Raw genomic sequence first — 72,089 nt, 5'->3', positions numbered from 1 at the left:
ATACAACTTACTCCCCAACTGGCATAGCTACAGATATGGGTGCAAGAGTTTCCAATTCATATTTGATATAATTGGTTAATAAAAGCCAGAGTACTGATTACGAGGCATTGGAAGCAAACAGGGATGGATGAAACGCTTGCTACTATACAACAACATTATAGCTATGAAGAAATTATTGCTATAAGAGAAAATCCTACCAGAATGTTTTATTCAATAAGGAAAAATTTAAATTTTATCAGCAGTCCCAATGTGGGCATTTTATTGTGTATCGCGTTACTATGTTTATGTACAGTATGTAATGCTTTAAAAGCCTAACAAAAAGACTGAACCAAAACCAATAAAATGTAGAAAATTTAAATACCTACCCTCTGTGAAAATTTTTATAAGATTTTCAATAGGGAAAATTAGAGAATCCTCTTTAAATGCCATATCAGGTTTATCTGAGAAATAATGGTCCAGAATTTGTCTGGAATCACAGCCATGGACATGATAGATCTTATGGGTACAGGAGTCCATCTTCTAATCTTGTTCCACGGAGAGGGTGACTACTTCTACCCCGGACCTTAATATCTTTTATATAATAACCATAGTATGTTTACAAAGCACTTATCACATGATATGGTATATTCAAGAGACAGTCATGGGAGCGTATAATGGATTCATGTGATCAAATAGTCAAATAGATTTTATTGGAAAACAAATAGAGATGAAAGTTTAAAATTTGATTCCAGCAGACCGCGAAGTTTGACTATTGGGATCGAATATCGAATCCCATTAAAGTCTATGGGAGCAAAATGCTTGTGACTTGGTAATCTCCAAGTGGTCGAATTTAGGTTTCCAAGTCCACCATGAAACCTCAGAAATTCATGCACACACCCTGGAATGGGACTGTGACAGCAGGGGAAGCATGCCTGGGTGCATCTATCAAGCCCAAGTATTACGCCACTATCACAGGTTCTCTACAATACAATACAAACACAATGTAACCTCTAGGTAAACTGGAAAAAAAAACCAGGAAACCTTCTTTCCTCTACATTAGCATGGACTGAAAGCTAATTTAGAAAAATGGACGTTTGACACCAGCAGATACGTAGGCTTTTTTTTTCTATAGTTTTTTTTTTTTATTTGGCACAGAGCACTATGTACTGTACTGCGACAAATTTTAGCTACAGTATAGGTTGAAAAATGGACGTTTGACGCCAGCAGATAGATACAGTACATAGCCTTTTTTTTCCTCTCTTTTTTATAGTTTTTAGTTTTTTACTCTGCATAGAGCGCTATGTACTGTACTGCAACAAATTTTAGCTACAGTATAGGTCGAAAAATGGATGTATCATGCCAGCAGATACGTAGCCTTTTTATTTTATTTATTTATTTATTTATTTATTTATTTTTACTGTGCGCAGAGCCCTATGACAATTTGGATGTTCCATGTAATAGGCCAACACAGGTGTATACAGGAAAATTATACACTCCCTGCCTATCTAAGTAGCTGATGCCTGGTAGTCTTTGCACTGTATGAATGTAGCTATATGTTGTACAGGTAGCCAGCCTATTCACTGTATATGCAGATGTATACGCTATGCTGTGTATTGTAGTACCCCTGAAAAGGGCTTGTGGGGTCTTGCCTGCCAACAATCATTTAAATTCACACTCTCCCTAAGCTAAAAAAAAAAGAAAGGTGTCTAAAAAATAAATCATAGATTAAAGAAATGATGGTGAGCTACAATGACTTGACCACTTTCTAGTAGAATAAAACATTTAGTATAACCAGATAGCGCACAACCAATCATTAAATAAAATAAATTACTAAAATAATTCCTTAATAATATAAAATTATAAACAGGCCCGCTTCTGCCATGAGGCGGAATGAGTATTCCGCCTCAGGCGGCAGATTTTGCGCCCCTGCAGGGGGCGGCAAGATTTTCCCCGCCGCTGTCATTTTAGCTAAGTTTAACTTAGCTAAAATGACAGCCACAGCACAGGCTCACCAGACCTCGCGAGTCGCGCTGCTCACGGTCACCACCGGCGTCTCCTCGTCGTACCGCCGGGCCGGCCATTCCGACGTCACCCGTCACGTGACCCGGCTTCCTTCTTCTGATTGGTTAAGTGCGTGCGCCACGGACGTCCGCCGCGGCGCTACGCAGCTGAGGTCACGAGACGTGTCCAGGAAGAAGAAGTGCAGTTCGGGTCTTCGTCTGCGGAGGAGAGGTTGCCGTGTGACTTGGTAAGTTCCTGGGGTGGGAAGGGGTTTGGATGGGTGGCGGGCGGCTTGCGGGGGTGGGTTGTGGGGGGATCTGTTAGTTTTTTCCGGGTTGGCAGTCTATTGTCATTATGAGGAGGTCTCTGCATTGAGGTGGTCAGGGCCTCTGCAGAGACCTCCTCATAATGACAATAGACTTAATGCAGCCAGGGCCTTTGTTTGCTGCTTTTTCACTTTTTTTTTTTTTTAACAGGTACAGACTGGACTACTTCGAAAGAAGACTTTTACATTTTTTATTTAATAAAAGGGTCAACGAGGTGTCTCTGGGGAGTTTTATTTCAATAAAGAGCTTTTTGAAATTGTTTTTTTTTTTTTACTTATTTTTGGCTTGGTAGTGGAAGCCATCTAATAGATGGCGTCCATTACTAAGCCAGGCTTAGCGTTAGCCAGTAGAAGGGCTAACACTAACCCCCCACGCTTATTACCTCGGTACCCACCGCCACCAGGGGTACCGGGAAGAGCCAGATACCGTCAGGCCTGGAGCACCAGAAAATGGCGCTCCTGGACTGGGCGGCAGCAGGCTGGTGTTATTAGGTTGGCAGTGGCCAAAATAAATGGCCCCTGCCACCCTGATAGCGTCAGGCTGCTGTTGCTTGGTTTTGTATCTGGCTGGTTATGGAAAATAAGGGGGACCCCACGCATTTTTTTTCTTCATTTATTTATTTATTTAATAAAACATTCATGGGCCCCCTTATTTTCTATAACCAGTCAGATACAGAACCAAGCAACAGTAGCCTGACACTATCATGGTGACAATGGCCAAAATAAATGGCCCCTGCCACACTGATAGCGTCAGGCTGCTGTTGCTTGGTTTTGTATCTGGCTGGTTATGGAAAATGAGGGGGACCCCACGCATTTTTTTTTCATTTATTTATTTATTTATTTATTTATTTAATAAAACATTCATGGGCCCCCTTATTTTCTATAACCAGTCAGATACAGAACCAAGCAACAGTAGCCTGACACTATCATGGTGACAATGGCCAAAATAAATGGCCCCTGCCACACTGATAGCGTCAGGCTGCTGTTGCTTGGTTCTGTATCTGACTGGTTATGGAAAATGAGGGGGACCCCACGCATTTTTTTTTCATTTATTTATTTATTTATTTAATAAAACATTCATGGGCCCCCTTATTTTCTATAACCAGTCAGATACAGAACCAAGCAACAGTAGCCTGACACTATCATGGTGACAATGGCCAAAATAAATGGCCCCTGCCACACTGATAGTGTCAGGCTGCTGTTGCTTGGTTTTGTATCTGGCTGGTTATGGAAAATGAAGGGGACCCTATGTATTTTTATTTACTTATTTGATAAACTAATGCATGCTTTTGCCCCTTCAGTTTCCATAACCAGTCAGATACAGAACCAGCCAACAGCATCCTGACACTATCAGGGTAGCAGTGTCCAAACATAAATGGCCCCTGCCTACCTGATAGTGTCAGGCTGCTGCAGCTTGGTTGGTTATGGAAAATGAGGGTGACCCCACACATTTTATTTATTTAATAAACTAATGGATAGGGTCTCCCCTATTTTCCATAACCAGACAGATACAAAACCAAGCAGCAGCAGCCTGACACTATCAGAGGCAAGCGCCATTTATTTTAGTTATTGCCAGCCTAATAACGCCAGCCTGTTGCTGCCTAGTCCTGGATCATCATTTTCTGGCGTTCCAGGCCAGACAGTATCTGGTTCTTCCAAGTACCCCTGGTGACAGTAGGTAGTAAAGGTAATAAGCATGGGGGTTAGTGTCAGCGCTTATAATAGCCAACACAAAGCCCTAGCTTACTAATGGATGCCATCTATTAGGCGGCTTCCACTACTAAGCCAAAAATAAGTAAGAAGAAAAACAATTTAGCAAAGCTCTTTATTGAAATAAAATACCCCCAAGAACCCTTGTTGACCCTTTTTCATTAAAAGTAAGAATCTTCTATCTGAAGTAGTGCAGAATGAAAGTATTAAAAAATGTAAACAAAATAAAATGATACTTACCTGCCCTTGGTCCACCTTTATCAGTCCCTAAGGGTCCATTTACACAGAAAGATTATCTGACAGATTATCTGCCAAAGATTTGAAGCCAAAGCCAGGAATGGATTTGAAAAGAGGAAAAAAATCGCAAGCTTTCCTTTATTACCTGTTCCCTGTTTATAGTCTGTTTGTGGCTTTGGCTTCAAATCTTTGTCAGATAATCTTTCTGTGTAAATGGACCCTAAGGGGTCATTTACACAGAAAGACTATCTGCCAAAGATTTGAAGCCAAAGCCACAAACAGACTATAAGTAGAAGTCAGGTCATATAGGAAAACCTGAGATTTCTCCTCTTTTTAAATCCATTCCAGGCTTTGGCTTCAAATCTTTGGCAGATAATCTGTCAGATAATCTTTCTGTGTAAATGGACAAATGTGACGATTTGCAACACCAGTAGATTTTGCCAGACAATCCAGGCTGTGTGTCAAAATCTGGTGCCACCTTTTGCTCTTTGCTTGAGACATTCAGCAGAAGTACAGCAAACCTCATAGAGCTGTGCCCTGTAGCCAGCGCAACGAATTTGCACCTGGTGAATATAACCATGTACCACATGGTTATATTCACTGCTGTGGTGTGGTTATGCATTTGGTATATTTACTGCTGATATAGATATATATAGATATATATATATATATATATATATATATATATATATATATACAGTGGTACCTTGGTTTAAGAGTAACTTGGTTTTAAGAGTGTTTTGGTGTAAGAGCTCCCTGTACTGGGTGGGAGGGGGAGTGGGGGAGGGGCATGGTCTGCATAGCGGGGTCTATAGCACTGTACTCTGACCCAGGAAGTCTCCCTCACTTTCCAAATTATAGCAGATTCACTTAAGGCTGGGGCTTACATCAGGGGACAGGACGGTGGAGGTAATCTCTCCATAGCTGTAACCCCTCTCTCCCAGGACAGAGAGTGCTGCATGTATGTGCCCACATCTGCCCTGCTCATTCCTTCCTGCTCCCTGCAGTCTCTGCCCGCCCTTGTCTTTCCCATCCTCTCCATTACTGTACAGTAACTTATATTATCACAGATTCTGCTGTTTCTGAATGTTTGTTTCATTTGTGTTACATGTTATTCAGAATAATAAATCATTATTTTTGGGGTGTGGAACCAATTGTCTGTATTTCTATGATTTCTTATGGGAAAATTTGCTTTGGTATAAGAGTAGATTTGGATTACAAGCAAAGTGCTGGAACGAACTATGTTCGTAATCCAAGGCACCACTATATATATATATATATATATATATATATATATATATATTTGTGTGTGTATATATATATATATATATGATTTCAGTATATTCAATGCTGGTATATCTGTATGCCTGTGCAATATTGACTGCTGGCATGTCAACATTTGTCACCGGTATAGCTAACTTAAAAATTTGTTAAAAATATATAGTGGTTCATTATTACTTAATTAAAACTTAATATGTTTACAGGAAAAAATGTCTGATGGAAGAAAGCGCCTCTCTGGAGCAGCTTACAAAAAGAAGCGGGAAGCCACAATTGCTGCCCTCGCAAAACAGAAGGGGTCTATGTTAAAGTTTTTGTCATCAGAACCACAACGTGAACCCTCTTCTGAGGACAGTGAAAATGTTGGCATTTCTGGCAGCGCTGATCCTGGCACAAGTGCTTCTTCAAGCAGCCTTGCACCAGCAGAATTAAGGAGTTCTTTACTGCCATCTTCTGAAGTTTCACACGTTCCTCTAGAACAAAGTTCAGAAGACATGTCTGCAGCAATGTCGGTGTCAAATTTGGATGTAGTAGTGCTTCAAGAAGAAGCTGAACTACAAATTGAAGGTAGTGCAGCTGAGATGGAGACAGAGGCACAGCCGGAAGCAAGCTTGGATTTTGACCCGTTACTATTGCAAGATCCAGGTCTGTGGATGGATATGAGCAAAAAGCTGAGGGATTTCCTTGTATTACATGGTCCGCAGCAAGTGAAGCGATTTAGCTATCCTAAGGATGATGGTAAACGGAGCTTTGATCGCAGGCATTACCATCGTGAACTACCTAACAAGGAAGTAACAGAAAGGCAATGGCTCGTCTATTCAGTGAGTAAGGATGCAGTGTTTTGCTTTTGCTGCAAAATCTTTCCTGCTAACTTTGTTGTAGCTGCCATATGTTCAACTGGAACAAATGATTGGAAGAACCTAGTGCGAAATTTGGCTACTCATGAAAAAGCTGAGTACCATGAGAGAGCATTCCAGAAATGGAAAGAGCTAGAAACAAGGTTGCGGCTGAACCTAACAATTGAAGACCAAAATAAAGAAGTTATAGAGGCAGAAACTCAGCACTGGCGGAATGTTTTAACAAGACTGATTGTGCTTGTCAGAACACTGGCTATACAAAACCTAGCTTTCCGCGGGACAGCTAACAAATTATTTGAAAGAAATAATGGAAACTTCTTGAAGTTTGTGGAGGCAATCAGTGAATTTGATGAGATCATGAAAAAACATGTTAGAAGAGTAACCAATCAAGAAACCCACAATCATTATTTAGGAAGTTCAATTCAGAATGAAATGATTCAGTTACTGGCGCAGCAGGTGAGGCAGAAGATATTAGCACAACTGCATTTAGCAAAATACTACTCTGTCATCTTAGATTGCACTCCTGACATTAGCCACAGAGAACAGATGACATTAATGGTGCGGTTTGTTCGGATGCAGGAAGATGAGAGAAATAATACTGCCTTGGTGTCTATCAAAGAGCACTTTTTGTGTTTTATTGAAATGGAAAATACAACTGGTGCCCTAATGACGAATATGCTCATTCAGCATCTGGAAAAACTAGGAATAGACTTTAAAGATATGCGAGGTCAAGGTTATGACAACGGCTCAAATATGAAAGGCAAAATCAACGGTGTCCAAGCCCGTGTGCGGGAACTAAATCATCGGGCCTTTTTTGTACCATGCAGCTCCCATTCTTTGAACCTTGTAGTTAGTGATGCTGCATCCACCTGCATAGATGCAGTGGAATTCTTTAATGCCATTCAGAACATTTATACGTTTTTTTCTGCATCCACCCAACGTTGGAACATTCTAAAACAAAATCTGGCAGCTTCACCGCAAAGCTTAACCCTGAAGCCGTTAAGTACCACACGCTGGGAAAGCAGGATAGACGCAGTAAAGGCTGTACGGAACCAAATATCAAAGATAGATGATGCCCTGACAGCAGTTGCGGAGGATCCTGCTTTAACTGGAGCAACTCGTTCGAAAACTATAGCAGAAGCTAGAGGCATCCAGAAAAATCTAACAGAGTACAAATTTTTGTGTGGCCTGGTCTTATGGCATGACATTTTATTTGAAATTAATTTAACTAGTAAGAGACTCCAAGCTGTGGAAATTGACATTTCTGGGGCCATCGAACAATTGAAGAAAACAAAATTGTACCTGCAAAAACTTCGATGTGAGGCAGAATTTGAGAATATATTGAAGGCTGCAAAGAAATTGGCAGAAGAACTAAACGTTGATGGAGATTTTCCAACTGTCCAACCAGGAAGGAAGCGCAGGAGAAAAAAGTTATTTGACTACGAGGGAGAGGATGAGCAGCTCACTGATCCAAAAGAAGGTTTCAAGGTGCATTTCTTCTATGAAATATTAGATTGTGCTATCCAGTCTGTAGAAGAACGATTTTCCCAAATTAGGGAACACAACAATGTGTTTGGGGTACTTTATAAAATAGCTCAAATTAAAGATTGGACTGAGGAAGAACTCTGCCTCCACTGTACAACGTTAGAAAGAGTGCTCACACATGACAGTCAACGTGATATTGATGCAGCAGACCTATGTCATGAACTAAAGTCAGTCTCTAGATCCATTCCTGCTGACTGTGCTACACCTAGGAGTGTGTTAGAGTACATCTGCAAAACAAAAACGACCAGCATCTTTCCTAATGTCTGCATTGCACTTCGCATATTGCTTACACTTCCAGTAACAGTTGCAAGTGGTGAGCGAAGCTTTTCCAAGTTGAAGCTTATTAAGTCATATCTACGGTCAACAATGACACAAGAAAGACTTGTTGCCCTTGCTACAATATCAATTGAGCAAGAACTTGCCCAAGAATTGAATGTGAATGATGTCATAGCGACATTTGCATCTCAGAAAGCAAGACGAGCAGCTTTTACATAAAATTCTCTTCAGACTTCAAGTTATGATTTCAAAGTTGTAAAAGTTAAGCAGTTATGAAGTTTTTGTTGCCGTTGAAGATTTGCGAATCTGAAGGAGATTAACTGTTAAGTGGTAAGTCAAGTCATGCAAAAATAACTACAAGAGGGACATACACTTCTCTGTACTTGTAATTCACAGACATGTGTTATACCTTTATAGTTATAGTGTAATCAATGTCAATGTGGAGAGCTTTATATAACTTTATACAATACAGAGTATTTGTTCTTCAGAGCAACCAGTCAGGGATCTGCTTCTATTTTATATTCTGCTCTTGAAAAATGAAAGCTGCTCTGTGACTGGTTGCTATGGACACTAATAACTGCGGCCTAGGTTTATCAATCTGTGTGACACCAATACATTTGCCCCTAGTAACCAATCATAGCTCAGGGTTTATTTTACCAAAGCTTATTAGGATATGAATCCTTAACTGTGATTGGTTGCTATGGGCATATCAGAACAATTTTTGCCTAACACAGATTAATCTAATCTAATCTGGGCCAATATTTTTTTGATGCTTTATTAGTCTGAGCAATTGATTTTTCAAGATGAAAATCTCAACTGTTTATCCATGTTTGTACTTTTGTTTTTATTACAGTTCAATGGGGTTCCAGGTGTTAAAGATTACTATGAAGATTTGATGTCAAGAAGTTTGACTGAAGAAGTTGAATACACTTTGCCCTGGTAATTTATGGATTTTATTTTACTCATTTTACATGCAGTTATTTAGAATGTCTCAAACATGTCAAATAACTGTTTTAAGATCAATATTGCTCTCTTTTTTTATAGTTGCGTATCGTTCTGTGTTTGGAATATGGTTACAAAGATTTGCTGAAGTTTACTGAAAAAGTTGAATACACTTTGCCTGGTAAGTAAGCAGTTTAAAGGGTAACGTGGGAATAGTTGCAACAGATTTGTTTCTGGTGCGGGGAAGTATGTGTATGTGTGTGTGGGGGGGGGGGGCGCCATTTAAATTTTCGCCTCAGGCAGCAGAAAAGCTAGAATCGGCCCTGATTATAAAATAGTTATTGACATGAGATTGATATAAAATCCATAACTTTATTATACAACATACTCATTTGTTGAACCATTAAACTGGGAAAAAAAAAATAAATGTTCCACAAACATTTTGGTGATTGATATAGAGTTGAATCAGGTAAAAATCTTTATGTCTCTGCACCTGGCAATTAATCTGCTAATGTTGTTTATTAACAGGTTCTGGCATATAGTGCAATGACTCCATCTCCCACCAGTTTGGCTTAGGTATTTATGAGGTTAACAATGAAACAAACAGCATTTTCAAAACAATAAGAGAGTGGATTATCCTCCCAGGCACTGATAGAACTAATAAACTGGTGGTGGGCCCAGCTGCCAGGCCCCCTCTAATCAGCTAGTTATCCACTACCCCATTGTGGATCACTTCCCTTGTTGTTTTTTCCCCTCAATGATATTGTCATTAAAAAAAAATTATGGAACCCTCCTGCTTTTTCCTAACCAGCTTGTCCTAAAGCGGACAGTAGCAGCCTAGTAGTACCAGGATGGGATTTTGAGCCTTTCCACTCTGACAGCATTATCATCAACAGTTTCATTTTTTATGCTCTTGGACTGACATTACTTGGTCCTTTTCTTTAACCCTACTTAGTAAAGGAAAAGGTATGGCTTCACTGCAAGGACAGTAATGTGAAAACACACACAAGACATTAAAATAACACCTGACAAGTGTTAGAAAAAAAAAATACATGTGAGGTTATATTTTATAGGCATATTTTGCTTCTAGCTATTGTTTTTCTGAACCTCATGTGCAGTCAGTGTTTGTTAAAGATGACTTTTTGATTAAACAAAAACCTTGTTCATTCCAAATTGACAAGGAAATCACAAGACATCAGATGGTTGTATGAGTCACTGCTTCAACTCTTTTATTTTACTACTTGAGATGTTTTAAGACCCTTGCAAAGAATATTCTTGGTGTACAGTACGGTGCAAAGGTTTTTGACAGGTAGGGAAAAATGTTACTACGTAATACGTCTCCTATCACGGAGGAATGTGGTTGGTTCCAAAAAATTTTCTGCAGAAAGACTATTACCCAAAACATACAGCCAAGGTCATTATAAACTATCTTAAGCGTAAAGAAGAAGGAGTCCTGGAAGTGATTATATGGTCCCCATAGATTCCTGATCTCACCACCATCCAGTCTGAGATTACATAAGACAGAAGGATCTGAGAGAGCCTACAGTACATCCATGATCGATCTGTGGTTAGTTCTCCAAGATGTTTTAAACAACTTCTCTGCTGATATCCTTCAATAACCGTGAGCAGGTGACTGAGAAGATTTAGGTTTGATTTAGATATCTGTTTATTCACTTTTCATTGTGTTAATTGATAAAAATGAACACTTCTTTATTTGAAAGCATTACTACTATGCAGGATTTTTTCCTCACCGGCCTAATACCTTTGCACAGTGCTGTATAGTTTGAATTTAAAGGAGAATTCCGGCAATAGCTAAAAGCCTGAAGCCTGCAAGGGGAGGGGAGAAATTAATGACAAATAGGCACTAACCTCTCCTCGTGCCGCAGTGAGCGGCCACGGGACCCCTGACGGAAGTCGTTTTCCCTCGAGTTGTGATGAGTTGTCACAATTGGGGGAATATGCCTGTCCTGGGTGCTGAACTGGCCACTCAGCCAATCACTGACTGGAGCAGCATCCTGCCCCACTCACTGGCTGAGCGGCCAGTCCATCAGCCGGGTCATGACGTGGACACCCTGGAGATCCCGTAGCCCGATGGGAGTCCCGGTGGGAGTTTCCACACTCTGCCTCCACCCTCAGATTTGCTTATGTAACTGCTGCACATTCATGTTTTGTGCTTAATGTTTTTCTATGTTATACCTTTATTCTTATTACCCTGGATAGAGATACTTAGAGTTCTAGCTCCTCCCGCTGCCACTGCCCACAGGAGAGCCATGCTCCCCCTCAGGCAGTTAACCCCATAGGCGTTGCGGTCTATGGGTCTGCAGCGTCTATGGGGAATCCGGAGGGAGATCCGCTCCCCCCAACCCGCCCTGAGCCATGCGAGCAATCACAGGGCTCTGGGGGGTAACCATAGCTTGAGTGCTTGAGGCTATGTTCACACAACGTATTAATTTCATTAACAATGGCCGTACTGTAAAATAATTTAAAAGAATGCCCACTGTTAAAAAAAATTAATATAATCCCCTTGATTTCAATTGGACAACAGCCATAGCAATCACACAGTGCAGAGACTGCGGCCTTTGTTCAGTGACAGACGCACAAATAATTGACATGCCAATTATTTTTGTCCGTCGTTTCTTAAACAGCTGCCCAAAATAATTCACAGTTCACACACAAGGAAATCAATGGCAGATTTGGATAAGCTTTAAATAATGTCCCTGATGCTGAAAAAGCACTTTTGGCCAGAAGAACATGTAAAACAGCGGCAAACAACGGTTGTGTCAAACAACAGCCACTGTTTATGCACTGTGTGAACATAGCCTAAAAGGGGAAGTGGATGCACCAAAAATGTACCACCTATCGGCTCACACTTCTGCCTTAAAAGTAAACCAATGTCAGGCACAGTCTTAGACTCTGTAGTCTAGGAACAACAGCTTTTGTTTCCAATTTTTTACTGGAAGTAATATGAACGTAGAGTACAGTTTATATAAGATATTGATTTGGGTAAATAAGTTAGAAGTTTTGTTAATGAATTTTGGAAAATTTAATTTTGGTTTCTTTGAAGGTTGTATCAAAGGAGATGTCCTGATTGATCTCAGCCTAGGTCCCCTGGTCCATCATCTCTATGCAGCCTGTGAGTTTTTCAAACACATCATAGTGCTAAATGTAGTGCTAAAGGTCAGTGACAGATGCATCATGGAGCTGAAGAGATGGCTGGACACACGCACAGGAGCATTAACTGGGGACATGCTGCAAAACTACATGGAGAGACAAAAGGAAAGAGGGGAAGTATAGGTCCATACACAATTGTATACAGTTTATGGCCATGTTCACACAATCTGGACAGCAGTCCCAACGCTGGGTAAATGAAACACAGAATGAGGCAAGATGGACAAATACAAAAATAATAGTCAGGCAGATTAGGCAGGCAAAATTGTAGATAGCAGAACAGTACATAAAAACACGCAAAAACAGAGGTCAGAAAAAAAGGAGAACAGGTCAGAATTCCAAAAAAGACAATCCAATATGAAATAAAGCTCTAGCTACTAAAGACTATTGCAAGCAAGGCCCCAGAGCGGTGGGGTGAGAAGTGGACTTGAGAAGTTGAGATGTTTGAGTCCCGGTCCAGAGCGTTATTAGACCAGCCCTCTGACGTCTGAATCGCACAGAACACAGACTGGCACTGAATTGAGATGAGTGGCGAAGGCAACTTTCCTTCACAACGCAATCGAAACTATCTGCAACATAGCACAAGGCTAGCAGAAGCCAAGACAGGTTTGGTGGTCTCATGAAGGTAACAACTTGTGATGGGATTTAAATCTAATTAAAATACTGTGTAAATTAATTCCTGGTGACAATAAAAAGACATAGCACTTTTATTTTTTCAACTACAGGGCTGGTTTGGGTATCAGTTTTTGCTGTAAGAGAAAAATTCGGATGTTTTTTTATAAAAATAATTTATAATATATATTTATTTTTTTTAAATCTGCTTTTCATTTACGCCAATCACCGCATGGGAACAATATTATTTCATTTCAATAGATTGGAGAATTCCACACGCTAAGATATTTTTGTTAAAAATATTTGTATAATGGTCAAGGGGGTACTATAAGTATTTTTTTTCCCCTTTCATATGTCTTAAAACTTTTAACACTTATTTTTACACATTTTATATTGCATTTATAAGTCACTTAGAGGAGCCTTCTATTTTTATTATGTTTTTTTTTTTTTTTTGGGGGGGGGGGAGCTAATATGGTTGTACAGCTTTCAGTGGGGTAGATCATCCAGCTTTCCTATGATATAACATATTTGTCTGGTTAGGCGTCATTAAAACTTTTTGAATAGACTTGAATAGTTTGAATAGAAGTCATTAGGACCTTTTACATAGGCCAACACGGTGCCACAAGTGAGGGCCTCTACAAGAATCAATCATGCATCCAGGCCACACAGTTGTTGGATTGATTGACTTCATGGTTTTTGCCCACACATTGCGTTTACATGGGAAGATGATTGACTACCAATGTTATCAATGCCCGCGATTAGCTGATAAAGAGGTAGAGGTTTCTCATTTGTTGGCTGACTGCTGGCCCTTTAACCTTGGCCAATTACTATGATGATTGACTTGTGTCAAAAGACCCTTGTGGTGATGTTCCTAGATAAATAATAAAATGGTGACCACACTTAAAATTAGCTGGGCTGGGAATCTGGACTAGTGAATGTACGCTACACTTACACACAGAATTGTTGCTTACCTCTTGCCCACCATACCTATTAAGGCCGGGTTCACACTACGTGAAACACTGGCCGTTCTGTGACCTGGCCCTGTCACAGAATGGCCGGTGTCAGTGAAGATCGTCCCGATAATCTTCATGAATTGGGATGCAGGCGCATCTGTGTGTTCCTGCATCCCAATTCACCATTGAACCCACTGGAGAGTGCGGCCGGAGCTGCACTCTCCATTGTGTGACCTGTCAGGCTTGTGTGACAGCTATTCAATGAAAAGTGGCAGCAAAAAACTAACGTGTCAGTTTTTTGTGTGTTTGCTAGCGAGCCCAGCTGGAGTGTATACTTAGAGGGGATTTATCATCCTAAAAAGATGTATTTTTGGGCAGAAAATGGCCAGATGCGAATAAATTTATGCTCAAATGTCCGTTTTGCAAATAAATTTTTGCATCAGAACATTTTCCGCCCTCTGCGCGGGGGGAGTAAGTGTGGAGGGGGTGGAATGAGGGCCGTGGGTTGGGCTCTGGGACTGCTTAAATTATCATTTTTCACGCCAAAAAAAGTAAATCTACACCAGATCTGAGCTGGCGTAGGTTTCCTCGGTACACACACTGGTGCGCACAGGATTTATGTAGAGGCAGTGCATCTCTACATAAATCAACAAAGTATTGGCAATGCGGGGACATTTTAAAGCCCGACGCAGAAAACGTCGGACTTAATAAATGTCCCCCTACAGTATGTGTATACTATGTACGTCCATGATTCCATAGATGGCAGCACAACGTAAATCAGCAAATCAGCAACAACGGACGTAATTAATAGGAAACATATGTTGCGTGAACATAGCCTAAGTATTGTATGCACCATTTTCTAGATTAACAGGAGCAGGAAGGCCTAAGGCTTTCCATAGGCTATTAGCATACAGTGTCACAGAAAGTGCATACCCAGCTCTTGCTCACTGAATGGGGTAATCTAGCATTTCAGGCCTAAATACATTTTTTCTAATGAAACCTGCCGGACTGAGAGGTTCATGGGCGGATGCAATGGCTGCAGCATGCTTGCATGGAACAGTACCTAGATGTATTGCATCCATACATCAGCTACCGATATATGATAGGTTATATTAGAAAATTAAAGGAGAAGTCCAGCGAAAATTTTTATTAAAGTATTGTATTGCCTCCCAAAAGTTATACAAATCACCAATATACACTTATTACGGAAAATGCTTATAAAGTGCTTTTTCCCTGCATTTTCTATTGCATCAAGGCTTCACTTCCTGAATAAAATGGTGATGTCACGACCCGACTCCCAGAGCTGTGTGGGCTGTGGCTGCCGGAGAGGATGATGGCAGAGGGATGCTCTGTGTCCCTCCAGTGCCCTGTGTCCCTCAGTGTCCCCCTACCATCATGCTCCCCAGCAGCCAGAGCCCGCTTAGTCCTGGGATTTGGGTCGTAATGTCCCCATTTTATCCAGGAAGTGAAGCCTTGATGCAGTAGTAAGTGCTGGGAAAAAAGCATTTTATAAGAATTTCCTGTAATAAGTGTATATTGGGATTTTGTATAACTTTTAGGGGGCAATACAATACTTTAATAAAAATTTTCGCCAGACTTCTCCTTTAAAGAAACGTTGTCACCTTGTGTGCATGTGCATTAAGATTTTTTTTTTTTTTGAGAGAGAGAGAGAATTTCAAACAACCAAAAAGAGACTAATGACAATTCTGTTAAATACAACCCTCCTTTTAATACACCAGATGACATATGGAGAAAACTATTTATGACAACCATTCAAACAGATGAATGAGGAACACCAGTCAATGAATATTCGAGTCTTGGTTTTTCAAACAGTGCCAACAGCAGGGTGACAATAAAGTGAAAACTATGGGGGAGGTTTATCAAACATGGTGTAAAGTGAAACTGGCTCTGTTGCCCCTAGCAACCAATCAGATTCCACCTTTCATTTTCCAAAGAGTCTGTGAGGAATGAAAGGTGTAATCTGATTGGTTGCTAGGGGCAACAGAGCCAGTTTCACCTTACACCATGTTTGATAAATCTCCCCCTATATGCCTTAATCTACAGTGAAAACAACATGACTGCCAAATAGGTCTAGTTTTAGACTAAATTTGGCCCTGGGCAACAATTTAAAGTGGGTTCCAAAATGCTAAAATATTATACCATAAACTCGTAAATCTGGTTTGTGGACCAACTGTGTGATTTACTCAATTGTGAGCAATGTATCTGGATACAACCAATTCCCACTTCCTTGGTTCATACAACTTCATATATAGTGTATCCTGTACTGACTTGACATATGTCCATATTCATGTGAGTATATAGTATTTAGAAAAGCAACAACTCACGTTTGGTAGTCTTCACTTCGACTTGGATTTATTTTGCTTACTTGCAAGATTTGGCTGCGTGTGATCAGAACACTGGAGCTCGCTGGAGGCTAGGCGTCCTCTCCCTGCCGCGCGACGTTTCGGAAGGCGTAGCTTCCTTACTCATGCGCACAGGTGAGTGGTACCTGCTCAGCTAAGTACCGACGTCTGAGATCACATGTGACCTGTAGCATATAAATTCATATAAACTTATGATTATACAAGTATAACAACTTTTGCATGGCACATAATAAATCCACATTAGCATGATGAACTAATTATAAAGTGAGATGAACTCATTATAAAGTAGTATAAGACGTCGTTTACTTGGGGGTGAATGTATCTATAGGTACGCCTTGAAGCTGCACACTTCATTAAGACCGGATGGTTCAACGCTCTCTAGCTTTCTTATCCAGTATGTCTCCCGTTGTAATAACAGCTGTTTGTCTCTTGTTTCTGACCCTGTTGTTTGTATTTTCTCTAATATGCACCATTTTAGCTCATACACATGATGCCCTGCCTGTTTAAAGTGTTTGGCTACACTCGTCTCTCCATACTTCGATTCTGTTGTGTCTTCCTGTTTTAAATGTTTTCTGATCATGGATTTGTGTTCATTTATCCTCACTCTCACTTGTCTCATTGTTTGCCCAACATATGTTTTGCCACACGGGCATTTCAACATGTATATAGCTCTTTGTGTATTACATGTGAAGAACCCTCTTATGGGGATCTTGTAACCTTGTGTGGGATGTTGGATGTATTCCCCTTTTATGATGGATGTGCAATTCTGGCATTGTAAACATCCATATGTTCCTTTTCTTTGTGATCTTAGGAAAGTTTGTTTATTGGGTTTTCTCTTTCTGATATCGCCCTTTATGACACTACTTGCTATGGTTTTGCCTTTTTTCAAGGCTAGCATAGGGACATTTTGAAACAGTTTTCCAAATTTTGGCTCTTTTTGCATTATTGGTCAGAATTTTTTAATGGCTCTACGTATGACTGGTATATGGTGATCATATGTTGTCACAAAAATTTGTCTCTGTTGGTTAGATGTTTGTGAATTTGTTCTTTTGTTTTTTGTTATAGCACGATTTATTTGTTTGTATTTGTACCCTCTCTGTTCAAATTTCTTCTTCATGTTGTTTTGACACTCTGTTTTCTCTATGTCAGTGATAGAGAAAACAGGGGGGAACACGCCGTTCACATGGTACAGATATGTGGACGACGTGTTCCTCCTATGGAGAGATAGTGAACAATCACTGATGGATTTTGTGTCTTATCTGAACTCGTGTCACCCCACAATAAAATTTACGTTAGAGTATGACAGAAGCACTATAAACTACCTTGATGTACAGGTGGTGAAAAATGGAGACAAATTTGATACAACATTATATGTCAAGTCTACTGATAAAAATAATTTATTACATCGCACGAGTCATCATCCACCACAAGTATTTGACAGCATCGTAAAAAGTCAGATGCAGAGAATAGAGAGGATAGTCAGCACTGACATAGAGAAAACAGAGTGTCAAAACAACATGAAGAAGAAATTTGAACAGAGAGGGTACAAATACAAACAAATAAATCGTGCTATAACAAAAAACAAAAGAACAAATTCACAAACATCTAACCAACAGAGACAAATTTTTGTGACAACATATGATCACCATATACCAGTCATACGTAGAGCCATTAAAAAATTCTGGCCAATAATGCAAAAAGAGCCAAAATTTGGAAAACTGTTTCAAAATGTCCCTATGCTAGCCTTGAAAAAAGGCAAAACCATAGCAAGTAGTGTCATAAAGGGCGATATCAGAAAGAGAAAACCCAATAAACAAACTTTCCTAAGATCACAAAGAAAAGGAACATATGGATGTTTACAATGCCAGAATTGCACATCCATCATAAAAGGGGAATACATCCAACATCCCACACAAGGTTACAAGATCCCCATAAGAGGGTTCTTCACATGTAATACACAAAGAGCTATATACATGTTGAAATGCCCGTGTGGCAAAACATATGTTGGGCAAACAATGAGACAAGTGAGAGTGAGGATAAATGAACACAAATCCATGATCAGAAAACATTTAAAACAGGAAGACACAACAGAATCGAAGTATGGAGAGACGAGTGTAGCCAAACACTTTAAACAGGCAGGGCATCATGTGTATGAGCTAAAATGGTGCATATTAGAGAAAATACAAACAACAGGGTCAGAAACAAGAGACAAACAGCTGTTATTACAACGGGAGACATACTGGATAAGAAAGCTAGAGAGCGTTGAACCATCCGGTCTTAATGAAGTGTGCAGCTTCAAGGCGTACCTATAGATACATTCACCCCCAAGTAAACGACGTCTTATACTACTTTATAATGAGTTCATCTCACTTTATAATTAGTTCATCATGCTAATGTGGATTTATTATGTGCCATGCAAAAGTTGTTATACTTGTATAATCATAAGTTTATATGAATTTATATGCTACAGGTCACATGTGATCTCAGACGTCGGTACTTAGCTGAGCAGGTACCACTCACCTGTGCGCATGAGTAAGGAAGCTACGCCTTCCGAAACGTCGCGCGGCAGGGAGAGGACGCCTAGCCTCCAGCGAGCTCCAGTGTTCTGATCACACGCAGCCAAATCTTGCAAGTAAGCAAAATAAATCCAAGTCGAAGTGAAGACTACCAAACGTGAGTTGTTGCTTTTCTAAATACTATATACTCACATGAATATGGACATATGTCAAGTCAGTACAGGATACACTATATATGAAAATATTATACCAACCATCATAGCAACAGCACAATTACTATATGAGGACTAGTATTACCAATAATACCACTCCGTAAGGTCAAAAGGGCAAATAAGAAACAATACCATATCACATGACTGCCAGGTGACACCTTCTCTGGTCTAAATTGTAATAACGTTTTCCCATCATGAAAACTTCTTCCAGCGATGATTGGTCTTTGCATAACCTGCCGGAAAAATTTCTAAAGATCCTTACTTTTATAGCATCCTGACTATCTTACTGCCATTTACAACAAAATTCCCAGCAATAGCGGTAATAGGGTTGCCCTTAAAATCGCACACTGTAATAATGGTCCTTCTGTGCCACACAAAGTTATGCTAGGTTTACATGACATTTTTTCTGTCCGTTATTTTTTCCCAAAATGACGTTTGTCATTTTGCATTACTATATTATTCTAGTTCAGACCCTTTCGGGTGTTGTTCTTTTTTGAAGGTCCCTTGAAATTAGTGAACAACTAAAAATAACGTCCGTTGTTTGCAAAATAACATCCACAAATATTTGTCATTAACCTTAATTTGACGTCTGTGCATACAACTTCTGTTATTCAATACACTATGGGGGAGATTTATCAAAGGGTGTAAAATTTAGACTGGTGCAAACTGCCCACAGCAACCAATCACAGCTCAGCTTTCCTTTCAGCACTGCCTAAAGCTGAGCTGTGATTGGTTGCTGTGGGTAGTTTGCACCAGTCAAAATTTTACACCCTTTGATAAATCTCCCCCTATGTGTATTGGGCAGCGGTCATTACAATGACTTCAGTTTATTCCATTGAGTCAATTATATTATGTTAATAATGGACATTATTTTGTTTTTTTTTAAAAGTCCCCTTTTATATAATTTTTTTTAATGCTGATGTCCATACACATAGCTCCCAACCGTCCCGGATTCCGCGGGACAGTCCCGTTTTCGGAAGAAGGGAGGAGCTAACACACCACAGCTAGGGTACAGGAAGACAGGAGGGTCAAACTAAAACAGGCAATGCAATAAAACATAGACACATGTCAGTGAATGAATCCGAGTCCTGGGACATGACATGGCCAATAATCCTGGTAACAGCATATGCTGGGGAAGAAATGGGAGCCTGGTTTTGGCCATATGCATTTATCTACATGTAAAAACATTGTCTGAATCACGTTTTTTAGGGTTTTAATGGCTTAAAACATAAACAAATTTTCACATTGAATCAATGATTAGAGGGGTCTTAATATTGTCTGAAGGAATTCTCACCGCAAGATGGGTAGATTGGTAGGTAATAGCTCCAGGCATCGCATTTACCACCGCCACAGCAGACCTGAGCAATACCGCCTTACTGTGACTGGATAACACCGCCACACCAGACCTGAGCAATACCACCATACTGTGACTGGGTAACACCGCCATACCAGCTATGTCAGAGATTAGTATTTAAAAATCTCTACTCTTCCAGTACTTATCAGTTGTTGTATGTCCTGCAGGAAGTGGTGGATTCTCTCCAGTCTGACAAAGTGCTCTCTGCTGCCACCTCTGTCTGTGTCAGGAACTGTCCAGGGCAGCAGCAAATCCCCATAGAAAACCTCTACTGCTCTCTAGACTGGAAAGAATACATCACTTCCTGTAGGGAATACAGCACCTGAAAAGTACTGGAAGACTAGATTTTTTTTTTTAATATAGGTATATTACAATTCTCTGGCACCAGTTGATTTGAAAGAAAAAAAAATTGCTGGAGTACCCCTCTAAAGCAACTCTGTACCCACAATCTGCCCCCTCCTAATCACTTGTACCATCAGATAGCTGCTTTTAATCCAAGATCTGTCCTGGGGTCCGTTCGGCAGGTGATGCAGTTATTGTCCTAAAAAAATATTTTTAAACTTGCAGGCCTGTGCCAAATTGGGGGAGATTCATAAAGGTGTGCCCTTGGCATACACCACCAGAAATTTGCCCCTTTACCATGGCATACACTAGCCATATTTACCCTCCACGAGCACGAGGAAAGGAGGGGAGCGGCAAGCCCTCTCCCACACCAGATTTAACATGATTTACTCTCGCACGCAGACGTAAATCATGATACAAATCTACAGGTGTAGTTTTGTTCCGTAATGCCTACACTAGTTGCAGGGCCAGACGGCTTTACTGAGAGGCGTACTGCTTTTTGTAAATCTGCCTGGGGAAAAGGAGGCAGGGCTTTATTTAAGACTAGCATACAAGTACACCAGTTGTGATAAATTTCCCCCTAAGTTCTTAGATAAATCAGCTAAAAAATACATGTATGTAAAAAATTACACATAATAAAACCAAGCAATCAAAAAATGAAAACATTGGAAGTCAGCTCACCTCCGGTACTTGAGAAGATCTGAGTCAATGGTAGAGGGCGCACAGGTCCAGGGCTGGCCTAGCGCCTGTTCAGCAATAGAGGACAGAAGCATGAGGGTCCCAGCACTCCAAAAATAAAATTTCTAAGCTTTATTTTGTATCAAAAAATAGGTTAAAAACAGAGCTCATGTAGAGGCTAATTGAGGAACCAACGCATTTTGCACGCATGAGCTCTGTTTTTAACCTATTTTTAATATGAAATAAAGCTTAGAAATTTTATTTTTGGAGTGCTGGGACCCTCATCCTTCGGTCTTCTAATAAAACCAAGACCTTTGGGTCATGGCAAAGAGAAAGAAAGTAGAAAACCAGTTCATGTAGGGATTATAAAAAGGAACCACATATGAACACCTGTACAGATACAGTGACAACCTACATGGAGAACAAGTCGTTAAAATTACACGAAATAGTTTACAGGACACTTTGAATAATATGCCTAGGTTAATATCCAGTGCTAAAAGTGTAAAGCAAAGTTTTGTTGCTGTACAATGACAATGTGGACAAATACATACTTAACTTTTGCAACAATGCATCTTCTGCAAAAGCACAAACTAAACAATGTTACCAGGTTCAGGTTATGTGCACACTACTGAATCCTGGCGGATCACCCGCCGCGGATTCCTCAGCTCACCCCGCTCGCGAGCGCTGGTGGACACACGCATTTCCGCTGGTCCCATAGGCTTCATTCTATGGTTTGCCAGATTCCGCCATCCGCCTGAAGAATTAACCTGCTCATTCTTCGGGCAGATGGCGGAATCTGCCAAACCATAGAGTGAAGCCTATGGGACCATTGGAGATGCGTGGGTCCGCGAGCGGGGGCAAGTTGCAGAATCTGCGGCGGGCAATCTGCCGGGATTTTGTAGTGTGCAGATACCCTAAAAAAGAAGAAAAAGAAGTGAAGCTATTGTGGTAGAAAATATAAATATGTGCACTGGAGGCCCCATACCCAATATATGATTTGCTGCTGGTCTAGCGTTATCTTGACTGCCAATAATTCAAAACTAACTTCCAAGCTTCCATGCCGCCCTATGGCTGTTGATTGTGTTTGGCAGTCACTTTTTTCATATTTCCCTCTCTTCCAGTGACCAGTTACAAGACAAAGAAGGAAAATTGAGATCAGCAGCTACACATTTAGTGAAATGTTACCTTGAGAAAGAAAATATGACGGATCCCATAGTCTTACCACCAGCCGATTGCATTATCAGTTTTTGGCTCCTAGAAGTTATCAGCAAAGACCAAGGTGATTACATCAGATATCTCAGGAAGTTTTCAAGATTGCTGAAACCTGGAGGACACCTCATATTACTTGGAGCTTTAGATATGACATATTACACAGTTGGGAAAGACAAGCTCTATGCTTTCACGTACAATGAAGATTTTGCCAGAAGAGCTCTAGTTGGAGAAGGTTTTGTTATTGATGACTGTGTGGTTAAGAAGAGTGCTGCTGTAAGTTACCTTGTTGACTATAAGGCCATAATATTCATTGCAGCTCACAAGGAAAAGTAAAAAGGAGATGCCTACAAATTAATCGGCTTAGACTGCATTTAAGCCAAGATGTTTACAAACTATACTTGCTATATAAAGCTCAGACATTAATGTTTCAATAGTACATATGAATAACATTTTAAATGTAACTTAATATAAACAGTAATTTTAAAAACTTATAAACAGCATCTTACAATTGTGAAGAGAGAAGCACGGCACTCAAAAAAAATGTTTTCTTTATTTATTCAGTGCGAAAAACATCAATATTACAGTAGTATAAGTTTTTGCACAGAATGGCCTTCATTAGCAAAAGCTGATGAAGGCCATGCTGGGCCGAAACGCGTACTGCTGTAATATTGATGCTTTTTTGCACTTAATAAATGAAGAAAACCATTTTGTGAGTGCCGGGCTTTTCTGTATATATCACTGGTTTACTCCACCTCAGGCACCACCGACCGCCGGAGTGCTGTGTCCTCTTTCCTCTACAATCTTAAAAGCATGACTTAGTCAGATAAGGGTATTATCCATTTTTATCCTAGAGAATTTATAGAGAATTCTGTTAATTTGCCTAAATCTAAGTCTACTGTACAAATGTATTTCGAATAAAAAAAAAAAGGATTTTCTTGACGACTAAAAAAAAAATACTCCACAATGTCCGTGTATAAGGTTTTGTCTTTTGTTTGAATGAACACCTACCGTATAACTTCAGAAATATGCTTATAAATAAAAAATATATATCAGGAAAATAGGAAAATAGCTGATTATATTTATGCATACTATCAGAAAAAGATATGTTAAAAACACTACTTGGGAGGAAGAAATGCAATGTTAAGGGATTTTGTTCTATCACATATGTGCTAACAATAAAAACAACATGCTACAATTGCATAAAACAAACCTATAAATTACAAGTGCTATGGTTCATGCTGTGCCATGTACTTTATGTACAAAGTAAACATTATTCAAGATGCAGCAAAAGATACATTGCTTGATGTCCCAACTCGTCGGCCTCCAATGACATTTCATCTACTTTCTTAGGTCTTTTTGTTATAGTATGCATAAATAAACTTTACATTTTATGTAATTTGGTGTTTTATGGTTATTTCCACTGAAAAAATCAGTTGTAGATGTTTTTGTCTTTTGTTTGTTCATTGGATTTGCTCCAAGGGTGCCCAGCAAGTCAATCCATGTTCTGTTGTGTTGTTTAAGAGGAAATCGATAGCAGCCCTATAAACAGCACATCAACAGTTAGGGCTGTATTACACTGCCCAATATTGAGGAGGAAGTGAGAGCCGCCCTGTCTATTACACAGAGTGACGGGTAACAGACTATCGCTATCATTATTGTAACATCTAAACAGTGCACCTGTGTCGCTATGGCACCTGTACACGTTTAGACAGTTGTCGAATAGAAATCCTACGTGGGGCTGTTCCCAATGATGAGGAGGGTGGAGAGGAAGAAAGGAGAGGCATCACAGACCTGGGGCACAGACACTGTAGGTCACACCAGTATGACACAGTGCTTCAGGTTTGAAAGATCAGTTTTTGCTCTAACCAAGGCACCGGGCACATTGTAAAAGACACAACCGGTAAGGATTTACTCCCACCAAACGGGAAGGTACTAATGGTTTGGTGGGGTGGGTTGGTGGAGACAGAGTCGCTTTAACTAGGACTACTTCATTAAACATCCAGTTGGGCTTGGTTTCCATATAGCATTCGGAATGTGTTAAGAACACATATCGCAAAAGCTGGTTAATAGGAAATCTTATGCTGTAGAAACCAAGCCCCCCATTTCTCCCCCAATAGTTGTGTGATTTTGCCAGGATTTTCAGCAACTTTGCGTAGCTATTGGGGTAAAATTTGTGGCTTAGTTTCCACAGTCTAATATTTGCTTTTGGAATCTATTAGGCATATAAGTAAATACACTGCAACATCAATACTTGGTACAAGGAGGTCCAGTCATGGCATTTGTAGATAGCCTAAATCAGAATTCATGAAGATTATCCTTAACCCCTTTGGGACCAGGCTAATTTTCGTTTTTGCTTTTTCGTTTTTTCCTCCTTGTGCTTAAAAGGCCATAGCACTTGCATTTTTACACCTACAGACCCACATGAGCCCTTATTTTTTTGCGTCACTAATTGTACTTTGCAATGACAGGCTGAATTTTTGCATAAAGTATACTACGAAACCAGAAAAAAATTCAAAGTGTGGTGAAATTGAAAAAAAATGGGGGGAATGTGTTTTTACGCCATTTGCCCTAAGGTAAAACTGACTTGTTATGCATGTTCCTCAAGTCGTTACGATTAAAACGATATATAACATGTATAACTTATATTGTATCTGATGGCCTGTAAAAAATTCAAACCATTGTTAACAAATATACGTTCCTTAAAATCGCTCCATTCCCAGGCTTATAGCGCTTTTATCCTTTGGTCTATGGGGCTGTATGAGGTGTCATTTTTTGCGCCATGATGTTTACTGTCTACCGATACCTTGATTGCGCATATACGACTTTTTGATCGCTTTTTATAAATTTTTTTCTGGATTTAATGCGACCAAAAATGCGCAATTTTGCACTTTGGAATTTTTTTGCGCTGACGCCGTTTACCGTGCGAGATCAGGAATGTGATTAATTAATAGTTTGGGCGATTATGCACGCGGCAATAGCAAACATGTTTATTTATTTATTTTTTTGTTTACTTTTATTTATAACCTGGGAAAAAGGGGGTGATTCAGACTTTTATTAGGGGAGGGGGCTTTTTACTAATAACAATACTTTTTTTTTTTTTTTTTTTTACACTTATACTAGAAGCCCCCCTGGGGGACTTCTAGTATATATACTTTGAGATCTTTGCTGTATAGATATACAGCAAAGATCAATGAGATCGGCACTCGTTTGCTTTCGGCTGCTGCAGCCGAATACAAACGAGTGCCGAGTCGGGGACGGCGCCATCTTGGACGAGTCCCCGGCCGGCATCAGACAGGGAGATCGCTCCTCCGGGACAACGTCCCTGAGGAGCGATCTCTGCCACTAGACACCAGGGAAGTGCTGCAGCCGGTAATCGGATGCAGCTGTCATGTTTGACAGCCGCATCTGATTACTGTATTAGCGGGCACGGCGATCGGACCGGGCCCGCTAATACCGGAGGTCCCGGACTACTCGCGGCACCCGGGACTGCCGCGGTTCAGAACGGGGCCGCCGCGCGGCCCCGTTCAGAACGCCCGCACCCGCGCGAGGAGACGTACAGTTACGTCCTCGTGCGGGAAAGGGTTAAATGCTATTTTTTTGTAAAGTAATGTTTTTTGTTTTTTTTTAATGGATCAAAATGTTTTTTTTTTTTTTAGCCTACACAAAAACGTGGTCAACCATCTAGGCTTATTGATATGTGATAAGGCATCCTGCGGCCACATGTGTTTTCTCTCATGGCAGGGTTCCCAACTGGAATCTTTTAGCAAGATAATACACATCCATGGGAATTCCCATGAATTTCAACACTCTTTTGGTTGTCAACAGTTGCCAAAGATCACCAGTCAAACATTTATGGATCAGCTGGGGTATTAGCTTCTACGATTCTACGAATGTACAGGATCTACAGGCCCAGCGGCAACATCTGTGGGCAAATGTGCTACTGGATGACATACAGAACCTGTATCCTGCATACTCAACTGGTTTCCACCCAACAGGATACTAGAACCGTAGCTCAATTGTACAGTTTCTTCCAAATGAACTCCATCTCAAATACTGTAATAACTTAAATATTTTTTATAAGTTTATTAATCCCAACAAGCAACAGGTCAGAACTAGCTCTGAGGTTTTTCGCATTACATGGTGGCATTTATCCCCTTTCTGCCCCGTTTGCCATGTATTGCCCTTTTGTTTAGTGCCCTTTTTATGAGAAAAGATTTTCAAAGAGGTAATATATGGCAAAAAGGAACAAAAAGTTCTCTAAACCTTTAATTATAGAAAGAAAATGATCACTGAATTAAAGAAAACTACCAGACAAAGAAATGGTATATGATTATAGAATTCAGTGCCTTCTTAAAGCAAATAAAACATCAGTTACATCACTTTAAGATTTTTACATTAATAGACCGGTGCCAGCGTGGGGATACCGGTGTTGCAGTCTTTTTTTTAACCGTGGCCCGGTTTCTGCGGATGGCGACAGTCTATTAACGATTACCGGATTGGCCTGAAGCACTGGAGTAGAGCCGGCCGACCCACCTCCAGTGCTTGAGGCCAGGCTGTTGAACAGGAATAGACCACCGCTGTGCCTGGGAATCAGGCCTCGGTTCAAAAAAAGGACCGCAGCACCGGCATCCCCACGCTGGCGCCGGTCTATTGATGTAAAAATCAATAGCTGATACATTTGCTTTCAATTCCGTTTGCCATTTATTGCTTTTTTAGGTTTAAGGCTTTTCACATTAATAATGTACATTTAATGCAAATGTTAGGTAGATCTTCCAGCGTATACTGTATGCTAAGCAAAGCTATAGGCAGGGTGTAATAGAGAAACAATAACAGTACACTGCAATACATTAGTATACATACATCAGTATTGCAGGGAACCGTACGAACAAAAAAACCTGGCATTACTGCTTTTAGAAATGTCAACACTTATAAAATATTATTATTATTATTATTATTATTATTATTATTATTATTATTATTATTATTATCATTATTATTATTATTATTAGTGATGAGCGAACAGTGAGATATTCGAATATTCGATATTCATACGAATATCCCGCGAATATTCAATCGAATATTCAATCCCATTAAAGTCTATGGGAACAAGTATTCGATTAGTGAAAAACATCTATTTGACCATTTGGAGGGTAAAACCGGAAGCTCGGGGATTTGAACGCTTATCGAATATTTGAATATTCGCGGGATATTCGTACGAATATCGAATATTCAAATATCTCACTATTCGATCGAATATCTATTCGATCGAACAGTATTTGCTCATCACTAATTATTATTATTTGAGCACAGTAAACCCATTGTCATAATAATTGTTTTTGCCCACCTCACATGGACAGTGTTTCAATCGAGTTGCCTAGGGTATTACAGACAGCCTCCTGCCCACTCGTGTCCTGTGGAAACCAAGCAAAGCAAATTTAAAAGCTACAAATCCCAAAATGACATAATTATAAAAATAGGTTGCGGGAACCAAAGGGCTTTTTTTGCACAGGGCATCATGTAACCTAAAGTCAGCTATGCTCATATGAGTATCATGACCCATATTCCCACGACTGGCTCATACATATAAGCAGTCACAATGTCATGTGATAAATAATAATTCATCACTATCATTCCGTGTAAATAGAATCTTAGTTATTACATAAATATGTGGTGCTCCGGTGTACAGGTAGTCACCTTGTCTGTGATACAAGACTAGATCATGGATTCCAGCACCTATAAGCCCTATCCTGTACACGGCTTTGACTCCAGGCAACACCTAGAAAGTTTTTTTCAGATAAGCCTGATATGGTCTTTGCAGAGGATTCCTTGGTATTTCCCATTGAAAATCTTACAAAAACTTTTGCACAGGGTATGTACAGGGGATGTTCATTTCAAATATGTTTTTAAAATGGAAAAATTGTGCGGCTTGTTGGAAAACTAATTTTTTTTATTGTTTTACTTACAAAAACACAGTCACATGTGTCAAAGTAACAGACAAATGAACCTGCTTTAAAAAAGTGTTTTTTATTCATTATCAGCCTGTTCATTTTAAATATGCAGTAAATATGCAGTAATTAAAAAAAAAAAAGAGGGGGGGGGGGGTAAATAGGGGGAAAGGTACAAATATATATATGTATATATTTAGCATTAAGACTGTATTATTGTATGTACTGTAAGGCTATGTTCACATGGCGTAAGAGAGCGGTCGTTCCGTGACCCGTCCGGGTCACGGACAGCCGGTTTTTGAAAAGATCATCCCGGCCGGTAATGACAGCACAGGTGAATCCCTGCAGCAGTACAGGGAGGAGGAGGGATGATGTTCGTGTCCTGCACCGCTGCGCTGCCAGCCCCCCGCATACCATGATGGCTATACTGCTTCTCAATGCTACCAGCAGTGTAGAGAGGCACAGGTGGCACTGTGAAGCAGTAGAGCTGAGGTGGTGTGTGGGGCTGCAGTGCGGCGGTGTGGGACGCGAGCATCATCTCTCTTCTGTCCTGTAGTACTACAAGGATTCCCATGGGCTTCCATATTACTCTCCCTGGCTGCTCCTCACTCTGATCTCTCTGAAGTTCTCATCTGGTCTTCAGTGCTACACACCTACACTTGCTGCACAGCCCCCACCAGAGCTTACAGTTTGGCGGGGACAGGAAGAAGGGCCACCAGAGCATGATCCAGCAGGACAAAAGAAGGATGATGTTTGCGTCCTGCAACGCCCCACTGCAGCCCCGCACACTACCTCGGGTCTTCTTCTTCACAGTGCCACCTGTGCCTCTTCACACTATAGAGGCAGAAGCCGTAATTAGTGTCTATGAAGCATTTGTATAACTTTTGTGGGGCAATAAAATACTTTAAGGCTGGGTTCACACTTCGTATATTTCAGTCAGTATTGTGGTCCTCATATTGCAAGCAAAACCAGGAGTGGATTAAAAACACAGAAAGGCTCTGTTCACACAATGGTGAAATTGAGTGGATGGCCGCCATATAACAGTAAATAACGGCCATTATTTCAATATAACAGCCGTTGTTTTAAAATAACAGCAAATATTTGCCATTAAATGGCGGCCATCCACTCAATTTCATCATTGTGTGAACAGAGCCTTTCTGTGTTTTTATCCACTCCTGGTTTTGGTTGCAATATGAGGACCACAATACTGACTGAAATATACGTAGTGTGAACCCAGTAGTAATGTTTTTTCCCGGAATACCTCTTTAAGACTAAGACCACCATGGTGATATTTTCCAAAATATTACCTGTACCACGAGCCACACCTGAGAGACAGCGGGAGATTAGGGATGTAAAGAGGTGGCTCAAGAGCTGGTGTAGGATAGAGGGGTTTGGGTTCATGGAGAACTGGGCTGACTTTTCTGTCGGTTACAGGCTCTAAGGTGGGAGCGGGCTGCATCTCAATGGAGAGGGTGCAGTCGTGCTGGGGGAGAAGATGGCTAAGAGGTTGGAGGAGTGTTTAAACTAGGGACTTGTGGGGAGGGCAACTACAATATAGTAAGTGAAGACAGAGTAGATAGAGAGCTTGGGCTAGATTATGGAACTGGGCGTGGGAGCGGTGGGAGGCGATAGAACAATCACTGGTGATAAGAGGAAAGGAAATATGGACAAACATATTAAATGTATGTATACAAAAGCTAATAAAGCTGAGGAATTAGAACTCACAATGGTGGAAGAGAAATACAATATAGTGGGGATAAGCGAGACATGGCTGGATGAGAGCTATGGCTGGGCGGTTAATATCCAGGGTTATAGTCTATTCATAAATGACTGTAAAAATAAGAAAGGGGGAGGGGTCTGCCTATATGTTAAATCATGCCTTCAGCCCATTATGCGGGAGGATATAAGTAATGAAAATTTGGAGTCTCTTTGGGTAAAAATAAGGGGAGGGACGAAGAATAATAAAATTCTTATAGGAGTGAGATATAAATCTCTAAGTATAGTGGAAGAAGCAGAAAATCTCTTTATAAGACAAATAGATGTGGCAGAGAAGCAGAGTGAAGTCATTATTATGGGGGACTTTAACTACCCAAATATAACCTGGAAAGCAGAAACCTGCAGCTCCAGCAAGGGAAGCGGGTTTTGGAAATAGTGAAAGATAATTACCTTTCCCAATTAGTACAGGAAGCAACAAGAGGGAGGGGGGCACTTCATTTTAACTGTTTTTGCTCAAATAAATACTATGGTGTTCCTTTTGGCATTTTTTCAAAAATTTAAGTCAATGTGAAACCAGCTTCATACAGCTTCTTACTGCATAAGGGTATGTCCACAATACGCAGATTCTGCATTTCGCCCCCGCTCATGGCCGCGCGTATCTCCACCCGTGCCATAGACCATACCTCCCAACTTTTGCAAAGGGCAAAGAGGGACATGTGCGCCGCAGTCCCCATAGCCATGCCCCCATAGCGACCCTCCATAGCCATGCCCCCATAGCGACCCTCCATAGCCATGCCCCCATAGCGACCCTCCATAGCCACGCCCCCATAGCAACTCCCCTACAGTCACCACATGCTGCTGACTGAATAGTGCCCAATATAGTATCCAATCCCCCCAAAATGCCCTATATAGTATCCAATCCCCCATTATAGTGCCCCACATAGTATCCAATCCCCCCAATAGTGCCCACATAGTATCCAATCCCCCTATATAGTGCACACATAATAGTCAATCCCCCCGTATAGTGCCCCACATAGTATCCAATGCCCCCATATAGTGCCCCACACAGTATCCAATGCCTCATATAGTGCCCCACACAGTATCCAATGCCCCCATATAGTGCCCCACACAGTATCCAATGCCCCCATATAGTGCCCACATAGTAGCCAATCCCCCCATATAGTGCCCCACATAGTAGCCAATGCCCCCATATAGTGCCCCACATAGTAGCCAACGCCCCCATATAGTGCCCCACATAGTAGCCAATCCCCCATATAGTGCCCCACATAGTAGCCAATGCCCCCATATAGTGCCCCACATAGTAGCCAATCCCCATATAGTGCCCCACATAGTAGCCAATCCCCCATAGAGTGCCCCACATAGTAGCCAATGCCCCATATAGTACCCACATAGTAGCCAATGCCCCCATATATGCCTCACATAGTATCCAATCCCCCATATAGTGCCCACATTGTAGCCAATGCCCCCCATATATGCCTCACATAGTATCCAATCCCCCATATAGTGCCCCACAAAGTAGCCAATCCCCCCATATAGTGCCCCACATAGTATCCAATCCCCCCATATAGTGCCCCACATAGTAGCCAATCCCCCATATAGCTCCCCACATAGTAGCCAATGCCCCATATAGTGCCCCACATAGTAGCCAATGCCCCATATAGTGCCCCACATAGTAGCCAATCCCCCATATAGTGCCCACATATTATCCAATCCCCCTATATAGTAGCCAATCCCCCATACAGTGCCCACATAGTAGCCAATCCCCCTATATAGTAGCCAATGCCCCCATATAGCGCCCCACATAGTAGCCAATCCCCCCATTTGTGTGGCCCGACCAGTAAAACAATAAACCAGTAACTCACCTGTAGCTCCTCTCCCGACAGAGCGCGCACTCCCGTCATCCTCCGGGGCGGGCAGCGGGAGACAGAGACACTGACTGTGCCAGAAGTAATTCATGACAGAGGCTGTAGGTCTCTTCCGGCACAGTCAGTGTCTGTATACCCCGCTGCCCGCCCCGGAGGATGACGGGAGCTCTGCCGGGAGAGGAGCTGCTGGGGCCGGCGGACAGGTGAGTTATTGGTTTATTGTTTTTTTGGTGGGGCCACAAATAATGCGGGACACGGGGTGCCATTGCGGGACCACGGGACAGCATCTCGAAAACGGGACTGTCCCGCGGAATCCGGGACGGTTGGGAGCTATGCCATAGACTCCATTCTATGGTCAGGCAGATTACGCTGTCCAACCAAAGAATGAACCTGTATGTTCTTTAGACGGACAGAGTAATCTGCCCGTGCATAGAATGGAGTCTATGGCACGGGCAGAGATGCAAGCAGCTGTGAGCAGGGGAGAGTTGCGGAATCCGTGGCACGTGATCTGCCCTGATTCCTCAGTGTGAACATACCTTTAGAGATGTGTAGAAGACGGAACTTCCGTAGTGGTGGTGCTCGAGGCAGAAAATATTCAAATAGTAGGAAGGGCCCGGCACTCACCAAATCATTTATGCTTCTTTATTACAGTGCAGCAAACATATGATACAGGAAGGACGCGTTTCGGCCAAGCATGGCCTTCATCAGCTAAGGGTGTAAACCTCAGCAGCAAATAAATGATAGGCCATTATTACAAACGTATTCACGTTGGCATTGCTATCCCTGAACAGACTGCTTTGCTATAACCTGACTAAATGCTTACCGCTGCTTAGCTTCACTAACGGGCTGCTCCATTCACTATTTCATCTGCGCAATACCAGTCCTGAATCACGACTGAAATATTTCACATTCTTAATCAATAGTGATAAGCCATCTTGCGATACTCGAGAAAATCTCATCATCGTTTCCTGTAAGTTTGGGTGCTATTTCTCAGCCAATAAACATGCAGGAGACTCTTTGGTACATCCTGCGATCACGTGGGACCCATACATGTCGATAGCAGCGATTGGTTGGCCTGATCAGATGATCCTGCCAAATAAAACGCCCAGCCGGCTGTACTCGCTTCAGACGCATGCTGTGAGAGATTAGGGACAGAGCTGCTGCTTCTCAGGGAGAGCGTCGGTGTAGGATTTAGCATTCCAGTAGGCAGGGAATACTAACAATACAAACAAACAGCTCTTTTCAGGGCTTCAAATAGTTTTTTAATAGTATTACTACATACACATTAGAGATGAGCAGTGATGAGCGAATACTGTTTGATCGAATAGATATTTGATAGAATAGTGAGATATTCGGATATTCGTACGAATATCACGCGAATATTCGATAAATATTCGATAAGCGTTCAAATCCCCCAGCTTCCGAATTCACCCTCCAAATGGTCAAATAGATGTTTTTTACTAATCGAATACTTGTTCCCATAGACTTTAATGGGATCGAATATTCGATCGAATATTCGAATATTCACGGGATATTCGTACGAATATCGAATATTCGAATATCTCACTATTCGCTCATCACTAGAGATGAGCAAACCTCAAGCACTCTTGGGTTTGTCCAAACCCAAGCGTGCAGCATTTGATTACTGATGGCTGCAGAAGTTGGATGCAGCCCTAAGGAGCCTGGGAAACATGGACACAACCACAGACTGTACCCATGTTTTTCAGGACTCCCTACTGCTGCATCCAACTTTTGCAGCCATCAGTAATCTAATGCCCCATTCCTGGGTTTGGAAGAATCCAAGAGTGCTTGAGGTTTGCTCATCTCTAGTAGACATATGCTATTGTTTATCCAAAACATGCATGAGGGTTTATTGTATTAGATATTTCAGTATGCAATTATTATTATTTTTTTTTTCCTAAAGGTCTCATTACAGGAGATGTCCTGATTGACCTCAGTGTTGGTTCTATGGTCAATCATCTCTATGCAGTCTGTGAGTTTTTTTAACACATCATAGTGCTGAAGGTCAGTGACAGATGTATCCTGGAGCTGAAGAGATGGCTGGACACACGGACAGGAGCATTTGACTGGGGACATGCCACAAAACTTTATGTGGAGAAAGAAGGAAAGAGGTGAAGTCTCACAGTCATGTTTAATATTAATGCCATATAAGAGATATGTGTAGGAGGATCAAAAAAATGTAGATCTTCTATCTACGTGAGTGCTTGAAAGTTTGTGAACATTTTAGAATTCTCTCTACTTCTGCACAAATTCGACCTAAAATAACATCTTCACAACATATGCTTCTGGAAGTGTATCATGGAAAAGCCATGTCTTAAGAGTTTAGACATCTTAGTCAGATGGATTGTCTACAAATAGAGGAAATTCAAAACTATTGTTACCTTCTTTAGGAGGGGTAGACCAACAAAGACAACACCAAGAGAAAGGGAAGTAATAGTTTGCAAGGTCACAAAAGAACCCAAGGTATCCTCTCAGCAATGAAAGGCCTGTGTCATATTAATTAATGTAAATGTTCAGGAGACCATTATCAGAAGAACACTGAAGAACAATGGTGATCAAGGCAGCATTGCAAGGAGAAAGCCACTGCTTAGCTTGCTAGAGATCCCCTGGACAAGCCAGAAGGTTACTGGAACAATATTTTTTTTTTATAAATAAGATACTGAAATTGTCAGGACAGGGGAGGTAGGGACAAGACACAACAGTGAGCCCTACTACTGGGCCACCCACTGTCCTTACCTACTTGCCTCAAACGGCCCTAGGTAGCCGCGGACAACCACGAAGACGGTCCCTGCTCTGGTATAGGTGAACACAGCACGAACATAAATCTACATAAATCCCCTGAGCTCCGGATCTGCGGTGATATTTGTAAGCCCGGCGTAAAAAACGCCGGACTTCATAAATGTCCCCCATAGTATACGCTCTGGCCGGGATCCCTAGCGGCCACAACAAAACTGACATGTCAGTTTTGTGCGGCCGCTATTCATTTAATAGTGGCTGCACAATCTTGACAGTGCACACAATGGAGAGTGCGGCTCCGGCCACACCTTCCATTGTGTGCAATGCTGAACTGGGATGCGGGCGCACAGTGATGCGCTCGCAGCCCAATTCAATAGAAATGAAGTTTATCCCTGCCGGTACTGCAGTACCGGCTTTGATAAACTTCACTGACACCAGCCGTTCTGTGACAGGGCCGGGTCACAGAACAGCCGGTGTCATACTAAAAGTAAACGTGGCCTAATAATGTATAAGTCTAAAATGTTTATTTATTTGTTTGATTTGCTTCTCTTTGTGTACTTCAAGGCCTTATGTGCAATTCAGAAATAGTTTCAGGTTAAATATATGTACAAAAATTAAAAATGAATAAACTTTCAAGTATGACTGTAACTTATTTTTTGCAGTGCTAATCTATTGGCAATCAGATTTTTGACATCAGTAGGGTAAAGCCATATCAAGTTAGATCAACTCAGATCAATTTGAATCATAGTGTCCTCTGGGAATGGCACAATATAATCTTGACACTTTATCAAGACTAGCATACGGATACGTCAGTCTTAAATAATGCCCCACCCCCATTTACCAGGCGGGATTTACTATTCTGCATGATTTACACTAGTTGTAAACCATCATAACTTAGGAGAAGGCAACGCCTTGCACTGCGCTTGACGTGATACCTCCCCCTGGCTTGCCCATCAGGTGAGTGGAGGTTACGGCTGGCATACACCTGTGGCTTACGTCATCTGTGGCTTACGCCAGGGATGCTACTTTCATAACTGTGCCCCTTAGTATTTCAGCCTTGCTTGAATTCAAGCCCTTCTGCCAGTAATGGAAGTCAATAATTCAAAGTTTTAAGCTATGTTACTAATGCTGACTACAAGACAATCATTGCCATTATTTGTTTCTCCCATTTCTTTTAGTGGCCAATTACTGAAAAAAGAAGGAAAAGTGAGATCGGCAGCTCAACATATCGTAAGATGTGACTTTGAGAAAGAAAACATGACGGATCCGATAGTCTTACCACCAGCTGATTGTATCATCACTGTTTGGCTTCTAGACGGCATCAGCAAAGACCACAATGATTTTGTCAGATATCTCAGGAAGTTCTCAGGGTTGCTGAAACCTGGAGGACACTTCATAATTATTGGGTGTTTAGATGCAACATATTTGACGGTTGGAAAAGAAAAGATCCATGTTTTCAGATATAATAAGGATTTTATCAAGCAAGCTCTAGTTGGAGAAGGATTTGTTATTGATGACTGTCAAGTTAAGAAAAGAACCAATGTGAGTGACCTTATTGACTATAAAGCCATGATATTCATTGCAGCTCACAAGAAGAAGTAGTCCCGAGTCGAAACAAGTTATTAGAAGATAAGGAAGGCTAACGTTGGGGGGCAAACTTTCTTACCATACGAAAAGCACACAATATGGTTCCAATACTCCTTTAATTTACCAAGCATTATAAAAAAACAAATAAAATACCTTTATTATGATGGGTATAGTTGCACACTAATTAAAAATACTCAGGAAGGGAGAGTCAGGCAGGTAGTAGAAGCGTATAGTATCTACTGTTTCATGACGTGGTAGGCCCCCGAAAAGTGTGTTTGAAGTGAGTATACAAGCATGTAATCCGGTGCCCAGATAGGTGCTGCTTATGTAGGACCCAACACCTCACTGAATATTAAAAGCAATTATTAAGCCCCCTTGACATGTTTCGGCACAGCAGTGCCTTTGTCAAAAGAAAAATGGGCTCTGAGTTAAAGCGAATGTGCCACCGGTACATTGCTTTTCTCCCATTTACATTTACATGAATAGAGTGGCGCCAGCTTGCTGGTGCCGCGGTCCTTTTTTTTTCAAACCGCGGTCTGGTTCCCACATTCCTGGGCACTGGGCGGGGCTGAAAAACTGGAGGTGGGCCGGCCGCCTACAGCGGGAGGAAACCCCTCTCCCTCTATGACGCGGCTCCATTGATTCTATCCATATCTGTGATTCTATTATATCCATGTAAATATCAGAAAAGCCATGTACCAGTGGTACATTCCCTTTAAGAATGCCGAAAAAGGGTTTATAAAACCTCTGTTTGTGATGTCACTAAAGAGGCTGAGACCAATCAGACGCTGCCAGATACACAGACCAATTGTCACGGCTGCGGCGGCGTCCCGTGTTCCGGGCCGCCGCCGCGACCTCCTCCTGCCCCATGCAGCCGCCGGGGTCCTTGTGCAGGGACCCGGCACTGCTGCTAGTTCGGCCCCTGGGGGCGCCTCACCTCTCCTCCGCTCCTGTCCCCGTCTGTGCCGGCCGGCGGGCGCGTCCCCGCCTCCTAGGGCGCGCGCTCCGGCTGTCTCAGATTTAAAGGGCCAGTCCGCCCTTAATTGGTTAGTTGCACCAATCACTCCCTATAAATCCCAGCATGCCCTGTCTCTTGTGTTGGAGCCTCTATATGCTTCCCATAGCGTTTGGCCCAGCTCCCTGTTGTTCCTGACCTTAGTCCTTGTCCCTTGTTCCTGTCTTCAGTCCTTGTCCCTAGTCCTTGCCCGCTGCCTTCCCATTGTTCCTGAGTCCTGTCCGCCACCTGCGAGCTCGTCCACTATCCTCTGCCTGCACTACTGCTCCTGCCACGCCTCGCCTGCCGTCACTAGCAACCAAGCCAGGGGTAGCGACCTGGGGGTCGCCTGCCGCAGCAAGTCCATCCCGCCTTGCGGCGGGCTCTGGTGGATACCAGCGGCCCCTTAGACTCCGCTCCCTGGTGAGGTTAGTGCCATCGCTGGTGACGGCCCAGTGGATCCACTACTCCAGGCGTTACACCAATCTCTGTTCACACTGAAAGAACACATATTAACTAGGCACTGTAAGGTTAGGTAGAATTACGCCAATCATGACAAATAACACACTGATTGGACGTCAGGGACGGTATCCCCAGACATATGTGCGCATCAAGAAAGACCACCACAGAATGGATTAGCCGAATTACGCAATGTGTAGGGTGATCCCCTGAGTGATGCAGATGAGCAGATGAATGTGCGCTCTGATTCCTCATGGACATACACATCCTTGCCGTAAGTTCACGCGCACATTCATCTGTACATCTACGTCACTTGGGGGATCACCCTACTAGTGATGATCGAACATCGGGATTTTTCAGGTTCGATCGAACTCGAACCTTCCCGAACCTGCAGCATTTGATTCCTGATGCCTTCCCGTCCCATGGGGAAGGAGGAGACAGCCTGGGTACCGCCTGGAATTCCAGGATACAGGTTCGGGAAGGTTTGAGTTCGATCGAACCTGCAAAATCCTGATGTTTGATCATCTCTACACCCTACACATGTGCAATTCAGCTAATCCATTCTGTGGTGTTTTATCTTGATCAGTGTGTTATTTGTCACGGTTGGTCAATTCTACCTAACCTTACAGTGGCTAATTGATATTCATGTGTTCTTTTAGTGTGAGCAGAGATTGGTCTGCCTGTTCTGCAGACTCTGTAGCTCAGTGGCTTCACAGGGTTAGATTAAACCGGGATATTTGAATGACTGCTATATATTCATGGTTTTTATCCTGCCAGACACGGTTTTAAGAAAGCATTGAATTTCGTCTGACAGGTGATTTACAGGGCTGAATTAAAACAGAAGAGTTGGATGACTGAAGTATAATGAGTCTTATTATCCCACCCGACACGGTTTTAAGAAAGATGTCACCTTACAGGTGATTCAAAAGGTTAAGATCACCCAGGAGCAGGGCTGTATTACCAGCTGCTGCTGCTGCCCTAGGTACTAAACGTGAAGACGCCCTATCTTGGGGAGCATGGGGGACAGTGGGTTTGGCCACATGCGTTTCTCTACATGTTGAAACATTGTCTGAATCACGTTTTTCCTGTTTTTTAACGTCTATCGCTTCCTCAGGAGGGAAGCGATAGACGCGATATACATAAGCAGGGCAGCTTATTCTGAAAAGTCACCTGAAATGATAGTTAAACTTTAGGCTGGGTTCACACTATGTATATTTCAGTCAGTATTATGGTCCTCATATTGCAACCAATACCAGGAGTGGATTAAAAACACAGAAAGGATCTGTTTACACAATGTTGAAATTGAGTGGATGGCCGCCATTTAATGGCAAATATTTGCTGTTATTTTAAAACAACGGCTGTTATATTGAAATAATGGCAGTTATTTTCTGTTATATGGCGGCCATCCACTCAATTTCGGAAAGAGCTGAGTAAGAGCCGAGGCGAGTAAGAGCCAAGTGAGTTGGAGGAGCACTGTACTCGTCTCTCTCCGGCACCTCCATAGGAATGAATACAGCTGCAGGTCAGAAGCCGTACCTACGGCTCTATTAATAAGAGGGAAGCTGGTCGGACCCCCCCCCCCCTAACTTCTGATTAGTTGTTTTTGTCTTTATCACATGTATTTTAGGAATTGTATTTTCCTTTTTCAGAATATATTTTTACACAGACTACACTACACTGAGTGTTGTACTCGGCTCTCTCTGTCGGACAGAACCGAGTGCTTCACTTGTCTCTCTCCGGCGGCTCCATAAAAGAAGAATTGAGCCGCCGGAGAGAGACAAGTGAAGCACTCGGTTATGTCTGACAGCCCCATAAGAGTGAATAAAGCCGCAGGCCACATGCCGTACCTGCTTCTGTATTCATAATAAAGGAGCCAGAGGGCCAATATGGAGATCGGCGGGGGGTATGGAGGTCGAACCCTCTGCAATCTCTTACTTGTCCCCTATCCTGTGGATAAAGGAAGTCAGATTACATCATTCTTAATTACAGTCTCTACACATGTCACTACATACTCATTAAAGGGGTTTTCTGTATTAAAAAATGTATAGCATCCCCACTTAACCCCCTTGGGGGCCAGACAGTGTACTGTTGCTTAAGCTCTGTTGGGTCATACTTACATTCTTGCCATCTTCTATCTTCAGTGACATGGCACTTTCTATTTGCCGGGCCACCTCAGGACAGCTCTGCAGTCAGTGATTGGCCCCCACTCTAATCAGGCCCAGTCAGAGGCCAAATAAACCGATATATCCAATGACTCTCAGTCGTCAACGCCCAATGTGCCACCATGTCTAAATGAACTGTCACTGTCCCCTTTATGTACTGTGCCACTGCCTCCCTCTTTTGTATTGTGCCACTTTCTCCCCTCATGTACTGTGCAACTGTGTCCCCTCATGTACTTTGCTACTGTGTCCTATAATTATTATACTGTACTGTGTGATTCTCTAAGTAGTATTTCCCAATCTTTGATTCTTCAGCCAAAAAACTACAACTCCCATCATGAACTGCAAGAAGAACATGATGGGGATTGAAGTGCTGCAACCTGGAGAGACACAGGCAGCAAAACTACAACTCCCATCATGATCTGCCAAGAGAACATGATGAGGGTTATGGTTGTTGGGTGGGGGTAAGGCTCACCTCTCCTGTTTCCTGCTCTGGTCCTTGATCTGGACTCTTCTGCTCAGGTCTGGATCCTTTGTAATGGGGTGGAGCTAATCGCTGGGCTCTACATTACACAGGAGGAAGTGCCAAGGGCAGGACCAGTAACACAGGGCTCCCTGTCTTCTGCCACTAACTGGCTATTCAGTTGTATTAGCGGTTGCTGATACAAGTGAATAGGAAATTGGAGCATCCACCAGTATTGCTCACTGCAATTCTCCTGAACAGGCTGTAATTTTCACAGTCAATTTGGTTAGCTGCAGAATGACAGCAAGAGGTAAGGGGGCCAGAGGGCCCCCCTGGTGCAGGCCTAGTTGCAATTGCGACCTTTGCAACACCTAACGACACTGGGTACTCTGGAGAGTAAGAAATGTAAAATATGTTTATACATAAGCTTTAATAAAGCTTGTACTTATTATATTATAACTTAATAAAAGTCATCTATAATCGGAGTGACAAGGGTCTCTCTGCTGCCACCAGCTTTCATATTGGGAACTGTGGGGATGCCAAAGCCCTGAACCAGTAGTGGATTATAATACAGTGGTGCCTTGGATTACGAGTATAATCCGTTCCGGGACCGCGCTTGTCATCCAAATCCACTCTTAAACCAAAGCAAATTTTCCCATAAGAAATCATAGAAATGCAGACAATTGGTTCCACACCCCCAAAATAATGATTTATTATTCTGAATAACATGTAAAACAAATGAAACAAACATTCAGAAACAGCAGAATATGTGATATTATAAGTTACTGTACAGTAATGGAGCGGATGGGAAACACAAGGGCGGACAGAGACTGCAGGGAGCATGAAGGAATGAGCAGGGCAGATGTGAGCACATACATTCAGCGCTCTCTGTCCGGGGAGAGAGGGGTTACAGCTATGCAGAGATTACCTCCACTGTCCTGTCCCCTGATGTAAGCCCCAGCCTGAAGTGGATCTGCTATGATTTGGAAGGTGAGGGAGACTTCCTGGGTCAGAGTACAGTGCTGCAGACCACCCTGCGCAGACCATGCCCCTCCCCCACTCGCACTCCCACCCAGTAACGGGAGCTCTTACACCGAAGCAATGCTCTTAAACCAAGACACAATTTTGAAAAGCTGTGAGCTCTTAAACCAAAACGCTCTTAAACCAAGGTACCACTGTAGGTCTGTTTCGGGCACTGAGCTCCTGGGGGGGCCATGGCCACCCAAACAGACTTATACTTTAAATGGTGTATTGTCTCCTTGCTATAGTTCTGCCATGATTTGCAATAAATAGCAGCTTTTTTTATCTCGATTTTGCACAAATCAGGGCATCAGAACAGTATCTACTTTGTACTATGAACACCCCTCTAGTTACAGTGGGGTGGGTGGGGGCCCAGGCTTGGTGAACAGCCCGGGGGCCTATGGTAAAGTTAATCGCCCCTGCCCTGGACCCCACTCTCCTGCCCTGATCTGAATTGCTATCAACACCCCCCCCGGTATTGTTTATTCTCTTATATAGAAGAATACAGGACACTAAGGCAGGCTGGCTGTCAGTAAGTAGTGTTGTGTGCAATTACCATGGCTACTCGCCCTAAAGAGTCTGCCATGCACATAGTGCTATGGACAGCCAGCCATCCTTAGTATATTCTATACCTTAATGCATTGGAATACATAGTATAATAGCTATGTGACGGGTACTGGGGGTCTGGGAGAACGGAACAATGAGGGCCCCCTATGGTTTTTCACTATGGGGCCCCATGAATCGTAGCTATGCCCCTGTCCAACAAGTCTGACAGAATAACTCACTGCCCTAAATGTCACTCCTATAGGACAGAGGACATGGGACAAGGGCTGTGGAGCTGCCATCAAGTACAGTATATAAAGTCATAGAGAAAGTATAGGGCAGGGTGGCAGCATTACACCTCTCCCTTACCTGCTCCATTATTAGAGGAAGGAGATGCTGACACTGGATACAGACAGATGTCCCTCCTTAGGATATGTCCATATGATTTTCTTATAGCCAAACAGCGTCTGCTGCTGCCCTGACTACAACCATCTATGTCTGTTCTACACATGGCTGTACACCAGCTACAATTCTTATACTATGCAGAAACCTATAGAAACAGAATGGAATAAAGACAAGGCCACTATACACATTTTTACAAAGTGGAGAAAATTTATTGTACATTCTTTGACTGCAGCAAAAATAAGACATTGAATGACGTCTTCAACCGCACAGAGGGGAAACTTCTGGAACATCTGAGAGGGGATACGGGATGGCTTAGGCTAACCTAGAAAAAGAAGAGAGAATTATTGTGAGGACCCGGCCTATGTAATACAACATCTGACAATGCTAAACCTTTCATTGTATCTGATCAGATTATGGGATTGGAGAATATTCCTCTATGGTTAGGCTATGTTCACACAACGTATATTTTCGTAAAATTATTACGAAAATATCTTACCTTTTCTTCTATGGGATCCCGTCCGGAGCGTATACACATAGTATATGCTGAGCCCGAGATCTCTTGTGGGGCCGTAAACAACTGACATTTCAGTTTTCTGCGTCTGCTATCCATTGAATAGCGGCCATAGAAAACCCTGTCGGTGCACACTATGGATCGAGCGGCTTCGGCCGCTCGCTCCATATTGTGCTGTGGTGACTTCTGATGCGGGTGCGCACGGGTGCGCCCGCATCAGAACACTGCGGCCGAAAAGATCTTTTCAGAGGCCGGTTGTTCCATTACCGGCTGGGTCACAGAACGGCCGGTCTCTTATGACGTGGGAACATAGCCTCAGGCTATGTTCCCACGTCATAAGAGACCGGCCGTTCCGTGACCCCAGCCGGGTCACGGAACGGCCGGTCTTTGGCCAGATCATCTCGGCCAGTACTTAAGTACCAGCCGGATGATCTTTCGGCTGCGGAGCTCTGATGCGGGCGCATTAGCGCGCGCCCGCATCAGAGCTTCCCATAGCCCACAGTGAAGAAAGTGGCCGGAGCCGCTCGCTTCACTGTGTGAACTGACAGTTGTTTGCGGCGGCGTATGGGATCCCGTCCGGAGCGCACACGATGTGTGTATGCTCCGTCCAGGATCCCATAGAACAACAGGCATTGTTCCACCACGGTAAAAGTACAGCCGTTGTTGCCGATGTACTTTTACGTAGTCTGAACATAGCCTTATCCTGTATGTATACTGTAACAACTCTATCTTATATCTGATTGCTGTGTATTCATGTATTTGGTTTGTGAAAACCAATACATATCTACCCATCTGACCATGAAAAAATAAAATGTTATTGTTAAATGAGGTGCCAGAAGACACCCACCCCCCTCCCCCCAGTTTTATTTTTTATTAGTCGGCAAAAAAGGAAAATTAGAAAACACAGTTATCACTCTCATAACATGAATACATTTTTTGCTTCCCTTTTAACCTCTTAGTGATGAGATGTGTTGCTACTGTGGTCACTAAGGGGCTTTGGCCTAGACAACTGCCTGTTTGTGACAGCAGCCTAGCAGCTCGACAGTCCAGCAAAAACTGCCAAGACTGAAATATAACTCATAGAAAAAGTGAAAAAAGTTATAACAATGTGGTAACAATCTTTTTCCCAAATAAAAAGTGTTCCTATTGTACCAAACTACTAAAATAATAATAAAATTAATAAAAACACACAAAAAACTATCTTACACAGTATCACTGTAATACCATTTACCCAGAATAAAATTATGTAACTTTTACCGCATGGTGAATGGAGTAAATTTAAAATGCAAAAAGAAAAAAAATTAGGAAAAAAATGCCATTTTTCCATTATCTGAATCGCTAAGTTATATGAACCCCAATATAGTGCCATTTAAGGCTATGCTCACACTGCGTACAAATCCGGCCGCATTTCGTACGAAAACTACGGGCTTGGGAAAAATAGACATGCGGCCGGATGCGTACGAACCGCGAACATACGCCCGTTGTACAGTTATGCTTCCCTAGCTTGTTTCGAAGCGATCTGAGGCAGGTCATTTACTTGGAAATCTTCGCCCAGCCCCGTAAACCACACAGAACCTTTTAGATTGAAAAATCAAGTTCAATTTGGCTGAAATAAGTACTTTGTACGGGACCGCATGGAAATCCACGGCCGTGAGTTGGAACATTTCCGGCCTCAAACAATGGTCTTGTTCATTTTTCACAGCGCCGTATACGATGCGGCCGTAAGCTCATACGTAGTGTGCACTGTGCGGTCGTATATCGTATACTTTCCAGCGTACGCATTAACCTCAAACTACGGGCGAATATTCGCGGTTCGCACTACGGCAGGAAACATACGCAGTGTGAACATAGCCTAAAGTATCATTTGTCCTAAAGAGCAAGCCCTCATATAGCAATATATGTGTCTGTCTGTCAGTCTATCTATCTATCTATCTATCTATCTATCTATCTATCTATCTATCTATATTACAGATATAATAAATAAGTAAAAAAAATATAGCTTAGAACATGACAATATATAAATAATGAAGCCCTTTCTATATAACCTATATTACATACAGCTGCTAAGAACAGACATAGGTTGTATATTAGCCCTGTAATATACACATTTCATGCCCATAGCTTTATTATATAATAGATAAAAAATGACTATTTCATTGTATCTATTGCTCTTATTATCTCACAGTGTTTGGGCCATGGATATACAGTTCATTTCTAGGATGTTGACATATATAGACGCTACCACTTTGGCTGTGTATGTCATCATGACATCATTACATAGATGAAAAGCGGCCGCTCGGATCCGGTTTTCACTGTTTCAGTTGGAGGCGGATTGTAAGTACCCTCCATCATTGACTCCCTATTATTTTTTGTTCTTTTTCGCATGTTTTCTATATATCTTTCTATATATCTTTCTATGTATCTTTCTTTCTTTTAGGTTTTCTTCTGAGATTGTTGTGCGGCTGACTACTACTGGTAGAAAGCATCTAGGTGTGTTGGGTGGATTTCCTCGCCCATATTCTGGGCATGGATTACCCACTATTCTTCCCGAATTATGTAAGTTATACATTTCTCATTTAATAAACAGTCATACAGTGGTCAGAATGTAACCCAGGGATCCCCAGCATGGGCTTCACTTGTACTGGATACCATATAGGAGATTATAGGTATAGTCACACATAGTGTACAGGCTGCAGATTTGATGCTGTGTTCACTTGTTCATTTATATTGATTTATACAGCAAGATACGCTATGTTTGAGTATACCCAATAGCAGAATGGCTACACAGGGGGCTGTTATGTAGATTGTAGATTGTTCTGTGCAGGAGTATATAATCCTTCCCAATCACATGATGTTACACTGTTGACCCCCTATAGGAGACCAATGGCGATAGGGGGTGAGATCTGTCCAATGGGATCTATACATACCTTACATTGTGTGAGTTATTTCCTATGCTGCACCATTTACAACTGTCACTTCCCCCTCTTCCCTGCAAGGGGCGGGGCTTACTTAGAGCATGACAGCAACTGTGGCCCAGTGTGCGCTCTATGGCTGGGCTCATGTGTGTTATGTTACACTGCAGTAACATACACTATTACTTTGTGTTACTGATTCACATTACATATGGCATTATTTAAAAAAAATACAATGCTTTTTTTATAATGTTAGGATTAAAGCGACTTTATTGCACAAAACAACGCCACCCCTGTCCTCAGGCTGTGTGTGGTATTGCAGTCCAGCTCTATTCACTTCAATAGGACTGAGCTGCAATACCACACCCAAACTGAGGACAGGAGAGGTGCTGTGTCTAGAATAAAAAAGGTAGGATATTTTATAAGCCTGAACCCTTTTAAAGGAAAAAGAATATATTAGTGAATCTGACTGGAGCTATGCTCTTATTGATCTATAAAGATATATAGGAGACAGATATAATGGATATGGCGAATTCTCTATTTTACCCCATCACAGTCCAGTACATGGGTAGAGATAGACATATGATGCCGGCAGGTGACACAGCATTTCTTACTATTACAGGTCCCAGCATCTCTGTATATAAAGGAGCTGCAGACGCCGGAGTACGTCAAGGTGAATATACTCTTATATAACGATATCTCCGGTTATACCGTCCTATACTCTGCTCACTCTCTGTCTTTACTCCTGCAGGCGGCAGCTGCCAGAAAACAGGGTGAGTTCTGCCATACTATACAATCTCCATAGAGTTATGTCTGACACCTTCTGTATTTGGCTACGTTCACACTACGTATATTTTAGTCAGTATATGTATATTTCAGTCAGTATATTTCAGTCAGTATTGCAACCAAAACCAGGAGTGGATTAAAAACTGTTCACACAATGGTGAAATTGAGTGGATGGCCGCCATATCATGGCAAATATTTGATGTTATTTTAGAAGAACGGCTGTTGTATTGAAATAATGGCCGTTATTTACTGTTATATGGCGGCCATCCACTCAATTTCAACATTGTGTGAACAGAGCCTTTCTGTGTTTTTAATCCACTCCTGGTTTTGGTTGCAATACTGACTGAAATATACGTAGTGTGAACCCAGCCTTTACTTGTAGGTGGGTTCTGGTCTGGGGTCTGTATTAGTATGGGGGCTCCAGGCTTTTTAAGGAGGCCTGGTCTGATATCACTATTTGCCTGTATTAGGTTACAGGGTCTGTTTTCATTTTCAAGTGTAATATAGGGATAATTTGGGATTTATATTGCAAAGCTCAGGCGAGTATCCTATATAAATGTGCGGGGCATAATCCAGACTTGTTCTAGAATCTTCCTGATAGTCCTTCTCTATGGTTGATGGTCTGATTTCATCCGAGGTTTTATCCGAGGTCTATACTAGTTGCTAATAAACCATGGGCCCCAGATCCAGGAATGCTCATCGTTCATCGTATTGTCCAATATCACAAATCTCATTGTAAATTTGTGTATTTTCACCTTTCAGATGCAGAACTGGAAATCGGGTGAGTGAATCTTTACTGTGAATGTGAAGAGTAATCCCTGTAGTGTGTGAGTGGTGTCTGGTCAGAGAGTCCACCAGTCCATATACTATCGTGTCTCATTTCTCTATTTTGTGGCTTACAGGAGTGAGGAGGATCGCCAGATCCTGATGTGAGTATGCTAGTCATATGTTGCAGGATAAATGAAGGAAATGGAGGAGATCTATTAGAAAACCCTTAGGGTTCCTGTACATGGTCATACTATGTCTCTCCTCTGTATGCAGCTGTATAGAGTAGTGATAAGCGAATACTGTTCGATCGAATAGATATTCGATCGAATAGTGAGAAATTCGAAAATTCGATATTCGAACAAATATCCCGCGAATATTCGGTAAATATTTGATAAGCGTTCATATACCCCAGCTTCCGGTTTCACCCTCCAAATGGTCAAATAGATGTTTTTCACTAATCGAATACTTGTTCCCATAGACGTTAATGGGATTGAATATTCGATCGAATATTCAAATATTCGCGGGATATTCGTACGAATATCGAATATTCGAATATCTCACTATTTGCTCATCACTAGTATAGAGCTGGATGAGGCCTGTACTGTATGCACCTCTGATATAAAGTAGAAGTATATAGAGGTTTTTCTATCAGTTACTATGTGTTATGTCTGGCTCCATCAGATTTAGTATGTATGAACAATGGGGGAGATTTATCAAAGGGTGTAAGGTAGAACTATCTCAGTTGCCCCTGGCAACCAATCAGATTACACTTTTCATTCATTACAGATTCCTTGGAAAATGAAAGGTGGAATCTGATTGGTTGCTAGGGCCAACTGGGCTAATTCTACTTTACACCAGTTTAATAGATGTACCCCATTCACTATACACATGAAGCCTCTACAGAAGTGCATGGGCCCAGTCTATAAAACATTAGGATATTTTCACATATTGTAGTTCATTGAAATGGTCAATGTGAATACATCCTTAGGCTATGTTTACACACAGTGGGGGGAGTTTGATCAAACTGGTGTAAAGTAGAATTTTCTTAGTTTCCCCTAGCAACCAATCAGATTCCACTTTTCATTCCTCACAAATTCTTTGAAAAATAAAAGGTGGAATCTCTCTCTCTGCTGGAATAGCTGTCACTCCTCTTCATATGGAAAATTTTTGACTTTCTTATTTTTCTGTTATAGATGGAAAAAGAAGGTGATGGCGGAACCAATGGGATTCAGGTATTTATCTCATAATACACAGGGATATAGGATGGGACTCTTCTTTAATCTATGGAGAACTGAGCAGGAATAAATCCCGGAGTTATCTTTGTTTCTTCCTGGATATAGATTTAACTTTTAGTGCCAGTAATCCTAACCTAACATGTGTTTTCTCATACAGGCCTTTTAAATTCAGAGAGGTCATATGGCGTCCTAGCCTAGAAACCATCATGTAAGTAGGAAGAAGCTGCAGAGCTGAACTCATACTGCTGGACTTGTATAATCATGTATCTCCAATTGCATCCACGATGTACATTATATTTATATATGAGCTGTTCTATCTTATATCCAGGGAGGTTGATCCAGAGGAGGACGTGGAGCCAGAACAGGATGTGGAGGCTGTGGTCATTCCCAGGTAACAACCTGATAACTTGTTGTATGCAGCCTGCTGGGAGATGAGGCGTGGGAGCATAGGGGGCGCTAGAGCTAGGGGTTCTTATCGTCCAAAGATAACTGGTAATGAATATATTGTATAACTAAACATCCTTCTGTATAACATGACTATGGGAATCTGCTTAGAACACTAAAGTCTAGAGGAATAGAGCCCATATAGGTCACCCAGCGATATCAGACTGGTTACATACGTTTTACATTCTGCACCTTATAGAAATTAACGGGATGACTATGACTTTTATCTCCTTATTACCTGGGATATATCCTTTTCTATATAATGTTTTCAGTGCCTCTTTTTTTCTTCTTTTAACCATTTATTTCTGGCTATTTTTCTTCAGCAGAGAAAGCAGCAGAAATCCCAGTCTGCTCTCCAGGTAAGTACAAGTGCGGTCACTGCCTGTAATGTAATCCCTGACCCCCTTGTCCCCAGTGTAAAAGCCTGTTCTCACCTCCCCGCTGTTACCAGAAGATGTGTCTGATCTGATGAAACTCATGATGGTTTTTCTCTTTTGTTTAGACTGATGTCTCTATTCTGCTGCTTCAGGACCAACAGCTAAAAAGTGAGTATCCCAAATCCTTATCAGAGGGTAACAGGCAGTCCTGATCCTCGGGAGAGGAAACAGAGGAAGACTTGAAGGCGGTATTACACGGCACAATATTAAGGGGAAAGCGATCGTCGACTTGTCACATAAGCGCTCGTCCCCCCCTGTGGGCCCTGGGCAGACACCCATACCTCCACATAATAATCCTACCCTAGAAGAAAAGTCTTATTTTAGTGTTAGTGTTGCTTTATAGATCTTATATTTGAAGATTCCTAACAAGTTTCCTTGGTTTATCTCCTATCTAGCATCTACAATACCATCATACAGCGGAGGAGCAGGCTCCATTACCATCTGGCAGAGTCTGAAGGCGGAGGTGGCGCCCAGTAACATCTGGAGACAAATGGGGGCGCTGATACCAACTGGAGGAAATCATTTGTCTCCTTGGGGGGGAGAAGGAGGAGGAGACCCCCTTTTCCATGAGAAAATGGAAGAATAATCATCTAGAGGGGAAATCATCCATCTTATCTGGCCCCTTTTGGGGGAAGTGTTCTTGATGCAGAAGAGGACCTATTATAACCCCAGATTACATCTAGAGGATGTGTTGCTCTTACTATCTTGAGGAATAGACATCATCTTATTCAGGATGAGCAGAAACCTATAGCATCAGGAGGAGGTGACGTCCCTGTGGGAGGAGGAGCTGATCCCATCAGGTACATATATCACATTATCTACCACTTGTTCTATATTGATATGACATTGTACATTTTTTTCCAGAGAAGATTATCCTAATCCCTGTAATCACTGGTGACTTTTCTGAGCTGTTCCTGTTATATCATGGAGAAAAAACATGTCCTCTGGTTATACAGAGCTGGTTGTACCCCGTTCTTATACAGGATATAGTTATTACATCAGATGTTATAATAGACATTTACTGCTGCATATAGTAACTGTATAATAATACACCTTCTAAATAAAAAAAAATCTCTGATCTGTTCCCAGCAGAAACATCAGGAGCGCCCTGTGTGCAGAGGGAAGATCAGACAAGACGGACATGAATCTGACAATCCTGATGTCCATGTCCTTCATATCTATATTCTGCTTCTCTTTTACTGCTGATGGAGGAAAAACTAACAATGAGACTTATTTCTACCATTTACCGTTCCATATCAGATGGAAAAGACTGAAAAACTGGTGAACGTGTCTCCAACTGAGATCATTGCCTCACTATTACTGCTGGTGGAGAATTACTATTACACCATTATATAATATTACTAAGAACTATTACAACAATAAAATATCATCCTTGATAGTATGTGAGATCTCTGTGCATTCTATATGTCTAACAGACAGGGTGAGATTATATGGGGGATATGAGTAACATGAGCAGCATCAGCCATATCCAGAACCTCTTCTATCTCCCTTTATTCTCTTACTGCCCCTTATTCTTCCTTATTCTTCTAATGCCAACACTCCTCTTATTCACTTGCTTCTCCCTTGTTCACCTGGTGCTGCTTCCCTCCTACAGTAAATGTACACATTATTAAATAGAATCTGGCGCCATCTGCTGGTAAATGTGGAAATTGCAGTTTAGAAACTTTTATAGTCAGATAAAAACTATTAACATGATAACATGATGTGTAATATTATTCTTTATGTGCCACATAACATTATCATGATGAGCAGAAAGGTTTAGCCAGGTGTGACAAGTAATGCTAACCCAGTTCAGTGTTAAGGTCCATCTGATATTTGACTATTTCATTGCTGGTGAATTATATAGTGGGGAAAAAAATCTATCTATCTATCTATCTATCTATCTATCTATCTATCTATCTATCTATCTATCTATCTATCTATCTCTCTACTGAGAAATACTCCACAGCACACTTGTTGAAGTGAAAAAATCTTGAACGTTTATTCCATAATTAGTGTAAAAACACAAAACGACATATGGCTAGACGCGACGTTTCGATGGCCTCCACCATCATTCTCAAGCGTGCAAATAGTTAAACACAGCAAAATACTTATACACGTGTGGTGATTGGTGAATACATTTGATTGGTCAAACATAATAGGCAATTATACAACACATGTGTCAGTTCCTGTGCAGTTCATACTGATTCAGTGTGTTACGATCGCAGTATGTGAATAAAAGTCCATGGTGTATAGTGTCCAAAATAAATCAAAATTCAAAGAGGCTTGAAAATATAGCAGAGTCCTCCTATAGACTACATTTAAGTTCAAAAGAAATGTGTAATTATGTAAAAGTGGACTTCTGAACTCCCTCCTGGATTCAAACGGCACAGCAACATCAAGGTCACGTGATCTTAGGTTCAGATGATGTTCCATCACGTGATCCATGCCAATTTCATTCATGGAGAGAATTATTATCGGACTACAGAAGTAGCATAACAAGGTAATCAAATATTTCATGTACAATGTACCGGCTCAGGGGCGAAGTTCAGGCATCACCATTCCGGATCCTCGCCGTCACTATGACCGTATCCCACAGACTCGCCACGCTCACAGAACACACCGATATCTGTAGACACAGAGCACCCCTTCTACGCCGGATGGTCCCTCCGGGCCGAATTCACACATAGTAAGTTCAATAATAAATATACATATTTACATGTAAATATGTATATTTATTATTGAACTTACACTTTCTTTGTATCATTGCAGATAATATGGACAACTGAACTCACCTCATTAGGGATTTACTGGCACTTGTATTTCTGTACATGCAACCCGGACCACGATCAGGAGTGCATTTGGTTTCTTTTACTATGTGTGAATTCGGCCCGGAGGGACCATCCGGCGTAGAAGGGGTGCTCTGTGTCTACAGATATCGGTGTGTTCCGTGAGCGCGGCGAGTCTGTGGGATACGGTCATAGTGACGGCGAGGATCCGGAACGGTGATGCCTGAAGTTCGCCCCTGAGCCGGTACATTGTACATGAAATATTTGATTACCTTGTTATGCTACTCCTGTAGTCCGATAATAATTCTCTCCATGAATGAAATTGGCATGGATCACGTGACGGAACATCATCTGAACCTAAGATCACGTGACCTTGATGTTGCTGTGCCGTTTGAATCCAGGAGGGAGTTCAGAAGTCCACTTTTACATAATTACACATTTCTTTTGAACTTAAATGTAGTCTATAGGAGGACTCTGCTATATTTTCAAGCCTCTTTGAAATTTTGATTTATTTTGGACACTATACACCATGGACTTTTATTCACATACTGCGATCGTAACACACTGAATCAGTATGAACTGCACAGGAACTGACACATGTGTTGTATAATTGCCTATTATGTTTGACCAATCAAATGTATTCACCAATCACCACACATGTATAAGTATTTTGCTGTGTTTCACTATTTGCACGCTTGAGAATGATGGCGGAGGCCATTGAAACATCGCGTCTAGCCATATGTCGTTTTGTGTTTTTACACTAATTATGGAATAAATGTTCAAGATTTTTTCACTTCAACAAGTGTGCTGTGGAGTATTTCTCAGTGGACTAACTACTTTAATCCGTGGTCTGGATTTTCCGCTGGCACCTGACACTCAACACAGCGGTGGTGCTGCTCTATATAAGTATGTTCTATCTATCTATCTATCTATCTATCTATCTATCTATCTATCTATCTATCTATCTATCTATCTATCTATCTATCTTTATGGTCAACTGGTCAATGGATAATATGACATATCAATTAATATATTAATAAAAAAACATGCCTATACAATTTTGGATAGCAAATGTACTGTATTTATTTACAGCCGTATATAGAACAGAATCCTGGTTACCATTAAATATTTTGTTTTTGGACTGACATAGACCATGAAACCACACAATGCCTTTTTTGGCCGTTTCGAAGGCTGTCTTTTTGGACAGCCGTCATTTTGTGCTCCCAAATAACGGCCGTTACAGAGAAGTAATAAAAACTAAAATTTGTATAAATGATGATGAAAATGGAAAAACCCTGTGTCTATGTCCTGATCAGGAGTCCAGCACAGTTGTGGAGGGAGTCGTCACTTCTGTGTGTGCATCCAAAGTCGTTGATTGATAGACGATCACGCTCTGAAATAAATACATGTGTTTAATTCTCAAGATAGAAAATATTATAAATGTCCTCATAACACTTATAATATTTCATCCTGTGTGCAGGTGATTCCATACTGATCTTCTCTAAGCTCATGGAGCAACATGTACTGTGATGTGGCATTCTGATACATACTGTAGCAACATGTTTTATGTCACACAGATACAAAATTCTAGCATTGAACATGTCAGATTTGGTATCCTGCATCCAAAATCCATTGCAAAACTCAGGCGAGTTAACAAAAAATCTTGAATTACCATAACACAAAAATAACCAAAATGACCCGTATACGCTATGAACAGTCATGTTTCCTACACATGTGATGTCCGCTGACTAGTACTAGTAGATATAAAAGTGCCTTGCAGTAGCGGATTATAATAGGTCCTTTTCGGGCGGTAGCCTGGGGCCCTGAGCTCCTGGGGGGCCCACGGCCACCTAAAAACACTTATACTTTCAGTGGTATACTGTCTCCTGGCTACAGCTCTGCCATGATTTGCAAAAATCGCTGCTTTTTTACTACAGTTTTGTACAAATCAGGACATCATGAGATTATCTTTCCTGTACTATGAACACCATGCTAGTGTTGCCATAGTTACAGCAGAGTTGGAGGGCCCAGGCTTGGTGAACAGACCGGGCCTATGGTGAAGTGCTGGGGCCTGGTGCCTTGCCCTGTTTGGTAATTGACTGACTCAGGGCCGACTGCTGCTCTATAGTTCGGCATACAGTATGTTCATTGCTGGTATATAGTTGGGGGGCGGGGGAAGGGGGTAGTTTAAATTTTCCCCTAAGAGTGCCTTTACACAGAGAGATTTATCCGACAGATTTTTGAAGCGAAAACCAGGAATGGATTTGAAAAGAGATAAATCTCAGTCTTTCCTTTATGACCTGTTCCCAGTTTATAGTCTGTTCCCGGCTTTGGCTTCAAAAACCTGTCAGATAAATCTATCTGTGTAAAGGTAGCCTTAGGAAGCAGAAAGCCTAGAATCGGCCCTGGACTGACTATTTTCACTCTTTGAAAGTCTATATAAAGTTGCTGGATTATGGAAAGTGCCCTAAAAATATCATTAAATTAGCTCCATTGTAAGACCACACACCATAATGACAGCTCACCATTTCATTGAAAGATGTCCTGCACGCAGTCTTACAGCCAAACACTGATGTGGATATAGTGATGCAAAGCATTAGAGTGGAGAGTAGAAACAAAAATACCATGGTACCAGCTACATAAACCTAGAAGACAGTATTAACATAAATAAAAATAAATACATAATTACTATAAAAATAAAAATATTAAGAAAATATAAAATACATAACAAGCATACTGAATATAGTACAAGAAATTTTACATTTAAAGGAGGTACAACTTTTGTCAAATCAACTGGTGTCATACATTACTTCTTTTTGAAATATCTTGTGTCTTTCAGTACTTATCAGCTGCTGTATGTCCTGCCGAAAGTGGTGCATTCTTTCCAGTCTGACACAGTGCTCTCCGCTGCCACCTCTGTCTGTGTCGGGAACTGTGCAGAAAAGGAGAGGAATTCTAAGGGGATTTGTTATTGCTCTGGACAGTTCCTGACATAGACAGAGATGGCAGCAGAGAGCACTGTGTCAGACTGGAAAGACTATATCACTTCCTGCAGGACATACAGCAGCTCATAAGTACTGGAAGATTTGACTTTTTTTAAAAAAAATTAAAATAGAAGTGATTTACATTCTATTTAATTTTTAACTCTGGAGTACCCCTTTAAAATAATTGTATGAATTCCTCATATTATACTAGAAAACACATGAGTTTGGACTATGTTGATTAAGGTGATAACGCCCTCACCAATTTGGTTTTGTCCCATTCATATGAATACTTCAGTTCCTTTCACCCCCACTACGCATAATATAGGTTTTTACTAGGACAAGCAGTGGTAAACATCGAAGAGACTGTGGTGCTTGGTGGTCACTCCAAACAGCTGACCATACTAAAAAGTTTATATGTGCATGGTAGGATTCACTTGATGCAGAAACACTCACCGTTGGGTTAAATGCTCCTATGCATTTCCCTCTTGGTTCATACACACAATACAGATCAGGAGAAGTTGGTAAAAAAGAAGGCATGATAAAAATTATAGCCGTGCAAGAGACCGCAACACTGATGATGTTCATCACCAAACTTGACCTCACCTAGAATAAAATGTACAATTAATACGTTGGTGATATGTTGATCTAGGGATTATTCTGATTGTCGGGAAGGAATTTTCTCTTTGTGATGGGGCAATTTGCATCCGCCTCATAGTAGTTTTTTGCCTTCCTCTGGATTAACACAGTAGGGTTCTTCAGTCTGAGACTTGCCAGCCCAAGAACAGTACGCTTGGACAGCAGTGAAGCCCACCCAACCCCCCGGTGGAGCCCCTCATACTTATGCCTTCCTCTAAGTCCCGGACCCCGAACCCTGTCCCGTCCGCCAAGAAAACCCGGTCGGAAACTGTGCGCGCACTTACCATAGATAAGTCCGACGCCCATGGAGAATGACTCTATGGGCATCGGACTCATCTCTGTTGAGCGCGTGCATGGCTTCTGATGGGGATTTCTCGACTGGATCCCGGACCAGGACTTCGAGGAAGGGTTAAGTATAAGGGGCTCCACCGGGGGGGTCGGGTGGGCTTCACCCCGCAGCTGGGGTGACAGGTTCCCTTTAACACACCCAGTCTGAACCATGTAAAAAGCCACTTCTTGCAGAGTCTGGGCTGTGAACACACCTGGAGTAGGCCACAGATAAAACATGGACCAACCAGTTTTATCGTACAGGTTTAGTTAACATTTCCTTTCTAGAGACTTTACCATCCTGTTTTAGAGACTGACCCCTGATTAGATGTCAACATCAAATATGTCTGACCTTTGTCATCTGAAGCTTTTACATCTCTTACAGGCTCAGGGCATGTTCACACACCATAAAATAATGGCGCCATTTGAATTTAAAATAATGTCCGTTGTTTTTGTTCTTCAATGATTTCTATTGAAGTCTATGGAAACAACGGCCCTTGGTTTATGCAATGTATAGAATAATGGTCGCTGTTCGCAGCGGCCACCATTATTTTAAGTTGTTTACTGTTTTTTTTGCATTAAATTCTATGGACCATCATTCCATTTGAACTAGAATGATGTTCCAACGGTCTTCGTTACAATGATAGCCACCAAAACATGCTAAACCATGGCCGTTTATTGATGCTCAAAACAACACCTGCTATTTTGACTCAAATAACGGCCAATGAAAATCGGTGTATGAACATAGCCTAAATCTACCTGAAACTAGAAATACTGGATATAAGGAATGCTATGTGTATCTTAGGAGATTGTTTTCCTGAAAAGGGAACTATCAGCAGGTTAAAGCGGTACTCCGGCTAGGGGTATTTTTACTGTATGGCCGGGGAGGGGATGGAAATAGACGCCGCCGTCCACTTACCTCCTCGGTGCCAGCACCAGGTCCTAGATCGCGCTGCCCTGTTCTCCCATCCCACTACCGCTTCCTGGTCTGAGCGGTTGCTTGAGACATGACCTCTCAAGGCGGCTTAGCCATTCAGAGGTCGTAGAACGGGGCAGCGCAATCCGGGACCTGGCGCAGGAATCGGGAAAGTTAGTGGATGGCGGCATCTATATCCACCCCCTCCCCGGCCATACAGTAAAAATACCCCTAGCCCGGAGTACCCCCTTTAACCTGCCCTTTTCAGGACAACCAAAGATATGGCTTTGGCAGCCCAGGTATGATGGAAATTGTAGTTTTGGAACAGCTGGAGTGCCATAAGTTTGCCACCATGACCTGTGAAAGCCTAAGAGTCAATGCACACAACCATAGATGTCATGGTCTGTGCATTTGACCAGTATTTACAAGCACAAAAAAACAGGACATCCATAGACTTTAGACTCTTCACCAATGCATGGTCTGTGATTTCTGGGGGCAAGAGTCCTATGCAGGAGTGTGCAGGATTTCTTAGATATGGGAGACCTAAAGTAAACCATGCTGACTTTTTTTTTTAAAGGGAACTTGTCACCACCCCGTACCGGGGTGACGCCCGCCCGACCCCCGGTGGAGCACCATATACTTACCCCTTCCCTGAAGTCCCGGTCATGGATCCACTCCCGCCGCTGCGATATCACCATCAGAAGTCATGCGCGTGCTCATCAGAGATGAGTCCGACACTCGTAGAGAATGAAGGCTCCAGTCATTCTCTATGGGCGTCGGACTCGTCTCTGATGAGCAAGCGCAGGGCTTCCGACGGCGATATTGTGGCGGCGGGAGCGGGTCCAGGACCGGGACTTTGGGGAAGGGGTAAGTATATGGTGCTCCACCAGGGGGTTAGGCGGGTGTCACCCCGGCATGGGGCGTGACAGGTTTTCTTTAAGTTGTCTTCATAAGAGCCCAGTCATGAGCCCAGTAAATAAATTCCCTGGGAATGTAAATGTGATAGATGCTGGATATTGTACCATGCTAAAATTTTGGCCTATTTATTTTAATAAGTTTTTAAATGTTCTTACCATGCCCAAGGTGGGCTGGACTGCAGCAGCCAGTGACAGCGATCCAGAAACAACAAACTGTATAAGAAGGAAACAAATTAGCTATTAAAGGGGTTAATCGAAAAGAAGAACAGATCCTACCTCTTCTGTTCTCTGGTGCTCCATTTCCTCCCTCCACCTGTCTGTGCCGATATCTTCTGCAGATAAGATGGGGGGTGTGAGCATGTTGCAATGACCAAAAGCAATAACCAATATCTGCCTAATGCTACCGGTTTTGTGGTGACATCGGGAAGCTTTTGCCCGCGCAAAATGTCAGCAGCGCCTACAATATGTCCCCCACCCCAGTTTGTTGGAGATTTCACCAAACGAGCAGAGGGAGGATGTGGAGCGCTGGCGAGTAGAAGAGGTAGGACCTTTTCACTACATTATCCCTTTAACAGATTTAAGCTATATAACTAAGTAAAACTAGGGGCTATGACAATCAGGTATGTATTTCTATACAGTTGTGATATGGTAGATACTGGAAAGAATAGTCCGATCAATCATATAAGGAGATAAACCAACAGGATGGAATGGAAGGACAGGATCAATTTCACTATGTCTTTCACTGTTGATCCTTGCTGGGGTGTTCGAGAATAGAACCACTGACTGTGCTGTGTGGTATCTAGGGCTGTATTTACCACTAGACACCTGAGGGCCTATGTCTAAGGCAGCAGTGTCCAGAGGGAAGCAGATAAATGTTGAAAAATTAGATACCCAAGGCCAAGTGTTTTGTGTACTGATTTTGTTATTTGATGTCAGTTCCCAGAGCCCTTACAAAGCTCGATCAGCCATTTTACGGCAATCGGCCATCAGCTGCACATCGCTTATAACACAGGGAACATGTTTTTTACTTAGCAAATGTACTAATACTTTTTATCGTCATAAAGACGAACATATAAAAGAAAGTTTCATATTTAAACCAAGTTGTTTATTGGACATTTTGGGGGAGATTTATGAAAGGGTGTAAGTATACACCTGGTGTAAACTGCCCACAGCAACCAATCACAGCTCAGCTTTCAACTCTGGTAAAATATAAGAGGAGCTGTGATTGGTTGCTGTGGGCAGTTTACACCAGGTTTATATTTACACCCTTTCATAAATCTCCCCCTTTTAGGTCTATGTTGCCCATATTGTGTATTTTAACAATCCAAGACATCCAATAATAGGCTTAGAGGTAAATTGTCTTACCAATGCACCGGACCACAGAAGCGTGCCAGTATACACGACACCCTGTAGATAAGGGCATTCCGTCTGACACAGAATCATAAGTGTTCCACCAAATGACATGAAAAGGATTCCTACAAATATTTGGATATTCTGCAAAAAAAAAAGAAAAAAAATTAAAAAGTTATCTATCCCTACCATAATGTTAAACAGTATGTTATACTGCAGAAAATAATCATATTGTGGTGGCACTACCAACATAGTAACTGCATTAGCTCCTAGAGGTCTTACCATCTGAGGGGGGCATAGATCCAGCAGTATCAATGTAAAATATGAAATACTTAACGTGTACCCATCATCTATATAAACATTTTTGATCGGATCTCGCTGCTGATATACCCACCGATCAGGAGAGTAGGGACACATGGTAGCACACTTAATTTCCTAGCTGTCAATCATCTGTGTCCAAAGACCCTGTAGACCTATAATGGAGATCGCTGCACTCCGTGCTACCGTGCATCAGTGGAGCTGTAGACAGGGCCGTTTCTGACATGGGGCGGATTTTGCGGTCCCGCAGGGGGGGGCATAATGTTCGGTGGTGGGAGTTGGGGGGGTGTTAGGCTTGCTGAGGGCCGGCGGGGGTGGGGGGTTCGGGTGCCAGTGAGGGGGCAGGTGGCAGAGACCCCAGAATCGGCCCTGGGTGTAGACCTTGACCAATCAAAACTTCTGGCATGTCCTGGCCCACACACAGTGATTGAGAGCTTTCCTATGAGTGTGCATACAGAAAAGGTTGTCAATCGCCATGTGTGGGCGGGGTAAGCTGGACTCTTGCGTCCTCTTCTAGGAGTCCTGTCAGGATTTAGACTGCTCCATGTAATATAACCCTCTATATCACAGAACTCAACTTCTCTGCTCCTCTTATAAGAGTAGATATTTAGTAATTATCTGACAGGGTAAATTTAAGCCCACCCACAGTGGCCAGGTTTATATATAGGCTACTGTGCTCTTGCATGCCTGGATATATGTATATTTTGTGTGTACACTGTTACATTGCAGTCCTATGGGCCTGGGTTCAAATGCAACCAAGCACAATATCTGCTCATGGAGCGGGTAGGCCGAATGTGGGGGTGGGCAGTGCTCCCAACAGTGCTCCCAGGTGAAGATCACGCCAACTAACAGCACGGGACTGGCCCCAAGGAGGAAGGTAAGAGACATACCCCTTTAACTCTGGATGTTTCAATATGTGTCTCAACACACAATCTGTATGCCTCACTGCATATTTTACAGGAGCAGGGACTCCTGAATTTTGACAGGAATCCCTGTTGCACAATGTCCGTGCAGCCCTTGCTAAACAATTATGGAGCAGATCGGCGCTCTTCTACATTATTGATATGGCTGTCATTGATCCATCTAATAGTACCCTTACTTTGTTGGAGCTGTGGTCCTGTCTAGAGACTAGTAACCAGTAGTTTGATTAATTACCGTATTTTTCGGACTATAAGGCGCACTTAAAATACTATGATTTTCGAAGAAATTTTAAGTGCGCCTTATAGTCCAGTGCGCCTTATATATGGACCGGGACAGCTCCGGCCTCCATGGTGCAGATAGGCTGCTAAGCTCACATCTCCCCCCACACAGCACAGCGCAGCGCTCCCTCACCTGGACTCCCGGCCCATGGCTCCGCAGGCCTGTCGTGCTGTCCCGCTGTAGCGCTGTACCGCTCTCCCGCTGTAGCGCTGTACCACTCTCCCGTTGTAGCGCTGTACTGCTCCCCCACTGTCCAGCTCTCCAGCTGTACCGCTCTCCCTGCTCTCCGCATCCCGAATACAGGCTCAGGCATAGGCTTCAGTCATAGACTTTCATTCAATAGCGCCACCTAGTGGCCGGAGGGTATAGAGCAACACTGTACTGTACTGAGGCTCCTAACTATGGTGGCCACAATGCTCCATGCAGAATTCTGCCAACGGGACTCGCTGGCAGAATTCTGCCTATCCTGCATGGTGCATTACGGCCACCATAGTTAGGAGCCTCAGTACTGTGACATAGTAAGGAGCTTCAGTAAATACAGTACTGTGATCAGCAGGTGACACAGTAAGGAGCCTCAGTAAGTACTGTGATCAGCAGGTGACTTACGTTTTTTGTACGTTCAAACTTGTACACTATAATGCGGTGCGCCTTATATATGAACCTAGATGGCTTAGCAGGCTATAATTGAAGGTGCGCCTTATAGTCCGGTGCGCCTTGTAGTGCGAAAAATACGGTACATATGTGTAATATAGATGTTTTAAAATTCTGTTTTTCTCTTTCTATATTACATTTTTATTAAATGTTTTCAAATAAGAAAAAGAAACATTAAAAGATAATAGGTTTCAAAAGACATATATGACTGCACATGTTGTCTGTAACTTACTCCAAGAACTTCCGGTTCTCCACGGTAAAACGCGGCCAGTGGTTTGGGCGTGTTGGCAGGAATGTGAAAGAACTGTCCTTCTTCTGGTGCAGTCTCCTTATTTTGAGGACTTACTTGTGATATAATAACAAAGCCTCCTTCATCCGTGGTGAGTGTAGACATGGCTCTGCAACAGCAAGAGACAACTTACACAAGAAAACATAATCTGCTCTTCTCTATCTTCCTCCGATAACACTTTTCTGCTTAGTCTTCCAGATGATATACAGTATGTATTTGTCATATTAAATCTACACAGGCCCTTATTCTATACCCGTTCCATTGGCTTAAAGGGAACCAACAATATATTTTACAACAATACTTCTCGGCTTTGTCTACCGGGGCCCTCTCTAGCTAAACCAGGGCAGTGTCTGGGTCACACCATTACTTCTGTGACATGAAATTATCTGAATTTTTAAAAACATTTTAAAATAGACTGTCTACAAAATGTCTTCAGCAAGAAGCTATCTACCAGGCCCCTTTTCAGTCGACATCTTCTGTAAGACATCTTCAATAATAAACCACTGACAAGAAACTATCTGCAGAACACTTTCTACAAGAAACCATACAAAAACATATTAAATATACAAAACATATTATAGTAGACACCACTTATAAGATGTCTTCTACGAGATACCTTCAAAAAGACACCTTCTACAAGACATTCTGCATGACATCGTCAATAAGATACCTTTCACAAGACAACTTTTGTAAGGCTATGCTCACACTATGAATATTTTTGTATACCAATGCCAACAAATTGCCAAATTGCAACAACGTCCGTGATTAACACGAAAATATTCCATTTATATATGGAATCCCGGCTGGGCCGGGGGGCAGGGGGGCATATGCCCCCCGGGCCGGTCTTCCCCCAGTTGTCAGGGCCGCATGGCTGCTGACAGCTGGCTGGAGTCCTCAGTGCCTCCCCTGCTTACAGCCCCGCCCTCTTCAGTCATATTTACCTGTGGCTGTGGTGGATCCGGACTGTGATGGAAGCGGCCGCCGAAGCCCCGCCCCCATACCGGTAAGCCCCGCCCCCTGTATGGCCACTATGCTTTCTATAAGCCTATGAGGCTTATGGTAAAAAGCAAACTGCTGTAGGCAGTATCTTCCTCCGGCCACCAGAGGCCGCTCTCTCCTCCCAGCTGGTTCTTCTGCAACTGGGCTAGAAGAGCCTGAAGACAGAGAAGATGGTGTCTGCAGGAAGCCAGGTACCTACACAGCAGAACATCTACACAGCAGGACATCTACACAGCAGGCCATAGGGCAGGGGGAGGGAACCAAGGCCCTCCAGCTGCTGCAAAACTACAACTCCGATCATAGCTGGAGAGCGATAGGCTGTCCATGGATGATGGGAGTTGTAGTTTTGCAACAGCTGAAGAGTCAAGGTTCCCCCTCCCTGACATAGAGGATACATATACACAGGAGACCTACACAGGAGGATACATATATACAGGAGACCTACACAGGAGGATACATATATACAGGAGACCTACACAGGAGGATACATATATACAGGAGGAGACATACAGAGGAGTATATAGAGCATACATATATACAGGAGGAAGCATATATACAGGGGTACATAGAGGATACATATATACAGGAGGAGGCATATATACAGGGGTACATAGAGGATACATATATACAGGAGGAAGCATATATACAGGGGTACATAGAGGATACATATATACAGGAGGAGGCATATATACAGGGGTACATAGAGGATACATATATACAAGAGGAGACATACTGAGGAGTATATAGAGGATACATATATACAGGAGGAGACATACAGAGGGGTACATAGAGGATACATATATACAGGAAGAGACATATATACAGGAGGAGACATACAGAGGATACATATATACAGGAGGAGACATATATACAGGGGTACATAGAGGATACATATATACAGGAGGATACATCTATACAGGGGTACATATAGGATACATATATACAGGAGGAGACATATACAGGGGTACATAGAGGATACATATATACAGGAGGAGACATATATACAGGGGTACATATAGGATACATATATACAGGAGGAGACATATACAGGGGTACATAGAGAAAAAGAAATGGTGTGGAGACAGCATCCATCCAGTGAAAAAATATTTTTACTTTATTTTAAGCCATTGCATATAAAAAGATTACCGACGTTTCGGCTCTAACACTTGAGAAAGGCTCAGGAGTGTTAGAGCCGAAACGGCGGTAATCTTTTTATATGCAATGGCTTAAAATAAAGTAAAAATATTTTTTCACTGGATGGATGCTGTCTCCACACCATTTCTTTTTCGCTATTGAGTATCAGGTGTGGGCCCACCTGACGGAGACTGTGCATCCCTGGGAGGTTCCGCTGTTCCAACCTTGGACTTTACCAGGGGTACATAGAGGATACATATATACAGGAGGAGACATATATACAGGAGGAGACATACAGAGGAAACATATATACAGGAGGAGACATATATACAGGGGTACATATAGGATATGTATATACAGGAGGAGACATACAGAGGGGTACATAGAGGATACATATATACAGGAGGAGACATACAGAGGGGTACATAGAGGATACATATATACAGGAGGAGACATATATACAGGAGGAGACATACAGAGGGGTACATAGAGGATACATATATACAGGAGGAGACATACAGAGGGGTACATAGAGGATACATATATACAGGAGGAGACATACAGAGGGGTACATAGAGGATACATATATACAGGAGGAGACATACAGAGGGGTACATAGAGGATACATATATACAGGAGGAGACATATATACAGGAGGAGACATACAGAGGATACATATATACAGGAGGAGACATATATACAGGGGTACATATAGGATATGTATATACAGGAGGAGACATACAGAGGGGTACATAGAGGATACATATATACAGGAGGAGACATACAGAGGGGTACATAGAGGATACATATATACAGGAGGAGACATATATACAGGAGGAGACATACAGAGGATACATATATACAGGAGGAGACATATATACAGGGGTACATAGAGGATACATATATACAGGAGGAGACATACAGAGGATACATATATACAGGAGGAGACATATATACAGGGGTACATAGAGGATACATATATACAGGAGGAGACTTATATACAGGAGGAGACATACAAAGGATACATATATACAGGAGGAGACATATATACAGGGGTACATAGAGGATACATACATACAGGAGGAGACATATATACAGGAGGAGACATACAGAGGATACATATATACAGGAGGAGACATATATACAGGGGTGCATAGAGGATACATACATACAGAGGAGTTAGGGCTGGGCGATTAATCAAATTAATTTGCCCAGAAGGTTAGAATCAATTTCGATTAAAACCGTAAATTCAATTTTCACAAAAAATCATTGCAGGTGGAGCAGCGTAGAGTGACGGGTTGGCGGCCGGGCAAGAGGTGCAGGTCAAGCAGGCGGCGCGAAGGTGAGGTGCATGGCGGGCGGCGGTGCGTGGAGTGTCGGGCCGGAGGTGAGGTGCAGGGCGGTCGGCAGTCCGCCTAACAGAGCCGCGACTGACCTACCCCAGCTATACATATCATGTCCTGCTCCCCTCCCGGCCACACGTGCAGGTCCCCGGTCTCTGGAGGAGGCTGCAGGGACTGTAGTGGTGATAACGTTGCTTCAGGTCCTGGAGCTGAACAGCGGGATCTGCATCCCCCGATCCCGCTGTACAGCTCCAGTAATGGCAGTGACGCTATCACCTCTACAGTCCCTGTGGCCTCCTGCAGAGACCGGGACCTGCATGTGTGGCCGGGAGGGGAACCTGTGTGCCGGGGTGAGAGGAGGAGGGATATGTGCACTCCTGCCCCAATCACCCCCAGCTGCCCAATCCCTCTAGAGTCACCCCCAGTCTGCCTCAGTCCCCCTCTGTCACCCCCAGCTGCCCCAGTCCCCCTAGAGTCACCCCCAGTCCCCCTCAGTCATCCACAGTCTGCCCAGTCCCCCTCAGTCACCCCAGTCTGCCCCAGTCCCTCTCAGTCATCCACAGTCTGCCCAGTCCCCCCTCAGTCGCCCAAGTCTGCCCCCGTCCCCCTTCAGTCACCCCCAGTCTGCCCTAGTCCTCATTCAGTCAACTCCAACTGCCCCAGTCCCGCTTAAGTCAACCCCAGTTTGCCCCAGTCCCCCTCAGTCACTTCCAGCTGCCCCACTCACCCCCCAGTTTGCCCCGTACACCCCCAGCTCTCCCAGTCATCCCCAGCTGCCCCAGTTTCCCCCAGTATGCCCCTGTCACCTCTCATCTATACCTTTATTCCTACTACACCCCTCATCTTTACCTGTACTACTACAGCCCACATCTATACCTGTACTACTAATCCCCCTCATCAGTATTACTAATACCCCCCATATCTATACCTGTACTACCTCACCCCTCATCTTTACCTGTACTACTACACCCATTATCCACTATACCTCCACTACTACACTCTACCTAGATGGAGGCACCATGTGTCCCGCTACCCCCCCCCCCCTCGCTTATCCCGGAAATGCCCCTGTCTGCATGTGTCCCTGCTACATAGAGGATACATATATACAGGAGGGCATAGAGGATACATATATACAGGAGTACATAGTGGATACATATATACAGCAGTAAATAGAGGATACATGTATACAGCAGTACATAGAGGATACATATATACAGGGGGAGGCATATATACAGCAGTACATAGAGGATACATATATACAGGGGGAGGCATATATACAGTAGTACATAGAGGATACATATATATATACAAGAGTACATAGAGTATACATATATATACAGGAGTAAATAGAGGAGGCATATATACAGGAGGACATAGAGGATACATATATACAGCAGTACATAGAGGAGACGTATATACAGAAGTATATAGATGATACATATATACAAGAGGAGACCTACACAGGAGTACATAGAGGAGACATATATACAGAAGTACATCGAGTGATATAAACTATTGTAAAAATACAGTAACCCCAGCTTTCCCAGCATCTTGCGTAGTAGTCAGTATAATGAGGGTCAGGCAGCTTTCCCAGCATCTTGTATTTGTAGTCAGTATAATGGAGGTCACCCAGCTTTCCCACCATCTTATCCTCAGTATAATGGAGGTCACCCAGCTTTCCCACCATCTTATACTCAGTATGATGGAGGTCACCCAGCTTTCCCACCATCTTATACTCAGTATGATGGAGGTCACCCAGCTTTCCCACCATCTTATACTCAGAATGATGGAGGTCACCCAGCTTTCCCACCATCTTATACTCAGTATGATGGAGGTCACCCAGCTTTCCCACCATCTTATACTCAGAATGATGGAGGTCACCCAGCTTTCCCACCATCTTATACTCAGTATGATGGAGGTCACCCAGCTTTCCCACCATCTTATACTCAGTATGATGGAGGTCACCCAGCTTTCCCACCATCCTATACTCAGTATAATGGAGGTCACCCAGCTTTCCCACCATCTTATACTCAGTATGATGGAGGTCACCCAGCCTTCCAGCATCTTGTACACAGTTTTATGGGGGTCACCCAGCTTTTCCACCATCTTATACTTAGTATGATGGAGGTCACCCAGCTTTCCAGCATCTTGTACACAGTATTATGGGGGTCACCAGCTTTTCCACCATCTTATACTCAGTAGGATGGAGGTCACCCAGCTTTCCCAGCATCTTATACTAAATATGATGGAGGTCACACAGCGTTCCCAGTATCTTGTAGTCAGTATGATGGAGGTTACCCAGCTTTCCCACCATCCTATACTCAGTATAATGGAGGTCACCCAGCTTTCACAGCATCTTATACTTAGTATCATGGAGGTCACCCAGCTTTCCAGCATCTTATACTCAGTATGATAGAGGTCACCCAGCTTTCCCACCATCCTATACTCAGTATAATGGAGGTCACCCAGCTTTCACAGCATCTTATACTCAGTATCATGGAGGTCACCCAGCTTTCCCACCATCTTATACTCAGTATGATAGAGGTCACCCAGCTTTCCCACCATCCTATACTCAGTATAATGGAGGTCACCCAGCTTTCACAGCATCTTATACTCAGTATCATGGAGGTCACCCAGCTTTCCAGCATCTTGTACTCAGTATGATAGAGGTCACCCAGCTTTCCTAGCATCTGTCTATGGGACCGTTCTGTGTCATCACTGAGCCGCCCCATAGACTTATACAGGAAAGTGAGTTCTGACCCTTTCACAGGGCACAGTAGGATATTTGGTCACAAATGACTGGAAGGACCGAAGATGTTATAGGTAAGAGGTAAGAGGCCAGAGTGGTCCTTTAAGGATGGGCTGCCAGCCTGCTACTCATGGGCCAGTGCTGTGTACTTGCCCCCCGGGCTAAAATTTGCCAGCCAGCCCCTGAATCCCGGCCGGAGGGTATACACATAGTATACACTCCGACCGAGATCCCTAGCAGTGCTGCGAGAAACTGACATGTCAGCTTTCTGTGGCCACTATTCAGTGAACAGCGGCCACAGAAAACCCTGTCAGTGCACACTCTGAAGCGAGCGGCTTCAGCCGCTCGCTCTATAGTGTGCTGTGAGGAGTTTTGATTTGGGCACGCACGGATGCACCCGCATCAGAACTAAGTGGCGCTAAAGATTATCTTTTTTGAGACGACCAGTCTCTTACAGGGCCTGTACATGGCCTAAGACATCTTCTATAAGAAACCACTGACAAGAAACTATCCGCAGAACACCTTCTACAAAACATATTATACTAGACACCACTTACAAGATTACTGCTACTAGATACCTTCAACAAGACACCTTCTACAAGACATATTCTGCAAGTCATTGTTCAACATCTTCTGTAAGGCATCTATAATATCATGTCTACTAGACACCTTCTACAATATATGTTCAGTAAGGCACTTCTATAACATATCTTCCAATAACACCTTCTACAACAGACATGTCCAAACTTTTTTCGAAGAGTGCCAAATTTGATAAAGTGAACATGTGCGAGGGCCGACCATTTTGCTTGACATTTTTTGGACCATTAAAATGAATGCAAATAAACTTTTTTTTACAAAGTTTATTGAAAACTGCATACTTTTTATTTTATGACTTGTATGACAAATCTAAACAGGTGTTTAATCAATCTGCCTTAGGCCCCGTTCCCACTGAGCAAAGCTAGCGGAATTCCAGGACGGAATTGTCCGCCACGGAATGCCGTTAGCCTCCCGCTCATAATGGGAGTCTATGAGAATGTTCATTCTTCAGCGCGTACAGAGCAGCAGCGCGCGCCTCCCATAGACTCCCATGATGAGCGGGAGGCTAACCGCATTCCGCGGCGGACAATTCCGTCGCGGAATTCCGCTAGCTTTGCTCAGTGGGAACGGGGCCTACTCTAGTGCATGAAAAAGGAAAGCCGAAATCTCGGACATCGCAAGATTTTGGCTTTCCTTTTCCGTGCACTAGAGCGGCAGCGGCAAAGGTATCTGCTGCTGCTGGATACCTGGGGGGCCGTAAAAGTTCGGAACGCGGGCCGCAAATGGCCCGAGGGCCGGACTTTGGACATGTCTGTTCTACAAGATACTTTCTACAATATATCTTCCAATAACACCTTCTACAAGATACTTTCTACAATATATCTTCCAATAACACCTTCTACAAGATACTTTCTACAATATATCTTCCAATAACACCTTCTACAAGATACTTTTTTATGGTTATAACTAGAGATGAGCGAATTTTTGACTGTCAGCGCTGCTCTGCTCCCTGACATTCCACCCTGGGTGATGGGAAAAAGATAGATCCAGTCCTGGTAAACTGGGAGAAGTTTCCCAGGATTGGATCCAGCTTTTCCCAGTATCCTGGGAGGAGTGGTAGGGAGCGGAGCAGCGATGACAGCCAGCCGACTTGATGAGCGAAGTGCTAATCAAACAAAGTGCTTCACTGCGTTTAGATGAGTGATTCACTCATCTCTAATTATAACCACTTGTTATGCTGCGTTTACACGGAACAATAATTCGCCCGATCGTACCATAAACGATTTCGAAGTAACAATTTTTTTTTTTCATAACAATCACCGTTTAGACGGAACAATATATAGTACGGAAAATTCGTTTTGCGATCGTTTAAGCCTATCTCGCACATAGGAAAAATCGGTGAACGACTGTTTACACGGAACGATCTGCGAATTTTTTTGCGAACGACGATTTTAGGACATGTTGTAAGATCAAAATGAACGATTTCTCGCTCGCCGCTTGATCGTTCGCTGCGTTTACACGAGCGATTATCGTTCGAATTCAATCGTTATCGTGCAAATTCGCACGATAATCGTTCCGTGTAAACGCAGCATTAGAATTAGGTGATGGCTAACCCCCTGCGTGCTGTTTGTGCAGATGAGGAGATAGTCCAGGGAGTAAACTTACTTTTACCTCTTCTCTCCAGACGGTTTCCTTAACCATAAGTATAGCTTAGCATTAACACACCACAACTACAACAACCACATTGTGAGAAGAAACCTCCAATCATATTGTGAGTGTAGGGACCCAAAGAGTGCTCCGATATTACAACAATCCTATTAACACGGGTGTTCGGAGGCAAACATCTTCCTGCTACAGTATGTTGGTAACAGAACAGTGAAGATACTGTATGTAGAGAGGAATAGAAGTCACTGTTAACATGAACACAATTTTTTACAGCATCAACACTGAGATAACTGTCTGCAAGGAGGACACCTCTCAGTCCGAGTAGGTTCCTGCATAGTCCCCCATGTTACCCTCCTTACAGATACATTTTGAGATCTTACGAACCTTTTTACTGTAACCTCTTCTAGGTCTGCTCAGTGGATGGCAGAGATCTGTTTTCCAGGCATGGGAGTCACGTGACTTTTTTACAGGAGGAGCTTTCTGGGCAGCTGGCCAGATGAGCAACACAAAAATTTCCATCTTTCTGTAAACTGTATGAGAACAATATGTGCGGAATCCTTTAGACTCTCTAACGATTGAGGAAGTTATTCAGTATTATATAAATAAAGCTTAATAATCACTGTTCACTGTGAGTCTCTGATTTGCTGTCAATGAGCGAGAATATTCCCATTTACATTCCCAGGCTCTGTTCACACATAGTATTTGCTCAGTGGGTTGAAAACTCAGAAACTGTGCAAATCTTTTCATTACAATTTTGCCCTGTCAGTTCCACTCCTGGTTTTGGTTGAAAAATACTGATGATAAGGGCCCTATTACACAGAACGATTATTGTGTGGAAAATCGTTATATCGTTTCAATTTAAACGTTAATCGTTCCGAGTAATTGCAGGCAACGATTGAAAAATCGCTTGCGTTTCGTTGATCGTTTATTTAGATCTAACCCTAAAATAATTGTTAATCGTACGCTGTAATTGCACATTCGTTCACTGTAGCTCTGCCTTCGTTCGCTAATCGTTCAATGTAATTCCAAATCGCTCGTTCTTTTGCTGGGATCAGATGGAGTAAACGATTGTAGTAACGATTGTAACTAACGACTGTCTATCTGTGTAATGTGGTGAACGATTTTAGGTTAACGATAAACGATTATAGTTAGAAATCGCTTTGTTTAATAGGACCATAAAACCAATGTGTGAACATAGCCACAAGCTGCAAACCTGACAGTTTTATCTGGAGCAAGTGATGCTTTGTAAGTTAGATACAACAGTGACAACTGCACCAATCTTTCTGCAAGGTTCCTACAATGGAAGCATATGTCCATAAGTTTCTCCTTATCAAAACCAATGCAGTTGACAATCCCATCCACTTGTGTCTTGTTTCATTATCTGCTTTGTTCACAACATAAACATGTGTAGAGAACGGTATGAAAGGCATGTGAAGGATGACCGTATAGGTTTCTTTCCAGTCTGACATAGTGCTGTCTGCTGCCACCTCTGTCCGTAACAAGAGGTTTTCTGAGGGGATTTGCTACTACCCTGGACAGTTCCTGACATGGACAGAGGTGGCAGCAGAGAGCACTGTGTCAGACTGGAAAGAATATACCCCTTCCTGCAGAACATACAGCAGCTGATAAGTAAATGCTGGAAGGATTGAGATTTCAAGGAGAAGTGATATACAAATC

The 72,089-nt window shown here is 42.5% G+C and overlaps 3 protein-coding genes and 1 pseudogene across 3 annotated transcripts in view; 2 read left to right on the top strand and 2 right to left on the bottom strand.

Moving 5' to 3' along the window:
* Window positions 1-536, bottom strand: part of LOC138769348 (nicotinamide N-methyltransferase-like) — a 5,080-nt gene extending 4,544 nt beyond the window's left edge. The window contains exon 1 of the mRNA XM_069947757.1: window positions 366-536. Within this exon, the coding sequence (XP_069803858.1) occupies window positions 366-516 (151 nt within the window). The 5' untranslated portion in view covers window positions 517-536. The remainder of the gene's footprint in view (window positions 1-365) is intronic.
* Window positions 537-18,878: 18,342 nt separating this feature from the next.
* LOC138770060 (phenylethanolamine N-methyltransferase-like) lies at window positions 18,879-23,018 on the top strand. Its single transcript, XM_069948959.1, has 2 exons — window positions 18,879-18,940; window positions 22,491-23,018. The coding sequence occupies exon 2, from the start codon at window positions 22,570-22,572 to the stop codon at window positions 22,912-22,914; it is 345 nt and encodes a 114-aa protein (XP_069805060.1). The 5' UTR covers window positions 18,879-18,940; window positions 22,491-22,569; the 3' UTR covers window positions 22,915-23,018.
* A 5,282-nt stretch (window positions 23,019-28,300) lies between these two features.
* On the top strand, window positions 28,301-36,487 carry LOC138769318 (indolethylamine N-methyltransferase-like; annotated as a pseudogene).
* A 16,974-nt stretch (window positions 36,488-53,461) lies between these two features.
* LOC138769622 (membrane-spanning 4-domains subfamily A member 4A-like) lies at window positions 53,462-70,878 on the bottom strand. The gene is made up of 7 exons (XM_069948215.1): window positions 70,797-70,878; window positions 61,929-62,094; window positions 59,543-59,671; window positions 58,334-58,390; window positions 55,835-55,984; window positions 54,923-55,042; window positions 53,462-53,790 (listed from the first exon to the last, which is right to left on the bottom strand). The coding sequence occupies exons 2-7, from the start codon at window positions 62,088-62,090 to the stop codon at window positions 53,710-53,712; spliced, it is 699 nt and encodes a 232-aa protein (XP_069804316.1). The 5' UTR covers window positions 62,091-62,094; window positions 70,797-70,878; the 3' UTR covers window positions 53,462-53,709.
* Window positions 70,879-72,089: the final 1,211 nt, after the last annotated feature.

This window comes from Dendropsophus ebraccatus, chromosome 12 (assembly GCF_027789765.1).
Source record: "Dendropsophus ebraccatus isolate aDenEbr1 chromosome 12, aDenEbr1.pat, whole genome shotgun sequence".
Taxonomy (NCBI): Eukaryota; Metazoa; Chordata; class Amphibia; order Anura; family Hylidae; genus Dendropsophus; species Dendropsophus ebraccatus.
Note: the sequence above shows the minus strand (reverse complement) of the source record. Positions and strands in the feature narration are given on the sequence as shown.

What these genes read in the sequence shown, in the direction of transcription:
- LOC138770060 (XM_069948959.1), top strand. Translation starts at nt 22,570, where the DNA reads ATGACGGATCCCATAGTCTTACCACCAGCCGATTGCATTATCAGTTTT.
- LOC138769622 (XM_069948215.1), bottom strand. Translation starts at nt 62,090, where the DNA reads ATGTCTACACTCACCACGGATGAAGGAGGCTTTGTTATTATATCACAA. An exon ending in TCCAGCCCACCTTGGGCATG is followed by an intron (nt 55,985 to 58,333) that starts GTAAGAACATTT and finishes ATTTTATTCTAG; the next exon opens with GTGAGGTCAAGTTTGGTGAT. An exon ending in TAGGAGCATTTAACCCAACG is followed by an intron (nt 55,043 to 55,834) that starts GTGAGTGTTTCT and finishes ACTGTCTTCTAG; the next exon opens with GTTTATGTAGCTGGTACCAT.